At 41.6% G+C, this 72089-nt stretch overlaps 2 protein-coding genes across 3 annotated transcripts in view; one reads left to right on the top strand and one right to left on the bottom strand.

Annotated features, from left to right (window-relative positions):
* Positions 1-1230, top strand: part of LOC147622668 (uncharacterized) — a 3250-nt gene extending 2020 nt beyond the window's left edge. The window contains exons 3-5 of the mRNA XM_086821898.1: positions 275-422; positions 603-879; positions 1174-1230. Coding sequence (XP_086678024.1) covers positions 275-422; positions 603-879; positions 1174-1230 — 482 coding nt within the window. The remainder of the gene's footprint in view (positions 1-274; positions 423-602; positions 880-1173) is intronic.
* A 42188-nt stretch (positions 1231-43418) lies between these two features.
* LOC147622667 (Metal-dependent phosphohydrolase) lies at positions 43419-58554 on the bottom strand. 2 transcript variants are annotated; one of them, XM_086822239.1, is made up of 7 exons: positions 58295-58545; positions 55549-55579; positions 55443-55464; positions 55097-55194; positions 54910-55008; positions 54647-54822; positions 43419-43735 (listed from the first exon to the last, which is right to left on the bottom strand). In XM_086822239.1, exons 1-7 carry the CDS (start codon positions 58517-58519, stop codon positions 43649-43651), a joined length of 738 nt encoding a protein of 245 aa, XP_086678365.1. In that variant the 5' UTR covers positions 58520-58545; the 3' UTR covers positions 43419-43648. The 2 variants fall into 2 exon arrangements, 1 of the variants encoding a protein (XP_086678365.1); XR_015269478.1 differs by lacking the exon at positions 43419-43735 and adding an exon at positions 52267-52812 and having other exon boundaries at positions 52943-54822; positions 58295-58554.
* Positions 58555-72089: the final 13535 nt, after the last annotated feature.

Raw genomic sequence — 72089 nt, 5'->3', positions numbered from 1 at the left:
AGCTCTTCACCCTATTGTTCACCAGTGCTTTGGCGGATGTGCATTGATTACAAGGCACTGAATAAGATTACCATCAAGAACAGATTTCCTATACCTCGAATCGATGATATTTTGGATCAGTTACAGGGAGCAGCTTACTTCAGTCGCATTGATCTGAAGAGTGGATATCATCAAATTCGCATCAGGCCAGAAGATGTGCACAAGACAGCTTTCAGGACAACTTTTGGACTTTATGAGTTTTTGGTCATGCCTTTTGGTCTTACAAATGCTCCAGCGACTTTCAACAGGATGATGGATCGGATTTTTCGACCCCACCGTGCTTTTGTGGGCACCTTCTTTGATGATATGATTGTGTTTTCTCATTCAGAGAAGGAGCATCGGGAGCATTTTACCAAAGTCTTTGAGGAACTCAGAAAGCATAGGTTGGTTGTCAACGGAAAGAAGATTGAATTTTTCATGTAGGAGATTCACTCTCTTGGACGCATAGTGTCTAAGGATGGCGTCAGGATGGATCCAACAAAAATTGAAGCGATAAAGAATTGGCCGGATTTACAAACCATTCATGATGTGAGAAGTTTCTTAGGACTTTGTTCATATTACAGGAGGTTTATCCAATTCTTTGCAGAAATTGCTTCACCTTTACATCACCTGACCAAAAAGGATGTAAAATTCCGATGGACAGTAAAGGAAGTGGAAGTTTTCAATAAGCTTAAGGAAAGGCTAACCACCGGTCCAGTTTTGGTTTTACCAGATCTACATAAACCTTTTGTGGTACAAAGTGATGTATGTGGGAATAGCATTGGAGTTGTTCTTATGCAGGATGGACATGTTATTGCTTATGAGAGTAGAACTCTGTCACCAGCAGAAAGGAATTTACAAGTATATGAGAAGGAGCTTCTTGCAATTATTCATGCTCTTTCTACTTGGAAGCATTACCTTCTTGGGGCTGATTTCATTGTTCAGAGTGATCATCAGACTCTTCGATACTTCCTTACTCAAACGAAGCTCTCAGAGAAGCATATGAGATGGGCAAACTTTTTGTCCATGTTTCACTTTCAAACTGTTCATGTAGATGGCAAAAAGAATGTGGTAGCGGATGCGTTGTCTAGGAAACCACATGTGGCCACCGTCTCTATTATCTTTCATTATGAACTTGATGATATGTGAGAACAGTATGCTCATGACTCAGATTTCGAGCGGATTTTTGATCGTTTGACTGAAGGAGAGTGAGTTGATCATTATTCTCTCAAGGAAGGATTTTTGATGATGCATGACAAATTGTGTCACATCTCAGTTGAGGCAGAAGGTTTTGACCGAATACAATGCTCCACCTTATGCAGGCCATCATGGTATTGAGGCTACAGTAAAGGCTTTGGAGGCATTCTTTTATTGGCCTACTATGTGCAGGGATGCTGATGCTTTTGTTCGTGATTGTATCATTTGTCAGAAGGTAAAGTATGACCGTCAAAAGACACCTGGGTTACTTTATCCTTTGCCTATTCCAGATAGACCGTGGGAGAGTATTGCTATGGATTTTATCTTTGATCTTCCTAGGACAAAGAGTGGGAATGATGGCATCTGGACTATCGTGTATCGTTTCAGCAAGCAAGCTCATTTCATTCCAGTCAGGAAGAAGATTAATGTAGAGCAAATGGTGAGGATATTTTTGACAAATATCTTCAAGTACCATGGGATGCCCACATCTATTGTCAGTGATCGAGATCCTCGAATGACGAGTTTATTTTGGAGAGCATTGTTCGAGAACATGAAGACTTCGTTGAAGTTCTCATCGTCTTTTTACCCACAAACAGATGGGCAATCGGAAATTGCCAACTCAGTTGTATTAGATCTTCTAAAGGGTTATGTTTTGGATCATAAGGAACAGTGGGAAAAGTATCTTCCTTTGGTGGAGTTTGCTTATAACAACACCATTCACACTTCGACAGGTAAGGTACCTTTCGAGATTGTGGAAGGCGGGAAAAAAGTACCTCTGATCCTGCATACAAAAGATAAGATCTTCGAGGTTGATCGTTTTGTGGAGAATATGGATGAGGCTTACAAGAAGGTCAAGGTGGCTCTTCAAAGGACTCAAAAGAAACAGAGGAAAGCAGCAAACCTACACCGTCGATCATTGGTTTTTGATTTGGGTGATTGGGTGCTTTTGAGCTTTGAGAAGGCTAGACTCAGGAAAATGAAGGGTAAACAGAGCCTATATCGTAAACCGAGTATACAGTACTATGGGCCTTTTCAGGTGATTGAGAAGATGAGTGATGTTTCCTATCGTCTTCAGTTATCGGATCATTGGAGGATGCCATGTGAGTCTTCTTAGACCTTTCTTCAGAGGTGAGGTGCCTACAGATCAGGTTGATGAGTCGCAACTAGAGGTAGAAGAACTTGATGAGATTCTTTAACCGGAATAGATTTTGGCACATAAAGAAAGAAAAGTCAGAGGGAAGTCGATATCTGGTGAAGTTTGTGAACTATTCACCCATGGATTCGAAGTGGATGGAGGAGGGTGACTTGGCAGATTCACCGAGGATACAACTTTACCTCGAGGCTTTTGGTTTGGAGCACTACCTTAGAAAGTGCTTCAACAGGTTCAGCTGTGGATTCTGGAGTACTACCTGTTACTCAAGAGGGGGAGGTGACTCCGCTCCTTTGTCACAGAGTTCGCTTGGATGAGATCTGGAAGTCGCTTGGTGTTCTTATCGGCGCACCCGAGATACTGAACTGACATTATATCCGCCTATGGGATTTCTATGATATATGTGTACTAGTCACATGATTTTGATTCATGGATATTCAAATCTTTTGAGAGAATGGGGACGCCTATTCTAGACTTTCGTTTGATATGCATCGGTGTTTACTCATGTTCATGATGTACTGTTGATCGTGGGTCCTGTGGGATGGCCATGAGCGGAGCAGGTAAAGAATCCAGGGGGACATGACTATTCATGAGGTGGATGCTCTTGATTTATGTTATTTAGATGTTCTGTTTCAGTTGGCAGGACATAGCTTTCTCGTTGCTCGCTTAGGTTCTGTTTCAGTTAGCAGATCCTTTGAATGAACAATCGAGGATGATTGCTTTGTTTTAAGAGGGGGGGTATGTTACAGGACTGAGTATTTACCTCTTTTTCTTAAGCATTGTAATTATGCTTAGCATTCACTAATCATGTTTACCTGTAAATGCATGTGTAAGTTTGTACACGTGTGTGGATGCAGATACATGTTTGGTGTGTGTGTACATGTGTGTGCATGTTTTTGGTCTTTCTCTTACCTTGTTGCAAGAAACAGCAGTTGAGGCACCTTGTGATTCAGCCCAATCAGCAGCCGACACGTGGCACAGCTGACTTGGCACTGCCACGTGGCACAGATGACGTGGCAGCTGACACATGTGCAGGTACGGCTGGCTGCACAGGCTGGACTGCACGTGTGGTGCTGACACATGGCAGCTGGCTACCAGATAGACAAGCTGCAAGACTGCAGGTACTGCCACTGGGTGCTGACGTGGCAGGCGCTGCAGTCGTACTGCACCCAAGTGCGAGAGAGAGAGAGAGAGAGAAGCGAAGTCGTGCAGCAAACGCAAAAGCGCTAGGTAGCAAAAACGCGCAAGGAAAAAGCGTGGAAGAAAACGCCGGGCAGCCCATAAAAAAAGAAAAAAAAAAAGAGGAGAAAAGCAGTGTGGGTTTTCGAAAAACGCTAGCGCTACTTGTGTATTTTTATATTAAAAAAAAAGAGAAAGCTATTCGATAGAGTTTTCTTTTGTTGGAAAAGCCTTTGTAATAGATTTTTTTCCTAAGGGGGAAAAGCTATGAGGAGGAAAAGCATAGCTTTTTCCCCAACTTGTATAAATAGGGGGCCAAGGCTCTTGTATTGCACAACACAATTTGGGTGAAAGCTAGAAGGAGATCTCCTCTACATGGAGCAAGGGGATTTCTTCTCGGGAATTGTATAAGGGCTACACCGACCGTTTGATAAATAAATACCTACGGGGGCGCCACGCTTTGGGGCCAATTGGTCTTTTGTGTAGGAGCACTGTAGCTCCATTTATTCTTCGTCTTCTCCCAAGATTATTATTCTAGTTTGTAAAGCGATTTAAGTGTGATTAAGTGTGTTCACCGTCCGTCAAGTTTCTGAAGGCCGGTTTCACTGATTGTACCTATTGCAAGTATTGTACCTGTTGTACCTTGTACTTAGCTAATTGTACCTGCTGCTAGTAGTGTACATGTTGTACCCTATACTTGGTTGATTGTACCTACACACATGTGATGTACTTGTTGTACCTGAATTGTACCTCTTGTACCAGATTATATCTGCTGTACTAGGACTTGTACTTGCTGTACCAGGTGTCTCATGTTTCTTATTTGTGTAAACTTAAAATTTGCTAAACTAAGTTCAAAGATTTCTCTAAGTTTTGTGCAGAGTAGGAACAAAGCATGTTTATGCTAGGCATGCTCAGGAAGTTTTCATAGTGTGGTTAGTTTTTCCCTGTGTGGTAGTGCTAATCGCGCCCTCAGAACTTCTGAGAGCCAGTGAAGGTTAGACACACTAGGGAATCTGGGAGCAAAGCTTATCTGGGAGAACCTGGCAAAGTTCCTCCACGGTGGCCTGTGTTAGTACGGGCGTGCCTATTGGTGCAAGGTCCCGGGAGACCAATGAAAGGCAGGTGTGTACCCAGTGAAGGGGAGAGTGTGCCTGTGAGTTGAGACTTCTTCGACTGTCCAGACTTCATCGACAAGTACCTAATTTGTTTGAGTTGTATTCACTCCATGTGAGGAGAAATCTGGCCTATTGGCCCGTGGCACTTGTACATATAAATACTCCAAGAAATACAAATGTATTGAGGAGGGGGACGGCCCTTTCTGGCCCCAGTGCTGGTGTCAAGTGTTATTGGTCATTTTCAGTTTTAATGTTGCTAATAATGTCCATTGTTGATATTAGTTAAGTGTTCTAAAAATGTGTATTTTGTCTTCTGATTTATAGGCCTCTTGTAGGGAGCGGTTACATTGGTATCAGAGTTTGGTCATCTCTCTTTCTCAAGAGAAGACAAGGTGTTTTGAGATCGGAAGCAAGTACGGACACTTCACTCAATGGACAGCCAAGGCAATCCTTTGGAGGTGCCAGATTCTAGAGGTCAATCAAGTGCTTCATGTCATTCTGATGCATTGCTTGGTAGGCACAAAACTCTTAAGAGAAGTTATGATAGTGCATTCATGGCACAGCCATCCTGTGGAAAAGAGCTTATGCATGAGGATGAGCCCAATGCCTTGAGGGCTGAATTGGAGTACATGAAGAAGCTTTTGCAGGCAAAGGAGCAAGAGCTGAAATTTCTGCATGAAGATCCTCATGTACAAAGTGTCATTGAAGAAAAGAAAGCTGATGCTATGGTGGATACGACCTTTGAGTCCATGGCTCGTGAAGTGGGCAAGAAGCCAAGGGAGTTGGCTGAAACCGGCCTGAAGGGCAGTGAAACAAACACTCGCACATAAAACACTTCAAAGCCATTGAAGACCTAGAAAAGGAAAACAAACAGGGGGAGCTAGAGTGCTCCTGCAAATAGTACACGGATACTGATTGGCCCCAAAACACAGTGGCGCCCCTTGCGGTATTTCTTTAATTGATTTTAAGAGCTTTGATTACAATAAGGCTGGAAACTCAGCCGTCACAGTAGAACTCCTGAAGCCTGCAAAGAACCTGCATCATGGCTTCTTGTCCACTCGGCATCCACAAACAAGTCCAGCCATTGTTCACATCGAAAGACTCTCTCACATTGAGTCTGCATACAGAAGCTTTCTCCCATGATCAAGGCTGCCACAACCATCCATAGCCTCTCACACTATGAACAGCATCACACCCTGACACATCCAGTGCTTCTGCATCACAACACAGACTCCCAAACTGTCTCTCAAAAGAGAACTCGTATCACAGCACAGCATACCATACAGTCGACACACCTGTACCAACCCTCTCTACCTTCCAAGGGTACTGTCCATCTCTCTCATGGATTCCCTGTCCCCTGCCCAATCAGTAGCAAGGCTGTACCAAACATGTGTACCTTCTGCTTGCATGTGACCTATCTCCTGGACAAACCCAAAAACATGTTTCCTCGAGAAACCTACAACCTGTTTCCACATGAAACCCTTAGGCCTGTTTCCCTTTGAAACTTCCGTCCTGTTTCCATACAGAACCATTCATGGCACCATTCAACAACAGTGCCAACAACGGCATACATCTAAATTACCTGTTCCAGCCTGACTCTTGTGCAAAAGAGCATGAGTTTCAGCCCTCTGCGCCTGCAGTCCAGCCCACCTTCTGTTCTGCAACCCAACAGTCGCCAGATAGGGAGGGAGAGAGCAGTGCTGGCTGTCCCCACGTGTACGCCCCTGTTTCTCCTGCAGTCCCCTCTTTCCAAGAGAGCCTCTCATGCCCTGTTCAGTCCAGCACCTCTGTAGTGGTGCGCTTCCTACAGCTGCCTGCAGCCCATCGCTTGCTTCCATGAGAGAGAGAAAGAAGCACGAGAAACCTGCTCACCGTCCAGCACAACCTGCAGTCCAACCCGCCGGTTGTTCCCTGCAGACCTGCGCAGCTTTTCAGCAGAAAGAGGGAGAGATCCACACACCGTTCCTGCCCGACTGCCTGCTCACACAAAAGCAAAAGAAGGAAAAGAGGCGTGTAAGGGCAGTCCTGTACGCAACCAAACTCCAGAACTTCAGCGCTGGCCGCCTGTGTACCAGATGAGTTGCCCTCCTGACTGGAAAAGCACACCACCCTCAAAAGATAGGCGCCTTCCCCTTTTCTGCCCGCCAGCCCCTCTCTTTTCCAAAAAAGACACACGTGGCCCCAATAATAGCATAAGGGCCACGTTTTCTTTCATGAAGGGCATTATAATATTTTTTTAAAGGTTTTTAAAACCTTTTGAGTTAAAGTCTCTTTGCCCCCTTCACACTTGGGGTTGTCCACACATGGGTTTCCTTTTTAGCTCCAATCTGATGCCATTCACACTGTCCACCATGTCCCCGTGCACACCTGCATACTGTCCAGAGAAAAACACAGGGTCGTGACATACCCCCCTCTTGAAAAATAGCAAGCGTCCTCGATTGCACTCAATGGCACAGTAAAACAGCTTAGGAGCAAAGACTCCCCATATGGCAAAAATAATGGCCCTCCAATGCATCTGGGTGATAAAACAATCATCCTGCACAATAGGCCACACTGTCACATTACTCTTGCTTGTTCCTTCAGAACCTACAGCAAAAGTCTAAAACCAAATGGAAACACGTTAACTGTGTTAGCCAAAAACAAAATGATGCATCATTTTACATATGACACACATATGCATGATACATATATGCATTTGCAAACAATATGCTCCTCAAAATGCTCTACCTACTCTAAAGTAACAGTCTAAGGGCTGCTTGCAAGCCTTACGTCCATGGGCATCCCGTAGGACCCACGACTGAAGGTACAACATGAGCTTATGAAAGCACTCAATGCATCAAAACAATACATCCACTAAGTACTTCCCACATATGTCTCATGGCCATCCCGCAGGAGTCACACCCAGTGGTGCCTCCATGAACATAATAAAGTACTTGATGTATCATACCAATATACATGCAGCACACGACACAATCCAGAGTATTATCCAATGTATTCTCAATGGTACCAGGATCCAATGGCACCAAAATACAATAATACCACAAAAAGTGTATGCATACATGCACAAATAGAGTTCAATCCATATATGAACCAAACCAACTCTAGGACTGCTCGCAAGACTTATGCCCTCCATAGAGTTATCCATAGTTGCAGTTATAGTTCTCAAGGGGCGGCCGACTGTGAACCATACCCAACTGTACCATCTCATGTGACTAGTACACAATATCATAGAAGTCCCATAAGCAGATGTATTGCCAGCCTCAGTACCTTCGGGTGAATACAAAGATGTCACCAAGCGACTCCTAGATGACAACTGAGCCTGTCTGTAACAAGGGAGCGGAGGTGCTACCCCCCTCTTGAGCATCAGGCAATGCTCCAGACCTATGCTCTGCTGAACCTGAATGAGCCGTAACAAGAGTCGACTCCAACTCAAAGGCATCAAGATAAAGCTGCAAATCCTGAGGTGAATCTGCTAAGTCACCCTCCTCCATCCACTTTGCATCCATCAGTGAACAGCTCTTGAACTTCACAGGATAGCGACGGAAAACTTTACCCTGTACCTTTCTTTCCTTATGTGCCAGTATGTGCTCGGGAATAAGAACCTCGTCAAGTTCCTCCGCTTCCGTCTGAGCCTCATCTGATACATCCTCAGGCACCCAAAACCTGCTTGCACTCCACCCAAGTGGTAAGCACAAGTCCTCGATGAAGCATAGTAGATCACCACTGCTAAACATAGAAAGAAACTGTCTTCCGAACCCATGAAGCCTCTATGAAGATACGGCCGGTGACAAACTGTCGAATGTTTTGCACCATAACACTTCAACTGCTTCTTGTTCTCCTGGCTGACTACTTCTTGTCCTTGGTGTCTTTTCTCCTGAGCTTCATCTTCAGCTCTTGCTCTTCACCTCATATAGGCAAAGACACACAACCCTGCATTGTCTCCTGCACTTCCTTTTCACTTTCCTCATGTTGAAGCTTTTGATGTGACAACCACGGGCTCGCCTCCTTGAGAAAGTCGACGATGTCCCGGCAAACCGAACCTTGAAACCGGCCTGACGGGTGGTGAAACAAACACTCACACATAAAACACTTCAATGCCATTGAAGACCTAGAAAAGAAAAACAAACAGGGGGAGCTAGAGTGCTCCTGCAAACAGTACACGGACACCGATTGGCCCCAAAACACAGTGGCACCCCTTGCGGTATTTCTTTAATTGATTTTAAGAGCTTTGATTACAATAAGGCTGGAAACTCAGCCGTCACAGTAGAACTCCTGAAGCTTGCAAAGAACCTGCATCATGGCTTCTTGTCCACTCGGCATCCACAAACAAATCCAGCCATTGTTCACATCGAAAGACTCTCTCACATTGAATCTGCATACAGAAGCTTTCTCCCATGATCAAGGTTGCCACAACCATCCATAGCCTCTCACACTATGAACAGCATCACACCTTGACACATCCAGTGCTTCTGCATCACAACACAGACTCCCAAACTGTCTCTCAAAAGAGAACTCGTATCACAGCACAGCATACCATACAGTCGACACACCTGTACCAACCCTCTCTACCCATGGTTAGTTAGTACGAAAGGTACGATACGGTACGGTACGATAAAATACGGTACTAATTGGTACCTTAAAATTTTTTGAGGTACGGTACTATATTAGTACGTTTTTTAAAAAAAATACTTCCTAAACTTAAAAATTGTAGACAAGAAGTTACAAAATAGTAGAACCATGAACATAATGTCATCATGCCATTAGAGTACAAAATTGCTACAAAAGGATAGGCCAAAAACTCATGGCACGGGCGACCGCCAACATGCGTACATACATGATACTGCATACTACAATACATCATCGATGGGCTAGAAGGAGATAGATGCCCAATGCCTAGAGAGCTATAACATATCAAAAGTCTACATCATCACCAACATCTGCATGATCATCAACATGATCACTACTAGAGTGTCCATCAAGAGAGTTCTTTGAAGAGGACTCTTCGAAGGTGGACGAGACACTCTGGGGATCATTCTCGCTAAGTAGGTTGCCATCATCATCAAACAAGGGCTCTCTAGGCAGTGGGGTATCATCATGAGGGGGCAATGGAATATCATCATGAAGGCGGGGATTGGAGCTCGAGGATCCCCGTCTCAAATATGTGCGAAGGCCACCCTTTGCTGATACCGAAGGCGGAGGCCTATGAACTCCAACTGCTCGGCCCCGTCCATGCTGACTCCTGGTGCTGCGAGTATCTGCTGCCACAAGCTCACTATAGAGCTCCATGAAGATTGCCTCCTCCTCCTCATCAGGCAATATGATCGCTTGCCTAATATGGCAATGGCAAGTGACAAACAGCTCCCTATAGGCTGCAAAGGGCGATGAATGGCTCTCTAGAAGACTGAAATTGCTCCACGCAACAACAACAACAACAACAACAACAACAACACCACCCAAAATAAAAAAAAAATAAAAATAAAAAACGTACGGTATCGTACGAATCCGTACGGTACCGTACCGTACGGCAGGTATGTACGGTTTCAGTCGTACGACGTACGGAACTAACCCTGTCTCTACCTTCCAAGGGTACTATCCATCTCTCTCATGGATTCCCTGTCCCCTGCCCAATCAGTAGCAAGGCTGTACCAAACATGTGTCCATTCCTGTACCTTCTGCCTGCATGTGACCTATCTCCTGGACAAACCCAAAAACATGTTTCCTCGAGAAACCTACGACCTGTTTCCACATGAAACCCTTAGGCCTGTTTCCCTTTGAAACTTCCATCCTGTTTCCATACAGAACCATTCATGGCACCATTCAACAACAGTGCCAACAACGGCATACATCTAGTTACCTGTTCCCTCATGAAACATCTGGAAACATAGAGATGCCCATAACTGTAGGTCCCTCTGTTCCTTTCTAGCAGGAAGAAAACAATCTGCTCCATGAGCACGTAGCCATGCGAGCTTGCATCACTCCCATGCCAGGAAACATAACTAAATGACCTGTACTTGCAGCCAAAAACCCAAGCACATAGCTGAATTTGCTACCAAACAAAAACAGCCCATAAACAGTCCTCAAACTGATCTCAAAACAGTCCCGAGCATTGCTCATGTTCATAGCCACATGAACTGCCATGGAACAGTCCATAAACCCTTTCCAAAACAGTCCCGAACCCAAAGCAAAGAGAAGCTGAAAGTTCCATCAGTTGAACGCCATCGACATGATGTCTATGTTCATGAAAACCAGCCCCTCCTTTCTGCAAAAACACGGCGTCCTCCAAAAAGCACACACCTGGCTGCCTGTGTGTCTAGAGAAACCAGCCTGTAAATTGCAGCCTGACTCTTGTGCAAAAGAGCATGAGTTTCAGCCCTCTGCGCCTGCAGTCCAGCCCACCTTCTGTTCTGCAACCCAACAGTCGCCAGATAGGGAGGGAGAGAGCAGTGCTGGCTGTCCCCACGTGTACGGCCTGTTTCTCCTGCAGTCCCCTCTTTCCAAGAGAGCCTCTCATGCCCTGTTCAGTCCAGCACCTCTGCAGTAGTGCGCTTCTTACAGCTGCTTGCAGCCCATCGCTTGCTTCCATGAGAGAGAGAAAGAAGCATGAGAAACCTGCTCACCGTCCAGCACAACCTGCAGTCCAACCCGCCGGTTGTTCCCTGCAGACCTGCGCAGCTTTTCAGCAGAAAGAGGGAGAGATCCACACACCGTTCAGCTCCTGCCCGACTGCCTGCTCACACAAAAGCAAAAGAAGGAAAAGAGGCGTGTAAGTGCAGTCCTGTACGCAGCCAAACTCCAGAACTTCAGCGCTGGCCGCCTGTGTACCAGATGAGCTGCCCTCCTGACTGGAAAAGCACACCACCCTCAAAAGATAGGCGCCTTCCCCTTTTCTGCCCGCCAGCCCCTCTCTTTTCCAAAAAAGACACACGTGGCCCCAATAATAGCATAAGGGCCACATTTTCTTTCATGAAGGGCATTATAATATTTTTTTAAAGGTTTTTAAAACCTTTTGAGTTAAAGTCTCTTTGCCCCCTTCACACTTGGGGTTGTCCACACATGGGTTTCCTTTTTAGCTCCAATCTGATGCCATTCACACTGTCCACCATGTCCCCGTGCACACCTGCATACTGTCTAGAGAAAAACACAGGGTCGTGACATTGGCACTCTCTTATCTCATCCCCAAGAGTGATCTCAAGGAAGGAGAGGATGGAGAGCTAGTATTCAAGAATCCACCTCGTTTGAAGCAGGGAGACCCGACATCTCAACGGTTGAGGTCTTTTATACACAAGGAAGAGGTATCAGTCACTTCTCGCCATGCATCTACTCCTCATGGGACAGGAGGCAACAAGTATTTGCATGTTGGAGCTAGTGGGTGACATAATGGCCTTGTGCATGGAGAGAGTGGACGGCATGCAAGCCGAAAGACTTTGCCCATTGAGTTGTCTCGTGGTGAGACATTGCATCATTTGGGGAGGTCACATGCATCTGGGCCATTGATTCATAATGCACATGCCACCGTGCCTCTTGAAACGTTTCATCTTTGATTGTTCATGAAGCCCATGCAGAGAGGACTGCCCCGTTGGATAAGGGGAAGAGAAAAAGAGAAGAACATGTACCACATCCCAAGAAGCTCAAGGAGTTCAAGGAAGGGGACAAGTCCGTGAAATTTGATGCCTTTCATGGAGAGTATGATGCCTCTAAGGTGCTAGCTTTTGTGGCACAATTTGACATTGCTTTTAGTGATGAGGACTTCACTGAGAAGTCCAAAATTCGTCATGCAAGCATGTTCTTAAAGGGGATAGTTGCCCATTGGTGGATCACTGAAAAGACCACCAAAGATCCCATTTGCAATTGGAAAGAGTTTAAGGATAGATTTTATGTCCAATTTTTGCCTTCTAATGCGGAGCAAACTCTCACCCAAAAGTGGGATAGACTTGAGAAAAAAGATAATGAAAGTGTGCAGCAGTATGTCAATAAGTTTTGGAAAGTGTTACTTGAGGTAACTCCCTTTATGCAACTCTCTGAGGATGAAAGGAAGAGGAAGTTTCGCTCTGGATTGCAACCAACTTATCGTTCGAGCATTGAATTGCACCCGAAACACACTCTTCAACAACTCATAGCATCTGCTCTTGCTACGGAGCAATTGGTGCTCAAAATTAAGCAAGATTAGGGAGGCTCCAAGGGCAAAGAGAGGGTTGTCCCAAACCTGTAAAAAGGTGGACAGCCACCTAAAAAGAGCTTCCAGGAAGTCCAAAAGGGTGGTAAAGCTGAAAGAATCCCATCCAAAGACATTGCACCCAAGAAGAACAAGTTTGGCTTGACCCCCGAGCAAAGGGAGCAATATGCCAAAGAGGGGAAATGCTTTTCTTGGGCGTGGAGAAACCCCTTGGGTGCCCCAAATTAGCCCCCTGGACCTCAGAAGGTTGAGAGTAGGGCTGAGGGGTGACACACCTCCTAGTAATATGCAAAAGGAGGCAATGCCCCCCAAATCAGCCCATGAGCAGTAGACCGACCAGCCATACAGTGAAGGGACTGCCCTATAAAGAGGGGCTTGGTCACCTTGGTCATCATCTTATTCTTGCCTCCCTGTTCATGAGAAAAACACAGCCAGCAGAGAGCTTCGAGCAGCGCATATCGGCTTTTCTCATTTCTTAATCAGATCAAGGGTTGTTTGAAAGAAGACTCGACAAATTTGAAGTTGTACAAGTGGGAGATTGTCAGCTGAGGAGTTGTCAATCAAGGAACAGATAGATTAGAGGCTGGTCAGGCCAAGACAGATCTGAGTCAGTTTGTATCAATTACTGACAGATCTGAGTGAGTTTGAATCAATTACTGTCAGATCAGAGTCTATTTGAGTCAGATACAGTCAGACTAGGAGCTAGTCAAGACTGGTGTTCTAAATTAGTGTTGACTAAATCAAAGCTGACTGAGAAGGAAAGTGATAGAAAATAGTGCTGACTGGATCAATGCTGTCTAAACCACAGCTGACTGATGGAAGCAAAGGAACCAAGTTGACAAGATGAGAGCTGATTGAAAGTGGAGGCACTTGAATCAATTCGGACAGGATCAGTGCTGACTGAATCAGTACCATCAGAATCAGAATAGACTGAAGGAAGAAGTATCAGGAGGAAAGCTGATTGAATGCAAACTGACAGAAACGCACCTGATTGAAGAAGGAAGAGATAGGTCTAGAGCTGACTGAATCAGAACTGCTTGAAGCAACGGGCGTTAAGATCTGAAAATGTGAGAACAGGATTAGTATGAATCGCGGAAAGGATCTGAAAGGGTTTAGAAATAGTGTGAATCAGCAAGATGTTCAAATCAAGAATTGTCGGAGTCAGGAAAAGTATCTGAAGAGGTTTAGGAGCTGACTGAATTGGAAAGGTGTTAGGAGCTGTCAGGAGGTATCCACAGCTGCAGCATTTAAGCAAAGTCCACTGAGCTAAAAAGAGGCAAGCCAAGACCTTCAGTTTGTGTGTTTTTTTTGGGGGTGGTGCCTTGTATACTTGACCTCATCTTGCCTTCCTGCAATGCTAGCTAGTTGTAGCTAGTGTGGGAGTTGAAAGTATCTGAAGAGGTTTAGGAGCTGACTGAATTGGAAAGGTGTCTGAATTAGGAGCTGTCCACAGCTGCATTTAAGCAAAGTCCACTGAGCTAAAAAGAGGCAAGCCAAGACCTTCAGTTTGTGTGTTTTTTTTGGGGGTGGTGCCTTGTATACTTGACCTCATCTTGCCTTCCTGCAATGCTAGCTAGTTGTAGCTAGTGTGGGAGTTGAAAGTATCTGAAGAGGTTTAGGAGCTGACTGAATTGGAAAGGTGTCTGAATTAGGAGCTGTCAGGAGGTGTCCACGGCTGCATTTAAGCAAAGTCCACTGAGCTAAAAAGAGGCAAGCCAAGACCTTCAGTTTGTATGTTTTTTTTGGGGGTGGTGCCTTGTATACTTGACCTCATCTTGCCTTCCTGCAATGCTAGCTAGTTGTAGCTAGTGTGGGAGTTGAAAAAGCTCTTACCGCCATCTCTATGGTTGAGATTATGTGGTATTTTCCTTACGGTTATTATTTGGCAATTTCATATATAAATATTTGCGTATGTTAGCGTATTGTGTACGAGGGGAAGAATTAGTACCTCCATGTGATGTTGACGAGGTTTTAGAACTATGTGTATGGTTATGATGAAGGCATCATTATATCTATATGGTATTGTATGTGGATAATTTGGCTTGCTGGAATCTGAAAAGCTTCCAAAGCTTGTACAATTGAACTATCACAGGAAATAGGTTGAGCTTGAGAAGCCAAATGAAGCAACAAACTTGGATGAATTAGCTGCCAAAGGACTAGGAGTAAAGGGAAAGAGCCCATGCAAAAACTGTTCTTAGATGGCTGGTTGACACTTTGCATGATAGCAAACAGTCTACATTTATGCCAGGTCGTACACGTGCTGCTTCTCGCCATGCATCTTCACATTATGTGGATACAGCTCTTGTTGCCACGGCTTGTAATGAGGAACCCATTTCTCATGTTGATACATTGGAGGATGACAAATGGGTGGCAGCCATGCGTTCGGAGTTGTGGATTCCATTGACAAAAACGGTACTTGGGAGTTATGTGACTTGCTCCCAAGCAGGCGTGCTATTGGCACAAAATGGGTTTTCATGCTTAAGCTGAAGGTTCAGTTGATCGGCATAAGGCTCGCTTGGTCGCCAAAGAGTAGCCCAACATGAGGGCATTGACTATGAGGAGACCTTTGCTCCCACTTCACATATGACTACCATACGTACTGTTATTGCATTGGTTGCCCACAAACAATGGCATGTACATCAGTTGGATGTCAAAACTGCTTTTTTGAATGGCAATTTGCAGGAGGAAGTTTGTGTGTCTCAGCCTCCTGGCTTTGTTCAAAAAGGTGCAGAAAGTAAAGTATGCCGTTTACCTAAGGCACTGTATGGTCTTAAACAGGCTCCACGTGCTTGGTACCACAAAATTCATGCATACTTGACTGCCCAAGGGTTTTGAGAATAGTTCAGCTGAGAGTACACTTTATGTACGCCACATTGGGAACAATGTTCTCATCCTTATTCTTTATGTGACATTCTCGTTGGCCTTGAAGAGGGTGATATTTCAGCTTTTAAAGCTGATTTGCAGCATGCATTTGATGTCACGGACATGGGGCATTTACATTACTATTTGGGCATATAGTTCATACCTTTTGAGGGGTGTATCATGTTATCTTAGTGCAAATATGTTGAGCAGCTCCTTGAGCATTTTCACATGACAGATTGTAAACCTGTTTCTACTCCTATGGAACCAGGTCTAAAACTGTCACTTGAGCATGCTAGTGAGCCTTTTGATGTTGCCACCTATCAGCAAGCTGTGGAATGCCTTATCTATTTATGCTCTACTCGTTTGGACATATAGTATGCTGTTTCTCAATTGAGCAGATTCATGCATTGTCCGAGCACTATGCATTGGCAAGCATGTAAGCGTGTCTTTCGCTATCTTAAAGGCACTGCAAACTTTGCCTTGTTTTATGGCAGTTCTTCTACACTATGCTTGCTTGCATTTACAGATAGTGATTGGGCAGCTTGCTATGACACGTGAGTGTCAACCAGTGGTAGCTGTTTTCTTCTTGGTGACTCATGCATCTCATGGCTCAGTAAGGCACTTTTTCCCTGTGATTGGACACAAGTTTTTTCCCCGTGTGAACACACTTATGTGTGTTGGGCACTTTGCCCTAGGCTACTTTATGTACTCAGATTGTACTTTCATTTTATTATTATTGAGTACATCTTTTCCAGCACTCTAGAGCTTCACTAGTTCTTCTCTCTCTTGCACCTGTGTGTGTGTGTCCATGTGCAGGCTTCTTCCCCATACCCAACATGTTGAAGGATGTCAGCAGCAATAATAGTACTGAATATACAGTTCTTATTTCAGTCTTAGAAGAATGCAAAAGACAAGGAATTCAGAGGTTGATTGTCAAAGGAGATGCATTATTATTAGTTAAAACTTAAGTAGGTATTGGGCATTTGGTCATGTAAGTCTGACCATTTGAAACAGCTTGTCAGAAGAGTTGAAGCCTTGTTTAACTATTGGGTATATTTGGCCTAGTATGCATGTTGATGTGCATCATTGGTGTAGATCATGCCGTGCTTGTCAAGCTGCAGGGAATAGAAGACTTACCTATGGGCCGAGACAACCTATTGTTGCTATAGGACCTTTTGAAAAATGGAGCAAAGATGCTATAGGACCATTACCTAGGACCCAGAACAAGAAAGTGTATACTTTACTTGGTGTGGATTACATGACTAGCTTGGTTGAAGCTATGTCCACTACTAGGATCACATGCAAGGCTGTCCACAGGTTTATCCACACTCATATTTGCTGCAGGTTTGGTGCTCCTTTGGAAATTATATATGATAATGGTCTAGGATTTGTTGGGGAAGAGCTGGATGAGAAAAAACCTTAATATCAGACATAGGCACGTGACTCGTTATTACCCTCAGAGCCCAAAGTGTTTCATCCAAAGCTTTATCCCAATGCTTGGGATTACCCTCAACAAGCTTAGTGACAACTTTACAAACAATACCGTTGACTTTCTCTACTAGCACATTCCCTATAGGTGTACTTACAAATAGATCACAAGGTTTACTCCATTTCAATTAGTATCTGGGCAAGACACTTTACACCATGTGGAATCGGATGTATCTAGTTTGTGGTACCTCAAGAAGATTTGTGCTGTACGTGGAGAAGAGAGAGGCAAGATGCCATGAATCAAGTGGAGGCCTTGTAGCAATAGAGAAAAGAGAAATTTGATGAACAATTCTCAAGAGATAAGGGTATTAAAGAAGAGACATTGGTGCTCAGGTATAATAACAAGTTGGATAATAGACATGATGTGAAGTTTCAACAGAAGTGGGAAGGTCGATTTAGGGTTCATAGTGTGTTCCCTTCAAGTTATTATCATTCGAAGACTTTGATGGTACTTTGAACAAAAGGAAAGTCAATGGTTGGAGGCTTAAATCCTACTTCCAGAGACAGTGGCAAGTCAACTGGGATTCAAATGATTTTGAAGATCAAATTGATGTGATGCCAAATTTGTTTGTGGATGCAGATGGAGTATCACCAAATGGGGATGGTACATGAATGTACCATCATCGAGGGGGATGGCTGTCCATGATGCAGTTTTTTTGGAAACTTTTTTCTCTTTAAAGAAATGTCTAGGGACTAGCACAAACATGGTAGTCTAAATGTAGCTTTATAACTTTGTGTCGACCGGGTAAGTGAGCATAATAAGAAATCAATCCGATCGACTGGGATAAAAGGATAAATAAAAGGCCATGTGCTTACTTAAAAGGGAAGTTGTTCGTGAAGATGCACGTGGAAGATCCAGAAGAATGAAGGCGACAAAAAAAGAAAGAGAATGGGAGTCGAAGGCATCGTGTGACAGTCTCTTTTGGAAAGGAAGATAGGAAAGTGTGGCATCTGGCTTATTTGGAAGGAGGTCTTTCAATTGGGAGTGGAGGGAAGAAGGGGAGGAGAGGATACGTGCATTAGGGAGAAAAAAACACAGAAAGGAGTGAAGCCAGAGAGTAAGAGAGAGAAGCTGTAAGCTCTGTTTGTAAGACATTTAAACATGTATGCTGAATGAGTCTCTTGTTTTTTCACTGTGTCGGTTTGTTTGAGATACAGGGTCTGTGTATTCAATAGAATAAGAAGAGTTTTTTCTTTGGTAAGGTCTGTTGAATCTTGTTTTGTTTAAGTCTGCTTACTAGTTGATGAGTGTAGAGTGCCTCATGTTTATCTAACTTCTCTAAGAATCTTTTTGATGCATACTGAAGATTGCTTCTGGGTTATCAAGAATTCAGGTTTATGTTGGTCGTTGTGTTTCTGTAAGGCAGGAGTTATTGGGTCAGGATAGGCCTAGTTGTCTGTGTTTTTTTTTTTTTGGTGAGTTTTTTTTATGAGAGGTGTTAGTTGAAGGATAAGAACATAGCAATTCAATGTGAGAAGAGGGTCTAATTCTTGTAGGCACAAGTTCATCCATTAAAGAGAGCGTGGAAGACATGATTCAATCTTGATGATTTCTGCAAGCTTAGTCTGACCTAGTCCTTTGAAGTGCTAGTCACTTGCTGTTCTATACTCTCTCAAAGCTAATTGGAATCAGGAAGGTGTCAGACCTGAAGCTGATCAGATCAGAAGTTGAGACCAGAGGCTGTGCTGATTGAAACTGTTCAGATCAGAACCTTTCTGATTAGGAATTAATCAGATGCTATTGGAGATAGGCTATCTAGGTCAGCAACAGTCAGATTGGGAGCTATCTGAAGTAATATTAATCAGATCAAGGGTTGTCTGAAAGAAGACTTGACAAATTTGAAGTTGTACAAGTGGGAGATTGTGAGCTGAGAAGTTGTCAATCAAAGAGCATGGTTAAGTGGCTGTGACCAATGTTTAATGTTTAATACACATTGATGATATAACAAAGCGTGTCAAAGGCCCTAGTCCGCGGGTGTTTTGGTTTCATTGGTGTCAGAGCATAGGCTTCCTTCTCTCTCATAAGGAAGAAAAGCACACAAGAAGTGGGGACCACACTTGCCATCAATGTTTTAAGCATGGCGAGCCAATTCAGAGTTTATGTTGCAAGAGCAAGAGAATAGTTATCACCATGCAAAGGACATCTTATGGATGTGAGAAGTATCTCTTTACAAGTTAAATCCCACATGGATTCTGGAGGTATAAGGATCTCTATGTTGCTATGTTTCTTAAGGACAACACTTAGGACAAACTCGGCTAAGGAAAGCTAAGTACTTCCTGGTAAAGATTTTTTTGTTGACTGAGCTAAAAGTTTGTTGTGCCTATCATGCTTTTCAAATAAAGTTGGTGATAAGGATAGCTTTTCTATTCCAGTACAAGGAGTAGTGTGTTGTTTGGCTTGAGTTGTTTAATGGAAACATTGATAATGGTTGAAAAGCCTAGTATATATGGTTATCCTTAGAATTTTCCGGCTCTCTTTTTTGAGATGTATTGGATTTACATGACAACTCATGGATTGAGGATTTTTCTGTGGATTTCTATTGGCGGTTCGAGGTTGAAATGTCTATAAAACTATTGGTGGGTCGAAATACCTACAAACTATGTGTAATAGAATTGTTTATGGAGCACTAGGATATTTGTGCCTGTGAGAGATTCTTATCTTATGTTACATACTTGAGTCCACCTCTCCTCCAAGGTGTTTGGTCAGAGTGCAAGTGGTAGAGTGGACTTGAGCCCACCTCTCCTCCAAGGTGTGTGGTTAGAGTACCAACATGGAGTGCAAGTGATAGAGTGGACATGACACGTGGTTGGGAGGGGACTTATGTCTATGTCAAGGGTCATGTGGATTGACAACTTGTTAGTAGGGGAACTTATGTCTATGCCAAGGGTCAATAGACTAGGATCTCTATGCTGGGGACTTGATGTGTGCGCTCACATCCAGTGGATGTCCTACATCCACATGCACGGTCAATTGGTCTTCTATTTCTTGGCTTGGTGTTCGCATGTAAGCATGGAAGTGAGTGGAGAGTAGCATGCGTTTGACATGACACTAGGGATTGGGGAACGAGGGACTGCTCCTTGGAGTTGGTGGATTCAACACCGACACTTATTTGTTTGGATGTACTCTTGGAGTATGGATAGAGAGATATGATTTGGATATTTGTATTATGGATACCTATTATGTCTCACCCATTTATTTGGGACATGGATTTTTTTCCATTAGATTAGATATTTAAGACTGTTTCGTCTCGCCCACTTGATGCACCGGGTTACAACGGCGGAAGCTTTCTTGTAAATTGCAAGATAATGCAAGTATATTTTTCTAGTGTTGAAGTAGAGCTTGGAGATTCCTCTTTCTTCCTATGTGTACGCTACATGCATGCTTAGAGCTCTGGTCATAAAGTGCCTCCCCTAAAACGAGCATGAAGACAAGTGTGGGGGAGACTCCGAGTGCTTGTGCGTCCACCTTAGAGTTGATGGCCACAATTGTTCATGGCATTTTCTCTTCCACCTTAGAGCTGATGGCCAAAATTGGTCTGCCGAAATCTGCTGGGGACACGGACTTTTAGTTTGTGAGCCCTCGAGGGAAAATCCCAACAGTATTCAGGCTCTTGTGAAGGTCACTGCCGTGCCCAATTGTATTTTTTGTAAGTCGGGTCTTCTGGGGTGATGCCTTAAGGAGGTGATGAAACCGTCCCCAGCTCCAGGTATGATAAGTCAATGGAAAATGTGTTATCTATGGGCTACGTCCTGATGCCATGTAGACCTTGGTTAGAAATAGGAAAACAAAAGTAGAATTATGCCGCGGAAGGCTATTGGGGAAGATATGATCTATCTCAGAGATGAGATCGCTGCTGTGATGATAGAGTAGACCTTACTGTCTTAGAACTTGACAACTTGACCCTGTGCTGGGGGAACGCTGGGAAGAAGCTTGTGGTATATGTTGGGAAGCAAATATCACTAGGAATCCAACCTCTGTGAGGTCCGGTTCAGCGTTGGATGTAAAGCCATGGTCCATGTCTCCATTGGGAAAAGTACACAGTAGCACTGTGTAAAGGAAGGGCTCTTCACAGATTGCAAAAAGCATCAGAATCGAATCTATCTGCCGGAAGCTGTGGCCAAGAAATCAGATGTTAGTAATGCGCCCCTGCTTGTCAAATATAACGTGGCTTGCAGGCTGTCTCTAAGGTAGCTGTAGTCTGGTCTGTGTTGTGTGATCTTGGCCACAAAGGTAATACCGTCAAAGGAAGCTATTGAAGTTGAAAGGAGCTGAAGGTTGGCTGCTGAAAAAGTGCAGTCGACGATAGCTTGTGCCAGGGAAGTTAGAGCAGCAGCTGCCATAGAGTCCTTCTTAAAAGGGAAGACCCAAGGCTATCAAATGTCTGTAAAGAGTGAATCCTGGTGATAAACAAGGGGAATGAGGAAGCGGGAAGAATGCAAAAGAAGGTGGAGCACCTTGGACACTGGAAGAGGAGGCTCCTGATGTCTGAGGTGCTCACGTGCTATTCGAGCATCAGGTGACCAGCAAAGGCAGCTGGGTTTCTGGTGGGTAGCAGGCCGGAATCGGGCGAGGCGGTGGAAGGCGTGGTGCGGGCTACAGGCGGCTCCTAGCCAGGTGCAGTGGCAGTGCTTGGAGCAGCGAAGGGGATGAACTCAAGGCACAGGCAGGCCACAGGAAAGGGAAAAATGAAGGGAGGACAAGGAAAAGGGATATGTAGGGAAAAAATTAGGAGACGGGGGAAGAAAGGAGAGTAGCATGGGGGCTGGCATGATGTGGTAGCATTTCAGCTTGACACTGATTAAGTGCCAATACTTCATGACATCTACAATGTCTTAATTGTTCTGTTAGGTGTAAGTTGCTCAGTGCTAAATTTGGAACTTTGTTCACAAATACTATCTTTGTTCCGGGTCCTCTTCTTTTGATTTTGAGGAAATTTGTCTTGGTAATCTATTAGGCACGTCCTTCACTTGCCTTCTTGTAACGCAGCATGTCGAGGGATCTCACATCCTCAACAGCTGTCCCTATCTTTTCAGATGTTCTTCACTAGCCTTCTTGTAAGGCAGCGTGTTGGGGGATCTCACATCCTCAACAGCTGTCCCTATCTTTCAGAGTCAGCACCTCGCAAACCCATCTTCAACAGCTGTCCCTATCTTTCAGACTCAGCACCTTGCAAACCCATTCAGATTGGATTGAAATGGTTCTTTGTGGAGTAAGCAAAACAGTGCAACCAGGTTTGGCTTAGCTTTTTATAGAATCTTGTTAGACAGGCACAAAAATAGGTTTATATATAAAAAAAGCAGGCATTTGAAATTGTTCCACTAGTGATTTTAGGCCCCTCGTATCCTAATAGCCTTGTATATTCTTTCTTTCATTATACGCATGAGTCGTTACTGCCAAGATCCTTTGACCAATCAGAGGTGAGAATCCCTAAATCCTCATTCAGCAAAAATCGGGGGTTATTTTTTCACCAATGCATCTGATTCCTTTGCTTGTACGTTAGGGGTTGCCTAGGGTTTTTTTCGTGTGTTTTCCGTGCAGATTTTGTGATCAAAAGTAATTAAAATTGAGGTTTTTGTGGAATTTACACATCCTCTTCAAAAATATGTCGAGATCGACGATCCTAATTTTATACAAAAATCAAAATGGATGATGTTTCAGAGAGAAGTAATATGGTAGAGCACTATGTCAATAATGGCAGGGTGGTGAAGTTGTGTATTGTCCTGACTCCTTGTAGGTATCAGTACTGGTGGTATTGCCAATGCTTTTCTGATCTCATGAGAGGGTCTTGTGACTCTGTTGGGACAAAAATAGATCAGCATAATCTCTGAGGAACAATAGGGGAAACATAGGCATTGTGTGAAAGACTTGGCAGTGTGGAGCTTTTGATTTTGGAATTTGCAAACCTGCTTGAATTGATTATTAGAGGGTAGTAGAAACATCTTTCTGTTAGATAAGCTAGATTGATATGAAAGGGTGTTGGATAAGCTAGATAGGTGCCTGATGAGTAACACATTTTTTTCCCACTAAACCGAAGACAAATGGAAATTTTCGGGTAACAATGCTGGTTTTAACATGACAAGGATAATAAATTTATGGAGGCAATTTGTATGTGAGCCATTCATAGAGTTAGGAGGTCGCTTAAGTGTTCATTTTTTCTTGTTCTTTATTGTAGTTAATCTTTGAGAGATTTTGAGTCATTTGAACACATCCTAATTGAGCTGCAAAAGGTATTTTTCCTTGCAAAAAGTTATAGAGTTTGGGCTTCCCTCCGTCCACCAACCCCAATCCAATGCATGTTTGCTGTTGGGTTTGGTGGTGTCATGTGCTTCCTACTTGCAGCCGCTTTCTACATGGCAAAGTATGGCCTATTTGGGGCTGTTTTGGCAGCCCAATAAGTGCTCGGAGCTGCCCAAGACATGCACCAATAGTTGGGGCATAAGTTGGGCACAATATGAACACAAGAAATGATCTTTTGGATAACTGTTTGGGGTCATAAAAGAGCTGGCTGACATGAACGTGATGGGCATCACGACACCCTAAAAAAGGGTAGTAAAGAGTTCATTTTGGGCATCTCATATTATCAGCTGTTGCACACATACAAGGTGAATACAAGTGTCTGTTGCAGTCTTCTGCCGTTAATGCAAGCGGCATATGGAGATGCATCATAAAGCTGTGAATTAACAAGTCAACTATGCATCAATAGATAGGTATGCATAACCGAGATCGAAGTTCTTCATTGCAAATATTTTTCCTTTGCAATATACAGCAGATTAGGTCTCTCTCTCTCTCTCTCGCTCCTTGTCTTTTGTGTGTTTGCAAAATAAATTTGAATAGCATTAATCTCTTTTACTTAGTGTTAATTTATGTTTTAGTCTTTTTGCTACATTAGTCATGCGACATTAGTATCAGAGCATAGGTTCACCCTAGGTAGATTTTGTGCATGTGGTGAAGTGTTAATTTATGTTTTAGTCTTTTTGGTACATTAGTCATATGACATTGGTATCAGAGCATAGGTTCACCCTAGGTAGATTTTGGGCATGTGGTGGACTAGGGTGTGCAGGCAAAATTAGGGTTTCCTTGTTTTACATAAGGTCAACCAATGAAATAGTGTTTTCAGCCTGAGCTTCAATGTGCAAAGTCGAAAAACCAATTTAGGGTTCATGTTTTTGTGTTTTCAGCCCATTTTTGCATATAGCATAGGTTGCGTGTAGAAATCAGTAAAAGTCCTAGCCTAGGTCTAATTGAGGTAGGAAATGGCTTGTTTTGGTTACTCCCTCAACAAGATCCTCATCTTGACGGATGAGAGGCAGCTTTGTTCATACGAAAAGTGGAGAGATAGATGCCTGCTATTGGCAGAGTATGAAAGAGGTTGAAGCGAAGTACAGACAAGAAACAAGGGGTTCGAGGCTGAATGGAAGCAAGTGGAAGACGAGGTTGTGCTACGAGGTAGGCACATGGTTTGTAGTAAAAACCCTTTCGATGGCCAAATCGACGGTATCTTAACTTGCTACTAGCCTCATTAAGATGGCAATTGGGGAGAGAATTTCAAAGAAATGCTTGATTTTTTTATTTTTTATTTTTTATTTTTTTTGCAACAAACCATTTCTTAGAAAGATCTTTGTAGTAGAGCATAAGCTTGAGCACCGAAGATGATGCCAAGACTATTGTACAATGGTTTCATAAACCCACCAAGTCAAGAGAGGAGGTGCCTTTCCAATGAAAGTTAAATGTGTCATCAAGTTGGTTGAGGCAATTACTATTGTGGCACCTTTTGGGAAAATAATTTGTTGTATTTGATTAAATATATTGCGTGTGTTGGATTTCCCTCAAGGTTGCATTTAATAATGCCACTTTTAAAAAGGGTGGATAGAAATCACATGTTAGAAGTTATACACTTGAAGATCTATTTTTCCACAGAATGAGTTTTGCAAAACACAAGCACGTGTTTGAAAGGAGTGGCCCAATAGTGTACATGGCGTTTAGAATCATTCTTTACATGTAGTGGCCTCTACATACTCCATCTTGACATTACTTTAAAACTTCTCGAGCTTGTCCTTAGTATTGATAGCTTGGTGAAGAACCCCATCCATATGTTGTCAATACAACAACACACCTTGAATTAGAGTTTGACACTTGCTATCCTTCCTTGAATTAGTTGGTTGCATAGTGGCCTCTACATACTCCATCTTGACATTACTTTAAAACTTCTCGAGCTTGTCCTTAGTATTGATAGCTTGGTGAAGAACCCCATCCATATGTTGTCAATACAACAACACACCTTGAATTAGAGTTTGACACTTGCTATCCTTCCTTTGTAGGCTAGTGCATCCATGCCGCTAAAAAGCACCCCTACAATAAAAAGCATTTCGCCTAGTGTAGCATTCTCTCTTTTAAAAAAATAAAATAAACATGAAAAGAGATTCACATCTACTTTTAAGAAGATTATAAAGGTTGCTACACAATTCACCATCCACAAAAAGGTTGGTGGCTTGTTTTCAAATACATGGGTTAAAACCTTGGTCTTGAATTTCTTAACCTACTAGGTGTGAAACTCTTGTGCTAGATTGGCACTCCACTCCATTGAAAAGTTTGATAGTTTGTAGTTATTAGAGGAAAATTAGTTGGAAATGGCCTCTATTATCATGAGTTGATTTTTTCATAACAAACTTCTTCAACAGACTTAGAGTGACAGAGAATAAGTGTGCTTGAGTTTACAGGTCACCATTTGGCCAACCTTCATTAAGTTCTTATCATCTAGCAATGATTGGATCTTTCCATATCCTCTATTAATGACTTTGTTAGATTCTCTTTTATTGTAATTAATTGTTAACTCTTTTAAGCCTTTTCTTGGGTGTGTGTCTAGGAGTGCCACACTAATCTCTTCCTGGTGTCCTTAGTCTTTGGACTTTTATAAGTAATAATCACGCTTAGCACCTTTTGTGATTTAGGTAACTGCATCCATATTGACCTTCGAGCTAATTTCATCCCAGAACGAAGACATGGAACTTCCTTGCTCAAAGTAAGGCATGGTGGTCAACGAGTGTTTGCTTGTGTGGCTTAGCTCATCATGACCCGCTGTCACCAAAGAGATTGTGGGTTCAAGCTGGGTTGTGTGTGTGAGTGGTGTAGCTTCTAGCTCGGCTACATCCCTTGAAAGAGGGCTTTTGGGAGAAAAAAAGGAGTATGGTGTAAGTTGAGAAAATTGAATTAATCCAAATGAGATCCTTCATCCCTAGTTAACTAGAAATAAGTAGGTGCTTTAATCCTTGTTGCCAGAGGCTTCTCCTCTCAAAATTTCAATGAATAAAACTGATGTCTTCTAGTTGAACACTAAATGCTTTGCACTAAGACCAAAGGACATAGCAACCCATTGTACTAGTCTCATGAACCAGGCTTGTGGATGAGTGTGCTTTGCCTCATTAGGACCACAAATTTTGCAGAGGCTCTTATAACACCTAGTGATCCATCTCCACTAGGCTCAAGCTTTCAAACTTGCATTGCACTTTCGTGGAGAGACTAACCCCCCACTTGTTGACATTAAAGTCTTTATCTCATATGCAAGCTGAAAACGAAATTGAATCTAGAGCTACAACTCCAAGTCTTTATTTCTTTTTTCCAACCTGTTTGAGTTTGTGGCTTAAAGGTCTTCCAAGCTCTCCATATACTCTTATACAAGTTTAACCCCCTAGAGTGTGCTTCTAACCTAGTACATAAGGTTAAAATTGAGGAAGGTCCTTTTAAGCTTTACAATGCATCGTACTAACATTGCATCCTTTAGACCCAAGAGAAAACAAGGTTGCGTTTCTTCATCATTAAGTTTCTCTTGTTTCTTAAATCTTGAGTTCAAGTTACTTCATTCAAGCTATGTAATACAACAATGATTCACTTAAAACTCCTTGATACCATAGAGTCGCATGGTAGCACTCCATTTTATGCCACTAGGTGTGAATCCTATTGTGAAGGCTAGTTTCATTACATTATAATCCAACCTTCTCTTCCCATTTCAAGGATTTGAATTATTGCCTTACCTTTTTGTCAAGGCAAAGTCAAAAGGTTTGTACTTTCTCCAAGTCATCTACATGTCTAAAAGCCTCACAAAGTTAATTGAACATATTAAAGTCCTTAATTGTATATCCCAAACGTTAGGGTCAGATTTTCTATGGTATATGTATCCCTATAACTTGTGCCCATGGGAATGTGTTGGAGGCACATTGTAACGCCCTACAGTTGGTATTTATTGTAACATAGGAACTTGGGGTAGTGCTTTTGGCACTTTGTAAAAATTAATGGCTAGTGGGGTGGGCATTGGAACTTGTGCTTGAGACATTGATGGGTTTTTGATGTAAGAAGCATTAAGAAGCGGTCTTATGGATTTTCCCCCATATAGCAATGATTCTACCCCCTTGCTATCCTTTGCTATGTAATGGTCTTGGTAGATAATCATCTCTTAAATTTATGGATTTATTAAGAATCACATAACTTTGGGTGGAAGTTACAGTTGATCTCATAATTGGAACCCCAACAATGTTGGATTGCACTATAAGTTATGCAAACGATAGTGAATGGCATCAAGGAAATAGGTGGCAAAGGCCTCATCTTCAAAATGCTCAAATGGTATCATCTAATTTGGAAGGTTATTGCTATGGAGCGGTCAATATGGGTTTGCTTGGTTTGTGTAAGATGTATTGGTGTTGCCACCTTTTAAAACTCATCTTCCTTGATTTCAAATTAAATTCATAATGTTGTCACAAAAACTTATTGAGGAGTGAAGGGAATGGTGGATCAAAGGGATGCGCTGTTTGATTACTTGCCTTCGCTTGTCAAGTCAAAATTGTCTTGACTCATTTTGGATGTCTCTTCCTCACTGCTAAATTTTATCTTTTCAATGAGGCTATACTTACTTGGGTTGCTATTGATGAACATGAACCTAAGAAAGTTGGATATTGCAAGAAAAATGTTGTTTGATGCGTATTAGGTTTAAAATTGTTTCCATTTGTCCTTCCTAAATGCAAGTGCTCACGAATTTCATGTGATAAGAGGTAGAATGTTGGCTAAACAAGGTGTGATCAAAACTTGAATTATCCTTGATTTTATACAATTTCATAAACAAAGAGATGTAATTTTCACATGGAAAATAGAAATTTAGCACATATAATTAGTTCATGTGCAGGACTGATTGATTCTTTGTGTGGAAATACATTCTAGCCCTACATGTGGATATTATAAAACACAAGTATTGTTAACAATCAATTTTGATGCTACACATTGAAATTATGTAATTTTTTCGATGGATTTAGTGTATTTATCAATTTGATGTATGTTGCTGTATTGCATGTGGAAAGAAATGTAGCATATGAAATTTGTTAACACCTTTTTAGGGTTAAAACATTTTATGCATACATATGAACAATGTTTATGAGAGGGCAAGGTTTGCACAAGGGGCTTTTAACACAAACCTATGTAGTAAAGTTAAGTCTATCTAGCAAATTTGACACATCACATCTAATCTAATCTAGGAATCACGATTTCTTATATACATTACTCTAGCAAATTACAATATATCTATCTAGCAAATAAGTGGATCGGAATCCGGATATTAGATTATACAACTTAGCATGAACAACGTTGACGAGAGGGCAAGGGTTGAAAAAGTCTAACATAGATTATTGGAGATCGCAGAGCAGGGGCGATCAAGTTTACGGACTCACATCTACACACTTGATGAAATGTTTAAATAATCCAAAGTCACCCCAAGATGTGGAAGATAGGAAAAGGGGAAGACCACATGTAGTTCATGATGGTTGAGGCCAGGACATTGCTGCAAATGTTTCTTCATTCTCCTGTAAATGATGGTTGAAGTGAGGACATTGCTGCAAATGTTTCTTCATTCTCTTGTAAATGCGGAAATGATCTTACAACCCTTTGTTGAGCCTCAAAACTTGTCATTCACCTGAACAACCTACCTAAAAAGTTCACAAAACATCCAAACCTCTTAGAAGAAAAGAGGAAGTTGAAAGCTACTGCCAAGAACATATAGAGGGTGAGACTCCAACAATCCCTATTGTAGGAGCATGCAGTAATCCTCAAGCCAACTTCACCTTGGACAGGGGAAGATCGAGGAAGTAACTCATCGTTTTTATGCTCATGGAAGAATCTCTCCAAGAGAAGAACTTGAAACTAGGCTTAGATTTATTGGAGATGAGATTTGACAAAGTTCTACTCTCTCTCTGAAATGCATATCTAGTATACCTATGTAGTAAAGTTAAGTCTATCTAGACAATAGGTAGTATCAACCCACTTTTTTCTCATCTAATCTAGGAATCACAATTTCCTATACTCTCTAGCAAATGAGTGGATCGAAATTCGGATATTAGATTATACAATTTAGCATGAACAACATTGACGAGAGGGCAAGGGTTGAAAACGTCTACCGTAGATTAGAGAGGGGCGATCAAGTTCCTTGCCATTTTCCTTTCCTATGTACTGCACTCCCTAACTAAGTACCACCACCTGATTTGTGCAGGAAGGCTGGGTTGACTTACCATGGCCAAGGCCAAAGGAACCAGAATGTCACTGTGTTGGAGGAGCTGAAGCAATTCGTGAAAAATCTGGAGGACAACATCCGCCAGCTCTGCAAAACAGAATGATTGGGCACAAGAAAAGCATTGTTTGGGCTTTAGGTAAGCAGCCGGTGCCACAATGAACATCTGCACATATACAGTTTATATGATCGAGGGCTTAATGTACCGCAGATAAGATCTCGTTCTTACTTATAATTATGCATTTTCCTTTCAATGAGTTGGGTAGATGCCTTGCAAAAGGACCTACAAAATGCTGATTTGGAAGCGAAGAATATCCTTAACAAGGGCTTCATCCGGTCTATTTTGAATGCGAACAAGACGCAATCCAAAATATAGGCACTTCGCATTCCAAATGGACCGGATGAAGCCCTTGTTAAGGATATTCTTCACTTCCAAATCATCATTATGTAGGTCCTTTTGCAAGGCATCTGCCCAACTCATTGAAAGGAAAACGTAGAATTATACCTAAGGGGGGTGAGGAAAGGGTTAAAAAGATAGGAAAAGGGGAAGACCACATGTAGTTCATGATGGTTGAGGCCAAGACATTGCTGCAAATGTTTCTTCATTCTCCTGTAGATGAGGAAATGATCCTTCAACCCTTTAGTCAGCCTACGAAACTTGTCATTCACCTGAACAACCTACCTAAAAAGTTCACAAAACATCCAAACCCCTTAAAAGAAAAGAGGAAGTTGAAAGCTACTTGCCAAGAACATATAGAGGGTGAGACTCCTACAATCCCTATTGTAGGAGCATGCAGTAATAATCCTCATGCCAACTTCACCTTAGACAGGGGAAGACCGAGGAAGTAACTCATCGTTTTTGTGGTCATGGAAGAATCTCTCCAAGAGAAGAACTTAAAACTAGGCTTAGATTTATTGAAGATGAGATTTGACAAAGTTATACTCTCTGAAATGCATATCTAGTATACCTATGTAGTAAAGTTAAGTCTATCTAGACAATTTGCTAGGTATCAACCCACTTTTTTCTCATCTAATCTAGGAATCACAATTTCCTATACTATCTAATGAGTGGATCGAAATTAGGATATTAGATTATACAATTTAGCATGAACAACGTTGATGAGAGGGCAAGGGTTGAAAACGTCTACCATAGATTGGAGAGGGGCAATCACGTTTTTTAAGTCCTTGCCATTTTCCCTTCCTGCGTACTGCACTCCCTAATTAAGTACCACCACATGATTTGTGCAGGAAGGCTGGGTTAAGCCTTACCATGGCCAAGGCCATTGAATTGTGGGCTCAAAGGAACCAAAATGTCACTGTGTTGGAGGAGCTGAAGCAATTCGTGAAAAATCTGGAGGACAACATCCGCTAGCAGCAGCTGCTGAAAAACAGGATAATTGGGCATAGGAAAAGCACTGTTTGGGCTTTAGGTAAGCAGCCGACAATAAACATCTGCACATATACAGTTTATATGATCTAGGGCTTAATGTACTCCAGATAAGATCTCGTTCTTACTTATAATTATGCATTTTCCTTTCAATGAGTTGGGCAGATGCCTTGCAAAAGTACCTATAGAATGCTGATTTGGAAGCGAAGAATATCCTTAACAAGGGCTTCATCCGGTCTGTTTGGAATGCGAACAAGACGCAATCCAAAATATAGGCACTTCACATTCCAAACGGACCGGATGAAGCCCTTGTTAAGGATATTCTTCACTTCCAAATCAGCATTCTGTAGGTCCTTTTGTAAGGCAATCTACCCAACTCATTGAAAGGAAAACGTAGAATTATACCTAAGGGGGGTGAGGAAAGAGAAGGACAAGAAATATTATTCATTAAGCCCCCTAGAGGTGTAGATACTCATGTCCTAGGTCATTAGGTCTAGGATGGTGATAACATGCATGTACCATGTCTATCAAGTAGTAGGGGTAGAGATATCAGTGCTCTTCAAGCAAGATTGACAGGTAGAGATAGCCATAGTACATACTAGTAGGGGTAGAGATATCAGTGCTCTTCAAGCAAGATTGACATTACAATGTTATTACTATAATGTAAAGGACCTCATCGTGTGGGCAAGAGTGTCCAATAAAAAAGGCTATGGGTGTTGCACCACCAAGCCAAACCACCATTGACACCACTTCACATAGGCTATTGGCATAGACCACATGTACAATAATTTCCCCTTACGAGCATCCTTTCTAGGCCTAGCCTAAGAACCTAAAACTATTTTGTTCAGTGTAAGATATGGATTTGTGCAAATAGTCCTACTTAATGCAATTACAAGGATGCAAAGCATGAGAAGAACAGTTGCACATGTAGCGAGAGAGAGGGGTTTAGGGACTCGGGTCTTACCACACTTGATGAAATCTTGAAACAAGCTAGAGTCACCCCAAGACCCAAAGACATAGAAAATAGGAAAAGGGGAAGACCGTGTAGCTCATGATGGTTCCAGGCCATCACATTGCTGGAAATGCTTCTTCATCTCTTCAGATGAGAAAATGATTCTACAGCCCTTCGTTGAGCGTAAGAAACTTGTCATTGACCTAGACAACCTACGTGAAACTTGCTCACGAAACACCCAAACCCATTAGAAGAAAAGAGAAAGTTGAAAGCTGCTTACCAAGAACATATAGAGGGTGAGACTCAAACAATCCCTAATGTAGGAGGATTCCCTAATCATCATGCTAACTTTACCTTGCATAGGGGGGAAGACCAAGGAAGTAACTCATCGTTTTTGTGGTCATGATGGAAGAACCTCTCCAAGTGTGAGGAAAACTCAAACCAGGCTTAGATTTATTAGACATGAGCTTTGACACACCATTGTCTCCAAGGTTCTAAGTGATAATTTGAAAGTTCTGCTCTCTGAAATGCATATCTTTTTTTTTTCTTTTTTCTTTTTCCAGAAAAGATCCTTTCATTAGTTAAATAAAAACGCCCGTAGGGCTACAAAAGATCTCTCCTGCTCATAAGAGAAACAGAGCAATGAATACAACAAGGCAGCCCGGTATACAGCAAGGCAACCCGGTATATAGCAAGGCAGCCCGGTCTGAAATGCATATCTCGTATACCATTGCAGGCCTAGACAACTACATGAGTGAGGGCAGACAAGCTCCACGACACATTGTGCTCCACCTTCCTTTTTTTATCATCTAGATCCCTATTGACTCCTTACTTCAAGGAAGCCGACACTTCTAAAAGGGCTTGAAGGATTGGATGGATGGATGGTGTATGGATGCGTTAAGGCATGCATGGAAGATCAAAGACTCCTTTCAGATGAATCGGATGAAGATGATCTTGCCAAAGAAGTAGAATCTCCCTAAGGTTCCAGTCAAAAAATTGTTGGGTCACTACTTTGAAAGTGCCAATAGGAACATGATGCTCCCATTGAAATGAAGGACTCGCACATCTTGGATAGAGGTGTCACAGTCATCATTATCACAAAGCAATGCTAGGAAAAGTGGAGACAACACTAGTCTAATTGTGAAGCCCTCATGATGGAGCCACAGTAAGACCTATGGGATGTCAAGATAAAAAACTTTGGCTTAAGCTTCTGTCGATGTTTTGTGGTGTGAACTTCTTCTAGTAGCCCCAACTCTTATGACTACATCTTAGATATACCTTATATATGCAAGAAGTAAGAATGGTCCCCACGACAGGAACATAGACCACATGAATAAGGGATCAAAGTTTGAAAGTGAATCTACGAGCATGGAAGACCCATCCCATGAGTGGAAGACCGAGTCACTACTACCATAACCAAAGAAGTGAATATGTGCCTCACATGCCATAAGGCGTTGGATGAAGAATGTGAAAGCTTACAGTATGTTCCACTTCCAAAGCCTTAGGACTTTGAGAATTGGATGAATATCCTTGTAACCATGGACATTCTTCCTACAAGCACATGCTATGCCACTCTAGATTGCAAAGAGATTGCTTTATTTACATGCTAAGCATGGTAGCAATGCAATGAAAACCTAAATTAAGAGTTGCAACATGGAGATAGAGATATGATACATATCCTTATAATCATGGACATTCTTCCTACAAGCACGCATATTATGCCACTTCAGATTGAAAGAGAGATTGCTCTAATTACATGCTAAGCATGGTAGCAATGCAACACACACCCAAGTATAAAGGGAATCTTTATGATCAAGTGGTGTGATATGGGGATAGAGACATATTAGAAATGATGAAGCTTGTAGAGAGAACAAAGAACTATGATACACACATTGAAGCAATCGATTCCCATGTAGACTTCTACCACCAATGGCAAATAGAGCTCAACATTACCCACGTTCTCGTCAAGCTAGTGGCTACGAAAAGGACAGAGCCATCAATCAGCTCTACAAAGAGCGAAAAGAGAGAAAAAAGCAAGGCCTCGATAGAGGCTAAAAAAGGAATCCAAGCATATTTTGAGGATGGGGGAGGTCCCCATTTCAAATCTTAATAGGGGCCCCATAACATCGGGAGATTATGGCACCCATGCCATAATTATGTACTTGTACCGCCTCTAGTGGGAGACCAAGCTGCCTTTGGGTGGTGGTGGCACTGAAGTTGCTAGTACCAACCTACCTTGGGGTGGGCACTCAAGTTGCTACTGCGGAAGGACCTACTCAAGGAAAATAATTTTGTTTTAAACGTCAACTCCTAAAACCATTAAATTAAGCTTCAACAAAGTGAATATCTCGGTCGCAATGGAGTGGTTGCTACACTAAGCCATGGGGAATATGCACTAAGCCACAAGAATATGAAACAGATCTTGGAGCCTTGAGGGACCATGCATGGTTGGTTTGAACGGGAAACCCATAATAGGGATCGGAGTTAGGATATTAGATTATACAACTAGCATGAACAATGTTGATGAGAGGGCAAGGGTTGCACAAGGGTCTTTTAACACAAACCTATGCAGTAAAGTTAAGTCTATCTAGCAAATTAGTAGAGTTAAGTCTATCTAGAAAATTTGACACATCACATCTAATTTAATCTAGGAATCACAATTTCTTATATACATTACTCTAGCAAGTTTCTTATATACATTACTCTAGAAAATTTGACACATCACATCTAATCTAGGAATCACAATTTCTTATATACATTACTCTAGCAAATTACAATATATCTATCTAGCAAATAAGTAAGTGGATAGGAATCCGGATATTAGATTATACAACTTAGCATGAACAACGTTGATGAGAGGGCAAGGGTTGAAAAAGTCTAACATAGATTGGAGATCACAGAGCAAGGGGGCGATCAAGTTTATGGACTCACGTCTTACCACACTTGATGAAATGTTTAAACAAGCCAAAGTCACCCCAAGATGTAGAAGATAGGAAAAGGGGAAGACCACATGTAGGTCATGATGGTTGAGGGCAGGACATTGCTCTGCAAATGTTTCTTCATTCTCCTGTAAATCAGGAAATGATCCTACAACCCTTTGTTGAGCCTACGAAACTTGTCATTCACCTAAACAACCTACCTAAAAAGTTCACAAAGCATCCAAACCCCTTAGAAGAAAAGAGGAAGTTGAAAGCTACTTGCCAAGAACATATAAAGGGTGAGACTCCAACAATCCCTACTACAGGAGTATGCGGTAATCCTCGTGCCAACTTCACCTTGGGGACAGGGGAAGACCGAGGAAGTAACTCATCATTTTTGTGGTCATGGAAGAATCTCTCCAAGAGAAGAACTTGAAACCAGGCTTAGATTTATTGGAGATGAGATTTGGCAAAGTTCTACTCTTTGAAATGCATATCTAGTATACCTATGTAGTAAAGTTAAGTCTATCTAGACAAAATTTGCTAGGTATCAACCCACTTTTTTCTCATCTAATCTAGGAATCACTATTTCCTATACTATCTCTAGCAAATGAGTGGATCGAAATTTGGATATTAGATTATACAATTTAGCATAAACAACGTTGACGAGAGGGCAAGGGTTGAAAAAGTCTACCATAGATTGGAGAGGGGCGATCAAGTTCCTTGCCATTTTCCTTTCCTGTACTACACTCCCTAATTAAGTACCACCACCTGATTTGTGCAGGAAGGCTGGTATAAGCCTTACCAGTATGTCGGATGTTATGGCCTTGGAAAATGCATTGCTCGCAACCATGGCGCCAAGGCCATAGAATTGTGGACTCAAAGGAACTACGATGTCACTCTTTTGGAGGAGCTGAAGCAATTCGTGAAAAATGTGGAAGACAACATCCGCCAATTGCAAAACAGGACGATTAGGCACAACAAACAGCACTGTTTGGGCTTTAGGTAAGTAGCGGTGCCACAATGAACATTTGCACATATACATCTTATATGATCTAGGGATTGTACTGTAGATAAGATCTCGTTCTTACTTATAATTCTGCGTTTTCCTTTCAATGAGTTGGGCAGATGCCTTGCAAAAGGACCTACACAATGATGATTTGGAAGTGAAAAATATCCTTAACAAGGGCTTCATCCGGTCCGTTTTTGGAATGCGAAGTGCCTATATTTTGGATTGCTTCTTGTTCGCATTCAAAACAGACCGGATGAAGCCCTTGTTAAGGATATTCTTCGTTCCAAATCAGCATTTTGTAGGTCCTTTTGCAAGGCATCTGCCCAACTCATTGAAAGGAAAACGCATAATTATAAGTAAGAATGAGATCTTATCTGCAGCACATTAAGCCCTCGATCATATAAACTGTATATGTGTGCAGATGTTCATTGTGGCACCGGCTGCTTACCTAAAGCCCAAACAGTGCTTTTCCTACGCCCAATCGTCTTGTTTTGCAGAGCTGGCGGATGTTGTCCTCCAGATTTTTCACGAATTGCTTCAGCTCCTCCAACACAGTGACATTATGGTTCCTTTGGCCTTGGGCATGGTAAGGCTTAACCCAACCTTCCTGCACAAATCAGGTGGTGGTATACTTAGTTAGGGAGTGCAGTACACAGGAAAGGAAAATGGCAAGGAACTTGATCGCCCCTCTCTAATCTATGGTAGACTTTTTCAACCCTTGCCCTCTCGTCAATGTTGTTCATGCTAAATTGTATAATCTAATATCCGAATTTCGATCCACTCATTTGCTAGAGAGTATAGGAAATTGTGATTCCTAGAATAGATGAGAAAAAAGTGGGTTGATACCTAGCAAATTCTCTAGATAGCTTAACTTTACTACATAGGTATACTAGATATGCATTTCAAAGAGTAGAACTTTGCCAAATCTCATCTCCAATAAATCTAAGCCTGGTTTCAAGTTCTTCTCTTGGAGAGATTCTTCCATGACCACAAAAATGATGAGTTACTTCCTCGGTCTTCCCCTGTCCAAGGTGAAGTTGGCATGAGGATTACTGCATGCTCCTACAATAGGGATTGTTGGAGTCTCACCCTCTATATGTTCTTGGCAAGTAGCTTTCAACTTCCTCTTTTCTTCTAAGGGGTTTGGATGTTTTGTGAACTTTTTAGGTAGGTTGTTCAGGTGAATGACAAGTTTCGTAGGCTCAACAAAGGGTTGTAAGATCATTTCCTCATTTACAGGAGAATGAAGAAACATTTGCAGCAATGTCCTGGCCTCAACCATCATGAACTACATGTGGTCTTCCCCTTTTCCTATCTTCCACATCTTGGGGTGACTCTGGCTTATTTAAACATTTCATCAAGTGTGGTAAGATGTGAGTCCATAAACTTGATCGCCCCTGCTCTGCGATCTCCAATCTATGTTAGACTTTTTCAACCCTTTCCCTCTCGTCAACGTTGTTCATGCTAAGTTGTATAATCTAATATCTGGATTCCGATCCACTTATTTGCTAGATAGATATATTGTAATTTGCTAGAGTAATGTATATAAGAAATCATGATTCCTAGATTAGATTAGATGTGACGTGTCAAATTTGCTAGATAGACTTATCTTTACTACATAGGTTTGTGTTAAAAGCCCCTTGTGCAAACCTTGCCCTCTCATAAACATTGTTCATATGTATGCATAAAATGTTTTAACCCTAAAAAGGTGTTAACAAATTTCATATGCTGCACATCTTTCCAAATGCAATACAGCAACATACATCAAATTGATAAATACACTAAATCCATCAAAAAAATTACATAATTTCAATGTGTAGCATCAAAATTGATTGTTAACAATACTTGTGTTTTATAATATCCACATGTAGGGCTAGAATGTATTTCCACACAAAGAATCAATCAGTCCTGCACATGAACTAATTATATGTGCTAAATTTCTATTTTCCATGTGAAAATTACATCTCTTTGTTTATGAAATTGTATAAAATCAAGGATAATTCAAGTTTTGATCACACCTTGTTTAGCCAACATTCTACCTCTTATCACATGAAATTCGTGAGCACTTGCATTTAGGAAGGACAAATGGAAACAATTTTAAACCTAATACGCATCAAACAACATTTTTCTTGCAATATCCAACTTTCTTAGGTTCATGTTCATCAATAGCAACCCAAGTAAGTATAGCCTCATTGAAAAGATAAAATTTAATAGTGATGAAGAGACATCCAAAATGAGTCAAGACAATTTTGACTTGACGAGCAAAGGCAAGTAATCAAACAGCGCATCCCTTTGATCCACCATTCCCTTCACTCCTCAATAAGTTTTTGTGACAACATTATGAATTTAATTTGAAATCAAGGAAGATGAGTTTAAAAGGTGGCAACACCAATACATCTTACACAAACCAAGCAAACCCATATTGACCGCTCCATAGCAATAACCTTCCAAATTAGATGATACCACTTGAGCATTTGGAAGCTGAGGCCTTTGCCACCTATTTCCTTGATGCCATTCACTATCGTTTGCATAACTTATAGTGCAATCCAACATTGTTGGGGTTCCAATTATGAGATCAACTGCAACTCCACCCAAAGTTATGTGATTCTTAATAAATCCATAAATTTAAGAGATGATTATCTACCAAGACCATTACATAGCAAAGGATAGCAAGGGGGTAGAATCATTGCTATATGGGGGAAAATCCATAAGACCGCTTCTTAATGCTTCTTACATCAAAAACCCATCAATGTCTCAAGCACAAGTTCCAATGCCCACCCCACTAGCCATTAATTTTTACAAAGTGCCAAAAGCACTACCCCAAGTTCCTATGTTACAATAAATACCAACTGTAGGGCGTTATAATGTGCCTCCAACACATTCCCATGGGCACAAGTTATAGGGATACATATACCATAGAAAATCTGACCCTAACGTTTGGGATATACAATTAAGGACTTTAATATGTTCAATTAACTTTGTGAGGCTTTTGGACATGTAGATGACTTGGATAAAGTACAAACCTTTTGACTTTGCCTTGACAAAAAGGTAAGGCAATAATTCAAATCCTTGAAATGGGAAGAGAAGGTTGGATTATAATGTAATGAAACTAGCCTTCACAATAGGATTCACACCTAGTGGCATAAAATGGAGTGCTACCATGCGACTCTATGGTATCAAGGAGTTTTAAGTGAATCATTGTTGTATTACATAGCTTGAATGAAGTAACTTGAACTCAAGATTTAAGAAACAAGAGAAACTTAATGATGAAGAAACGCAACCTTGTTTTCTCTTGGGTCTAAAGGATGCAATGTTAGTACGATGCATTGTAAAGCTTAAAATGACCTTCCTCAATTTTAACCTTATGTACTAGGTTAGAAGCACACTCTAGGGGGTTAAACTTGTATAAGAGTATATGGAGAGCTTGGAAGACCTTTAAGCCACAAACTCAAACAGGTTGGAAAAAAGAAATAAAGACTTGGAGTTGTAGCTCTAGATTCAATTTCGTTTTCAGCTTGCATATGAGATAAAGACTTTAATGTCAACAAGTGGGGGGTTAGTCTCTCCACGAAAGTGCAATGCAAGTTTGGGGTGACTTGTAAGACTTCCAAACATGTTTTTGAAAATTATGGGTTGACATCAAAGTACACTTTGGTCTTTATAAACATTGATTGGGTTGGAGCCATGAAAAGGATTCTTAAATGGAGAACAGGACAAGAGATTGATGTCCAAACTAAAAGATCAAGTGATGCAAATAATAAAAAATGGGGACATGCTCGGCTCAAATACCTACCTAAACCATATTCAGCTTTTTTGCATGATGGTCTAATTGTTATAATTATTGCTAAATCGAGGACTTCAAATTCAAAGCCATGTTGAAAAACAAGGTTTTAATAGATTCTCTTAAACTAAAAACATTTCATCAATTAATGTTACATCATGGTCAAGAGTTGTGCTAGATACTGGACTATATAACATTTTATTTGCAAATTACAAATAAGAAAATTTTCCCTCTCTTCGAGGGGGGGGGTAGGCGGGGCAAGAAAGCTTGAGCCTAGTGGAGATGGATCACTAGGTGTTATAAGAGCCTCTGCAAAATTTGTGGTCCTAATGAGGCAAAGCACACTCATCCACAAGCCTGGTTCATGAGACTAGTACAATGGGTTGCTATGTCCTTTGGTCTTAGTGCAAAGCATTTAGTGTTCAACTAGAAGACATCAGTTTTATTCATTGAAATTTTGAGAGGAGAAGCCTCTGGCAACAAGGATTAAAGCACCTACTTATTTCTAGTTAACTAGGGATGAAGGATCTCATTTGGATTAATTCAATTTTCTCAACTTACACCATACTCCTTTTTTTCTCCCAAAAGCCCTCTTTCAAGGGATGTAGCCGAGCTAGAAGCTACACCACTCACACACACAACCCAGCTTGAACCCACAATCTCTTTGGTGAGAGCGGGTCATGATGAGCTAAGCCACACAAGCAAACACTCGTTGACCACCATGCCTTACTTTGAGCAAGGAAGTTCCATGTCTTCGTTCTGGGATGAAATTAGCTCGAAGGTCAATATGGATGCAGTTACCTAAATCACAAAAGGTGCTAAGCATGATTATTACTTATAAAAGTCCAAAGACTAAGGACACCAGGAAGAGATTAGTGTGGCACTCCTAGACACACACCCAAGAAAAGGCTTAAAAGAGTTAACAATTAATTACAATAAAAGAGAATCTAACAAAGTCATTAATAGAGGATATGGAAAGATCCAATCATTGCTAGATGATAAGAACTTAATGAAGGTTGGCCAAATGGTGACCTATAAACTCAAGCACACTTATTCTCTGTCACTCTAAGTCTGTTGAAGAAGTTTGTTATCAAAAAATCAACTCATGACAATAGAGGCCATTTCCAACTAATTTTCCTCTAATAACTACAAACTATCAAACTTTTCAATGGAGTGGAGTGCCAATCTAGCACAAGAGTTTCACACCTAGTAGGTTAAGAAATTCAAGACCAAGGTTTTAACCCATGTATTTGAAAACAAGCCACCAACCTTTTTGTGGATGGTGAATTGTGTAGCAACCTTTATAATCTTCTTAAAAGTAGATGTGAATCTCTTTTCATGTTTGTTTTATTTTTTTAAAAGAGAGAATGCTACACTAGGCGAAATGCTTTTTATTATAGGGGTGCTTTTTAGCAGCATGGACGCACTAGCCTACAAAGGAAGGATAGCAAGTGTCAAACTCTAATTCAAGGTGTGTTGTTGTATTGACAACATATGGATGGGGTTCTTCACCAAGCTATCAATACTAAGGACAAGCTCGAGAAGTTTTAAAGTAATGTCAAGATGGAGTATGTAGAGGCCACTATGCAACCAACTAATTCAAGGAAGGATAGCAAGTGTCAAACTCTAATTCAAGGTGTGTTGTTGTATTGACAACATATGGATGGGGTTCTTCACCAAGCTATCAATACTAAGGACAAGCTCGAGAAGTTTTAAAGTAATGTCAAGATGGAGTATGTAGAGGCCACTACATGTAAAGAATGATTCTAAACGCCATGTACACTATTGGGCCACTCCTTTCAAACACGTGCTTGTGTTTTGCAAAACTCATTCTGTGGAAAAATAGATCTTCAAGTGTATAACTTCTAACATGTGATTTCTATCCACCCTTTTTAAAAGTGGCATTATTAAACGCAACCTTGAGGGAAATCCAACACACGCAATATATTTAATCAAATACAACAAATTATTTTCCCAAAAGGTGCCACAATAGTAATTGCCTCAACCAACTTGATGACACATTTAACTTTCATTGGAAAGGCACCTCCTCTCTTGACTTGGTGGGTTTATGAAACCATTGTACAATAGTCTTGGCATCATCTTCAGTGCTCAAGCTTATGCTCTACTACAAAGATCTTTCTAAGAAATGGTTTGTTGCAAAAAAAATAAAAAATAAAAAATAAAAAAATCAAGCATTTCTTTGAAATTCTCTCCCCAATTGCCATCTTAATGAGGCTAGTAGCAAGTTAAGATACCGTCGATTTGGCCATCGAAAGGGTTTTTACTACAAACCATGTGCCTACCTCGTAGCACAACCTCGTCTTCCACTTGCTTCCATTCAGCCTCGAACCCCTTGTTTCTTGTCTGTACTTCGCTTCAACCTCTTTCATACTCTGCCAATAGCAGGCATCTATCTCTCCACTTTTCGTATGAACAAAGCTGCCTCTCATCCGTCAAGATGAGGATCTTGTTGAGGGAGTAACCAAAACAAGCCATTTCCTACCTCAATTAGACCTAGGCTAGGACTTTTACTGATTTCTACACGCAACCTATGCTATATGCAAAAATGGGCTGAAAACACAAAAACATGAACCCTAAATTGGTTTTTCGACTTTGCACATTGAAGCTCAGGCTGAAAACACTATTTCATTGGTTGACCTTATGTAAAACAAGGAAACCCTAATTTTGCCTGCACACCCTAGTCCACCACATGCACAAAATATACCTAGGGTGAACCTATGCTCTGATACCAATGTCATATGACTAACGTACCAAAAAGACTAAAACATAAATTAACACTTCACCACATGCACAAAATCTACCTAGGGTGAACCTATGCTCTGATACCAATGAATGTAGCAAAAAGACTAAAACATAAATTAACACTAAGTAAAAGAGATTAATGCTATTCAAACTTATTTTGCAAACAACAAAAGACAAGGAGCGAGAGAGAGAGAGAGACCTAATCTGCTGAATATTGCTAAGGAAAAATATTTGCAATGAAGAACTTCGATCTCGGTTATGCATACCTATCTATTGATGCATAGTTGACTTGTTAATTCACAGCTTTATGATGCAGCTCCATATGCTGCTTGCATTAACGGCCGAAGACTGCAACAGACACTTGTATTCACCTTGTATGTGTGCAAGGGCTGATAATATGAGATGCCCAAAATGAACTCTTTACTACCCTTTTTTAGGGTGTCGTGATAATATGAGATGCCCATCACGTTCATGTCAGCCAGCTCTTTTATGACCCCAAACAGTTATCCAAAAGATCATTTCTTGTGTTCATAGTGTGCCCAACTTATGCCCCAACTATTGGTGCATGTCTTGGGCAGCTCCGAGCACTTATTGGGCTGCCAAAACAGCCCCAAATAGGCCATACTTTGCCATGTAGAAAGCGGCTGCAAGTAGGAAGCACATGACACCACCAAACCCAACAGCAAACATGCATTGGATTGGGGTTGGTGGACGGAGGGAAGCCCAAACTCTATAACTTTTTGCAAGGAAAAATACCTTTTGCAGCTCAATTAGGATGTGTTCAAATGACTCAAAATCTCTCAAAGATTAACTACAATAAAGAACAAGAAAAAATGAACACTTAAGCGACCTCCTAACTCTATGAATGCCTCACATACAAATTGCCTCCATAAATTTATTATCCTTGTCATGTTAAAACCAGCATTGTTACCCGAAAATTTCCATTTGTCTTCGGTTTAGTGGAAAAAAAATGTGTTACTCATCAGGCATATTCGCATCCTCTATAGCACAAGCCTTAAAATGACTGAACACGGGTTGTAAGTTGGTAAGGTTATAGATAGATAATCAGAAGCAAATGCAAAAGTTAAAACAAGACAATACCACCCTTTCGTTACAGTTTCCCTTCCCATTCTCCATGAAATTCTGCAAGAAAGTCTTCCATGAATTTGTGCCTGCCCTCTGCCCGTCTTCTACCTGCCTGTCACATGGGAAGGAAGCTAAGCAAGTCATAAAAGAGAAATCACCCTATCATACCTATCTAGCTTATCCAACACCCTATCATATCAATCTAGCTTATCTAACAGAAAGATGTTTCTACTACCCTCTAATCAATTCAAGCAGGTTTGCAAATTCCAAAATCAGAAGCTCCACACTGCCAAGTCTTTCACACAATGCCTATGTTTCCCCTATTGTTCCTCAGAGATTATGCTGATCTATTTTTGTCCCAACAGAGTCACAAGACCCTCTCATGATCAGAAAAGCATTGGCAATACCACCAGTACTGATACCTACAAGGACAATACACAACTTCACCACCCTGCCATTATTGACATAGTGCTCTACCATATTACTTCTCTCTAAAACATCATCCATTTTGATTTTTGTATAAAATTAGGATCGTCGATCTCGACATATATTTTTGAAGAGGATGTTTAAATTCCACAAAAACCTCAATTTTAATTACTTTCGATCACAAAATCTGCACGAAAACACACGAAAAAAACCCTAGGCAACCCCTAACGTACAAGCAAAGGAATCAGATGCATTGGTGAAAAAATAACCACCGATTTTTGCTGAATGAGGATTTAGGGGTTCTCACCTCTGATTGGTCGAAGGATCTTGGCAGTAACGACTCATGCGTATAATGAAACAAAGAATATACAAGGCTGTTACAATACGAGGGGCCTAAAATCACTAGTGGAACAATTTCAAATGCCTGCTTTTTTTATATATAAACCTATTTTTGTGCCTGTCTAACAAGATTCTATAAAAAGCTAAGCCAAACCTGGTTGCACTGTTTTTCTTACTCCACAAAGAACCATTTCAATCCAATCTGAATGGGTTTGCAAGGTGCTGAGTCTGAAAGATAGGGACAGCTGTTGAAGATGGGTTTGCGAGGTGCTGACTCTGAAAGATAGGGACAGCTGTTGAGGATGTGAGATCCCCCAACACGCTGCCTTACAAGAAGGCTAGTGAAGAACATCTGAAAAGATAGGGACAGCTGTTGAGGATGTGAGATCCCTCGACATGCTGCGTTACAAGAAGGCAAGTGAAGGACATGCCTAATAGATTACCAAGACAAATTTCCTCAAAATCAAAAGAAGAGGACCCGGAACAAAGATAGTATTTGTGAACAAAGTTCCAAATTTAGCACTGAGCAACTTACACCTAACAGAACAATTAAGACATTGTAGATGTCATGAAGTATTGGCACTTAATCAGTGTCAAGCTGAAATGCTACCACATCATGCCAGCCCCCATGCTACTCTCCTTTCTTCCCCCGTCTCCTAATTTTTTCCCTACATATCCCATTTCCTTGTCCTCCCTTCATTTTTCCCTTTCCTGTGGCCTGCCTGTGCCTTGAGTTCATCCCCTTCGCTGCTCCAAGCACTGCCACTGCACCTGGCTAGGAGCCGCCTGTAGCCCGCACCACGCCTTCCACCGCCTCGCCCGATTCCGGCCTGCTACCCACCAGAAACCCAGCTGCCTTTGCTGGTCACCTGATGCTCGAATAGCACGTGAGCACCTCAGACATCAGGAGCCTCCTCTTCCAGTGTCCACGGTGCTCCACCTTCTTTTGCATTCTTCCCGCTTCCTCATTCCCCTTGTTTATCACCAGGATTCACTCTTTACAGGCATTTGATAGCCTTGGGTCTTCCCTTTTAAGAAGGACTCTATGGCAGCTGCTGCTCTAACTTCCCTGGCACAAGCTATCGTCGACTGCACTTTTTCAGCAGCCAACCTTCAGCTCCTTTCAACTTCAATAGCTTCCTTTGTCGGTATTACCTTTGTGGCCAAGATCACACAACACAGACCAGACTACAGCTACCTTAGAGACAGCCTGCAAGCCACATTATATTTGACAAGCAGGGATGCATTACTAACATCTGATTTCTTGGCCACAGCTTCCGGCAGATAGATTCGATTCTGATGCTTTTTGCAATCTGCTACTGTGTACTTTTCCCAATGGAGACATGGACCATGGCTTTACATCCAACGCTCAACCTCACCTCACAGAGGTTGGATTCCTAGTGATATTTGCTTCCCAACATATACCACAAGCTTCTTCCCAGTGTTGCCCCAGCACAGGGTCAAGTTGTCAAGTTCTAAGACAGGAAGGTCTCCTCTATCATCACAGCAGGGATCTCATCTCTGAGATAGATCATATCTTCCCCAATAGCCTTCCACGGCATAATTCTACTTTTGTTTTCCTTTTTCTAACCAAGGTCTACATGGCATCAGGACGTAGCCCATAGATAACACATTTTCCATTGACTTATCGTACCTGGAGCTAGGGACGGTTTCATCACCTCCTTAAGGCATCACCCCAGAAGACCCGACTTACAAAAAATACAATTGGGCACGGCAGTGACCTTCACAAGAGCCTGAATACTGTTGGGATTTTCCCTCGAGGGCTCACAAACTAAAAGTCTGTGTCCCCACCGGATTTCGGCAGACCAATTTTGGCCATCAGCTCTAAGGTGGAAGAGAAGACATCCTGGAGTCCACCAGACCCCTTTCATACTGGGAAATGTCCAAGCTAGTGACATCCTCCCCAGCTTCTTAAAAGTTGTCCACAACTTTAAGCTTGAAGCCATATCTTCAAGATATAATCATGTCCCATCAAGTGGGCGAGACGAGACAGTCTCAAAAATCTAATATAACTGAAGAATCCATGTCGCAAAGAAATGGGTGAGACTAAATAAGTCTCCATAATACCAATATCAAAATCATGTCCCAAAATAAATGGGCGAGAATTCCATGGAAGATATGCTAGACACAGGCACAAGAACCAATTGTGTCTCAATCACCAATATCAATGAGATAATCATATGCCAATGAAAACCACCAACTAGGTGCTAAGACACTTAAATAAGTGCCATGCACAAGAAACTAGTGCCTCGCACAGAAACATGTGCTATGCACACAAACTGGTGCCATTCAAGAACACAAACCATGGTGACAGAAAAGCTGGTTCTCCATAGTTCTGGCAATCCTTTCTCCCAATCCCCCAACAGTTCCCATGTTCTCCCATACAATCCCAACTCTGATCAATAAGCATGGTGTGGAAACAATGAAACACTCACTCCACAATTGCAACACGAATCCACGTGTATGGTGGAGTGTTCATTGAATTGCCCTCTCACAATCCCAACATGAATCCACATGCATGGTGAGATGAACAATGAACCTCTTGGCCTCTGTATGGGGAGATAGTGATTCTAATATGGCTTTAAAGATAAATAAATCCATGTCCCAAATAAATGGACGAGACAAATCAGTCCCATAAGTCGAGATATCATAATCCATAAACCTGAGGATGGATCCAAATCCCTAGAAAAGAAGTCTAGGAATCCATAGACCTGTATACCATAACTCTTACCACATACTCCGTGCTAACCACACACCTTGGAGTAGAGGTGGACTTTATTCATAAAAGCATCATATCCATGAGATATCCAAAGATTTTCTTCTCTATAAACTAGGACAGATTCGTCCATAGAAATTGCTTGTGAAGCCCAATATCTATATAAATCTTGTCCAAGAAAGAAATCTCCATAGATATAATCCATCCCAATAAAGGGAGCCATATACAATGTTTCCCTGAAACCATCTCAAGGCAAACAACAACACCTTTCTCCTTGCATGGCTATACAAAGGTTAGTGAACATAAAAAATACTTCATAGTAAATAGCAAAAGCACCAACTTTGCAAACTCAAAGTATACTTCGCTTTTTCTTTGCCAAGTAGGTCATGAAGCCAAAAGAAATATCTCCTCACCATATCCTTAAGATATCCCGAGAATCTCCATATAGCTTGCCTGTAAGCTTGATAATATAATCCATAATATCCTTATGGAAAGAGTGCTAACTGTGTGCACATAAAGCCAACTCCATACTTCCAAGATAAATTTTGTGAATTCATAGATCCTTAGACCAACAAGCTGTCTACTGCTCATGCTCATGCTCATGCTCATGCTCATGCTCATGCTTCATAAGCTATGAAGCGGCTGGCCATGCTTAACAGCAATGATGGTAAGTGTGGTCCCCACTTAAGATCTTTTCTCTTCCTTATTGATAGAAGAAAGCCTCCGCTTCCAAGAAAGCCTATGCTCTGATACCAATGTAACTCGCACCGGTGCCCAGGGGACTAGGGCCTTTGACACACTTGTTGATACCATCAATGCATATTAAAACATTTAAACATAAAAGCTGGAAAAAAACATCCATAAATGCTGAAAATGAAGCTTGCCCGTGTGACACCGCATAGAGGCCGGAATGGGACGACCCCCCCTTGGAGTATTTTATTACCCAAGGAGAATAATATCATGTACAAGCTTTGAGGGCCTTACTCTCCCCACGAGAGATGCCGGATTATCCATATACAAATGCCATAATAGAGCCCAACACAAGGCAACCAAGCCGGAACATAGGCTGCAGAAATGCCGAGACAACAACATAATCCATATACCTCCGTGTGGGTACTGATTATTCCCCAAAAACCACGGGTCTTCATGCAATAGAGCTGGTATAGCTTGTACAACTCTCCATTCAGCCGGTACAATAGGTACAATGGTTGGTACAGTCGGTACAATGGCTAGTACAGTCGGTACAGTGGTTGGTACAACCGGTACGATGGCTGGTACAGCAAGTACAAATGATGGTACAACATGTACAATGATTGGTACAGTAGGTAAAGTGGCTAGTACAGCAAGTACAAAAGCTGGTATAGTCGATACAATGGGTGGTACACCAAGTACAACAAGTACAAGGACTGGTACAACTAGTACAATGGCTGGTACAGCAAGAACAAAGACTGGTACAATAAGTACAATAGCTAGAAATCATAATAAATGATTAAATACCCTTGCCTTCAGTATTTCTTCGCGATGGAAGCCTCCAAAACAGTCCCCAACAGCCGGTATTCTTTATGGGCAACCTTCAAGAGAGAGAGAAAGAGAGTAGCCATCATTAGGGAAGCCTTCAACGGTGGTAGAGGCTAGTGTGCAACAAGAGAGCCTCTATTATTGAAGAGAGAGGGCTCCAATTTATAGATTTGGGCCTCCCATGAGCTAAAATGGCAAGAGAAGGCTACAATGACAAGTGGAGAGCCACACAATAGTTGAAGTGACAAGTGTGAGGCCACTTGATCCACTTTCTAACAAGTGTCAAGCCACTTGTCTCACTTTGATCCACTTTCTAACGAGTGTCAAGCCACTTGTCTCACTTTGGTCCACTTTCTTGCCACATGTCCCAATCTAAGAGATGGGTCCTTCCATAAACTTTCTCTAAAAATATCCCAACTGGTAGACATTCTATCATAGGCACTTTGCCAACTCTTGGTATCTGCTCAATTCCAGATGTAATGACGCGAACAGAATTTCCATCGGAGTCGGGCCAAAAATAGCAACTCTCCTAAATTTTAGGAGTGTGGTCCTTTGTATTCTAGGATAATCCCCCATTCCCAAAGCTTGTACTTTCCAAATATTTAGACATCCTGGAGTCCACCAGACCCCTTTCATACTGGGAAATGTCCAGCCTCGTGACATCCTCCCCAACTTCTTAAAAGTTGTCCACAACTTTAAGCTTGAAGCCATATATTCAAGATATAATCATGTCCCATCAAGTGGGCGAGACGAGAGTCTCAAAAAGCTAATATAACTGAAGAATCCATGTCCCAAAGAAATGGGTGAGACTAAATAAGTCTCCATAATACCAATATCAAAATCATGTCCCAAAATAATTAGGCGAGAATTCCATGGAAGATATGCTAGACACAAGCACAAGAACCAATTGTGTCTCAATCACCAATATCAATGAGATAATCATATGCCAATGAAAATCACCAACTAGATGCTAAGACACTTAAATAAGTACCATGCACAAGAAACTAGTGCCTCGCACAGAAACATGTGCTATGCACACAAACTAGTGCCATTCAAGAACACAAACCATGGTGACAGAAAAGCTTATTGATAGAAGAAAGCCTCCGCTTCCAAGAAAGCCTATGCTCTGATACCAATGTAACTCGCACCGGTGCCCAGGGGACTAGGGCCTTTGACACACTTGTTGATACCATCAATGCATATTAAAACATTTAAATATAAAAGCTGGAAAAAAACATCCACAAATGCTGAAAATGAAGCTTTCCCGTGTGACACCGCATAGAGGCCGGAATGGGCCGACCCCCCCCTTGGAGTATTTTATTACCCAAGGAGAATAATATCATGTACAAGCTTTGAGGGCCTTACTCTCCCCACGGGAGATGCCGGATTATCCATATACAAATGCCATAACAGAGCCCAACACGAGGCAACCAAGCCAGAACATAGGTTGTAGAAATGCCGAGCCAACAACATAAGCCATATACCTCCGTGTGGGTACTGATTCTTCCCCAAAAACCACGGGTCTTCATGCAATAGAGCTGGTACAGCTAGTACAACTCTCCATTCAGCCGGTACAGTAGGTACAATGGCTAGTACAACTGGTACAGTGGCTGGTACAACCCGTACGATGGTTGGTACAGCATGTACAGTGATTGGTACAATAGGTAAAGTGGCTAGTACAGCAAGTACAAAAATTGGTACAATCGGTACAATGGGTGGTACAGCAAGTACAACAAGTACAAGGACTGGTACAGCCAGTACAATGGCTGGTACAGTAGGGACAAAGGCTGGTACAACAAGTACAATGGCTAGAAATCATAATAAATGATTAAATACCCTTGCCTTCAGTATTTCTTCGCGATGGAAGCCTCCAAAACAGTTCCCAACAGCCGGTATTCTTCATGGGCAGCCTTCAAGAGAGAGAGAGAAAGAGAGTAGCCATCATTAGGCAAGCCTTCAACGGTGGTAGAGGCTAGTGTGCAGCAAGAGAGCCTCTATTAATGAAGAGAGAGGGCTCCAATTTATAGATTTGGACCTCCCATGAGCTAAAATGGCAAGAGAAGGCTACAATGACAAGTGGAGAGCCACACAATAGCTGAAGTGACAAGTGTGAGGCCACTTGTCTCACTTTGATCCACTTTCTAACAAGTGTTAGGCCACTTGTCTCACTTTGATTCACTTTCTAACAAGTCTCAGGCCACTTGTCTCACTTTGGTCCACTTTCTTGCCACATGTCCCAATCTAAGAGATGGGTCCTTCCATAAACTTTATCTCTAAAAATATCCCAACTGGTAGACATTCTATCATAGGCACTGTGCCAACTCTTGGTATCTGCTCAATTCCAGATGTAATGACGCGAACAGAATTTCCATCGGAGTCGGGCCAAAAATAGCAACTCTCCTAAATTTTAGAAGTGTGGTCCTTTGTATTCTAGGATAATCCTCCACTCCCAAAGCTTGTACTTTCCAAATATTTAGACATCCTGGAGTCCACCAGACCCCTTTCATACTGGGAAATGTCCATGCTGGTGACAGTAGTCATACGTGAAGTAGGAGCAAAGGTCTCCTCATAGTAGTCAATGCCCTCACGTTGGGCATACCCTTTGGCGACCAAGCGAGCCTTATGGCGATCAACCGAACCATCAAGCTTACGCTTTAGCTTGAAAACCCATTTTGTGCCAATAGCACGCTTGCCAGGAGGCAAGTCACATTACTCCCAAGTACCATTTTTGTCAATGGAGTCCAACTCCGAATGCATGGCTGCTACCCAATTATCATCCTCCAATGCATTATGCATCAGCATGAAAAATAAGTTCCTCATTACAAGTGGTGGCAACAAGAGCTGTATCCACATAATGTGAAGATGCATGGCGAGAAGCACCACGTGTACGACCTGGCATAAATGTAGACTGTTTGCTATCACGCAAAGTCTCAACCAGCCATCTAGGAACAGTTTTCACTTTCTAGTATCTACATCTTCCTCGGCCAATGCATCACCCAAGGAATCCTGATCAATTTGAGGCATTTCAAGATCAATTTGGGGCAAGTTCAGCTGCTGATTTTCAGCACGCATAGGTGGCGGTAAATGAGCTGAGACTGGCTCTACATTGTCCACATTGGAATTGAATAAAGACAACAAAGTATCAAGCACATCTTCCGGTCCAATAGATGGCTATCTGGTACATGAGACAAGTGGTTGAGATGCATATTCATCAAAGATAACATATCTTGACACAATGATTTTGCCTGTATTAGGCACATAGAGTCTGTATCCCTTACTCTCAGTGCTATAACCAATGAAAATGCATTTAATTGTCTTTGGATTAAGCTTATGTCTTCCTGCCATTCCATGCCTCATAGGCAGTCATAGATTTCAAGGCTTTAATGGGGCAACGGTCAAGCACATAATTGGCACACATAACCGCCTCAAGCCAAAACGTCCAAGAAAGCATAAGAGAAGTTGAATCATAGCATAAGAGAATGAGTACTCCTGTCATACATGTCAAGCTTATACAAGTCACTGCATAACTTCCAAGAAAGCATAAGAGAAGTTGAATCTCTGCTGTCATATACTAAGCAACAATGGTCAGAAAATTGAACCTTAAACCTAGATAATGCAAGGACTGAAACAAAAATGAGATTCTTCTTAATGGTTGGTACATATAAAGTGTCACAAAGAATAAAATTGTCCCCATTACATGTTACCTCCACATTGCCAATGCCTTTAATGGAGTAAGAGGCATCATTGGCACACATAACTATGCCATCTAGAGGTGAATCTTGCAAATTGGTAAATAGATCCCTGCAAGAAGTGATGTGCTTAGAAGCACCACTATCAAAGTACCAATCTCCAGCTAAGATAGACATTCAAGAAGCAGGCAAACTACATGTAACCACTAATGCATAGCCCTCATGAGCAAAGTTAGCCTCTTCTTTAGTGTCCCCTGTAGCAACCAAACCTTAATGCTTCTTTTTCTTTTCACTCTCAATGCACTTCGTGCATTCCTCAATGAGATGGCCAGGTTTTCTACAATAGTTGCATCTCTTCTTTTTCTTGGTTTCACCCTCTTTAGACGAGGTAGAATCTGAATGCGCATGTGGTTTGCCCTTAGACTTACCACTATATGCAGCCCCAGATTTACCGTTGTTTCGATCAAAAGCACCAAATGCCTGATCAACAAAAGCATAGCAGTCCTGTTAGTCCGAGACTGCTCTTCCTACAATAAGAGAGTCACCAACTCATCAAAGGTATACAAGTTTGGATTACCCTTCATGAGTAGACAAAGAGTAGTAGCAAAACCTTGATAGGATTCTGGCAAACCCTGAAGCACTGTAGATACAAGTAAACCATCTGGAATGACCTCATCAATGTTGATGAGCTGCTCTCGCAAATCCTTGATGCGGGTAAGGAACTTGTCCATTGAATCACCCTCATCCATATGCTCAAACTCAATCTTCTTGCAAAGATAGGCAACACGAGCCTCATTGCAAACCTGATACAAAGAAGCAAGTACATCTCATGCACCCTTGGCAGAAGTGCATGAACGAATGTGCGGTATAACCAGCCTTTTGCATGAAAGGGCAATCAAAGCATGTGCCTGAGCATCCTTGGCATCCCATCTTAGCTGTTCTAGAGTGGGTGGAAAAGGTGCAGAAGATGTAGCACCACCTGAAGATACATCATCACCTGCATCAATAGTCCTTGAAGTACTTGCTGCTCGTGCAAGGACAATAGGTCTGACATCAGCCCCTAATACATAGACCCACAAATTCTTTGCAACTCTAGTACATACATAGGATAGTTGGTGCCATCCAACTTATCATCAATGGAGAGCATACCAAACAAATCACTAGTGTTCCCTGACATGACTGTCACAAATGCATACAAACAAGTAGTGTGACTGAATCAAGGCAAAAATCTACAATCCAATGCTGAGACACCCGAAAAATTGGAGGAAATGCCCCAAATGTGTCTTTATCACCTGTTCCAATGCTGTAACACCCAAAAAATTGGGGGAAATGCCCCAATGCCAAAGAAATGTACCTATAATACCAAAAAAACCTGCAAATATCTCTAATAAACATGCAAATAGTGTTAATTTCTGCAAAATCCCCAAATTTCTAGTGCAATTACACACTAGATCTAATGAAATCAATGCCAATGTATGCCAATGTCGCAATTTCAAACTCAATGATGAAAAGCCCCAAAATTAATGCGCTCAATTTGCTAATTTTTCAGCAATTTTTGTAATATTTGACAGAAATTAGAAATAATAGCAAATATTTTTAGTGGTTACTAGTGGCACTGCTTTCGAGGAGACGACTGCAGTCGAGGTTCAACAGATTTGGAACAGGTAAGGGCGGCGCTGATCTCTGGAGCAAGTATAGGTGGCGGATTGCAAATGTTGGGCGGCAGTGCAAATCTGGTGCAGACGTTGGGTGGCAGCGTTGTTCTATAGCAAGTACAGAGCGATGAAAGGGCAGCACAGGGCGATGGCAGGGTGGCGGGCAGTCGCAGACATCACAGAGCAAGCTCAGGCAGATCAGCGCGAATCTCAATGCTGGGGGGTGCTCAACACAAACCCTAATGCACACAGCAGGCACCTAATGCATACAGCAGGTAGGGAAAACCCTAACCCTAAACTACTCTGATACCACTGTTGGGGTTGGGGCGAGCTTGCCTGTACACCACCACACACACACACACAATGAGCTTGAACAAAAACGTGGGGGAGCTTGTTGCTGGAAAAGTACTCTGATAATGAAGTACAAAAGTACAATGAGTACAAATAATAGCCTAGGGCAAAGTGCCCAACACACATAAGTGTGTTCACACGGGAAAAAACCTGTGTCCAGCCACAGGAAAAAGTGCCCGTGAGTAAGCTGTGTTCACACCCGAACTAGCTGGGAGTGGTCATGACCAACACAAAGATGACCTAAAATAAGGGTTTTTCTTTTTCGCATACCAAAATCACAAAAGTTTAAATGAGAAAGTGATGGAAACCTTTGTTTTCATGAGGTCTTTGAGCTTCAAGAGCTTTTCATAGAAATGGTTCAATGTCGTTTGCTTCCCCTCTTGCTTCATGTACTCTTCTTTTGTCATATTAATGTGAGGAGCAACATTTGGATCATAAATGATACGATTCCTGCTGCCACCAAAAGTGAAGCAGCGTGCAATTCCTGACAAAAATTCAATCTAGTCAAATTTTCAAACGAAATAATTGCCACATGAACCACATCATTTCACTGGCAACCAAATATACTTGCCAATTGCCCCAATTGCATCGAGACGATCAGCATCTTGTACTATTCCAAATTCTAAGGTATGCTGGGAATTACAAGACCCAGCGATTTCTTCCTTGAAACCTGAAGGAACACAAGATCTAATAGTAAAATGTATGCCCTTTGAAGTCTGATTTTTACAATTCTTCGTATACCGCAAGGAAAGATATACCCATATTATGTATGATGTACATAACAGATTGAATGATGGGCATCGGCACATTGCAGTGTAACAGGAATCCTTCTGCCGTCTCATGCTCCTCATTGTTTCTGGTAAAACCACATAACGTCCATCAAGCAATATTCTTGAAGAAAGAGCAGTTTTAAGACCTGAAAGTTTGTGAGTAAATGGCTCAATCGGGTTGAACCCATCTGCCAGGGCTCCAACCAAGATCTGCTTGTCTTCATTTGGCTCCTGACTACCTGGGTTTGAATTTGAGATCTAAAAGTGGTATGTTACCATACTATTCCTTAATGATGGTTTAGAATGCTGCATTAACTTGAACGGTCCTGCTCACCTGGAGACATACTTATGGTCATCTGAAAACCACAGCCATAAAACACTGATAAGTCAGTGAAGTCAATACAGATTCTAGCTAACTTCTTTAATAACAGTCCGCTTACCTATGTCATGCAGCAAAGCAGCCAGCTCCACCTGCAAAGGTATTTTATGTAAAAGTGATATAGGTGCCAGCTATTTCAATAAGCATGTCTCAGAAACCCACCCATAAGTTTTACACATTTTCTGACTGCCACTGGGTTGCCAAAGTCAAACAAAATTCTCTTTTATATGTACACAAACCGAAATATGAACCCTAGAAACTCCTCACCAAGGGGGGTGGGACTCCCTTAATTAATGTCAAACTCTTTTAATCCCTCGAGCTTAGTCTAAAAAAACTCTCTCAAATGGTTCCAAACATGTGGATCTAGTTATTTGTAGACAAATGCGCTTAACCGTACACCCTTTTTTCCCAAAAACAAGATCCTTCTGGTGGAGAAAGCAAAGAAACCATGGAAGGCCCAGATTACATCCCTCGTAAAAAGGCAGTAACTGAAAGGAAAAGGAAGAGGGGGTGGGTGGGGAGGGGGAGGGGGAGGGGGAGGGGGAGGGGGGGAAACGACAGGAAATGGTAGTGTCAAAAAATGCCACCCTCGCTGCACAGAAAAGGCCCACTTTTACAAGTGCAAAGAAAATAGCCTCTCCTGCAACACCCAGGAGCTGCGGAAAGTGTGGATGAAATTGATCAGATGGCTCGACTCGTAGCGTTGTTGTGGCTTCAATGGTCTCACCCTAGTGTGTTATCTAGATCTGCCATGCCCCAATGTGCTGCTGACCAAATCCCATTGAAAGCTAGAGGGGTTGTTCGTAGCACGGGCTAGTATGAGCCTGGTGTGCCGCCATGACAAAAATCTGCAGGTGTGATGGATGAAAAGTCAGGCTTGCCATCCTCCTCGAAAAGGATGGCTAGACCCTACCCCCAGAAGATGAAGTGGTCGTGGACGACTACGGTGATCAGACATACGATCCTGTGCCAGACCTGACCAGAGCTTATGCAGCATAGGGGAGACTAGAGAGGATGTGTTCGCAGGTTCAGTTTCAGGAACCTCGAACAAAGCTCTGGCTCTTTGACACTTTGGTCACTTCAGCCATGCTGTATGGAGTGGAGATATGGGGACCCTCAGTGGATCACCACAGCCGAGCTGGTAGCACTGATGGATGGAGATGTATGGAGAGGCCCTTGGTTTCTATGATTTCCCGGATGATTAGGGCCAAGGCCTCCGTACCACATGATATTATCCGTGCAGAGATGGCTGCCCCCCCATTGGTAGTAGAGGCACTCACAGTCTCACTCGATCAGTCTCCTTTATGCATAGCACTTGGGCTCTCCCTAGAGACAGATATGCTCGCTTAGCCCTGGAGTCTTCACGACAGTTGGCATCATAGGGAGACGAATCATGTTGGTATGCACAGATGACAGCTTGGTTCCAACTGCATGGCTTTAGTATGGACAGGCTACCTCCATTTCAGTACTCCCTGGATGCACCCTCCCTCTCTCTCACACGGGCAAAGATTACCAAACTGATCAAGCAGGACTTGACTCAGCTGGACACTAGGAGGACATGGATACAGCCGACGCACGAGCTTGGTACGAAGATGGCTTTCTATAGAGATCATCTTCTCTAGCTCACGGAGGATGGGTTTGTGATTAGACCCAGCTACATGGATACTCATCTTTCTCATGGGGTACGGTGTGCTATTGGTTAGATGCGCACATCCTCACACCAGCTAGAGATTGAGACTGGCAGATTCAGAGGAGTACCAGCTGAGGCCAGGATTTGTCAGCTGTGCCAGATGGAGCCAGAGACAGAGTTACATTACATATGTCACTGTCCAGTATATTATGAGATACGAGGCCGTTTTCACTGCCTGTTCAGAGAGGGTTTCGGACCACTTTCTAGAGTCATGAGATACCAGGATCAAAGATGCCTCGGATTATACTTGCTAGAGCTGCGTAGACATAGAGAGGGTCTCTTGAGAGAGAGGGGATCAGAGAGGGAGAGACACCTAGAGAGGCAGATTACAGACTTCTTTCGACTAGAGATTGGGCAGTCAAGCCAGCAGGCATTGCAGCTAGCCCCAGAAGTTAAACTGCATTTGAGGTAGTAAGCGGGGCTGAAGGAGCTGGGGAGGCTGTGGCAACTGTGGCAGAAGGAGCTTTGGCAACTTGTGCCGCTTGCCATTTGTGGCAATCCTTCTTACCATGCCCTATAATATGACAGAAAAAACATCTATTTTCTGACTGGTACTTCCTTTGCTCCTTTGGAGGAAGCTAACCTCCAGTAATGCCTGCTTTAGCCTTTTCATCAGGGGTTTTCTTAGGTTCTTTAGCTCCCTATTTCTGCACATTGAAATCTTTAACCATGCCTCGATCTACGAGCACCAATACCTTGACTCCATTCACCTACGATAGCATTCAATGGCTTCTAAACCCCTCGAGCACACTTTTAATCCCACCTAAGAACGTCACTAGTGTTCCAAAGAGCATGTGGAGTGTCTGTGTCTGTTTGTATGTGAAGTGCTTGTATTTGATATGTATATTCATACATGTATAGACATGCATGTTCATACACATATACCCAATGCTATATGTACTTTTAAAAACTCAATATACACATATAGATGCACATGCACATGCACATGCACATGCTCATGCTCATCCTCATCCTCGTGCACATATAAACAATGTGCACTTTTAAAAACTCAAATTCCACATATAGACATGTTCATCCTCATCCTCGTGCACATGCTCATGCTCATAGGTTTGCACGTATGTCATAAGACGGGCATAAGAGAAAAAAAAAGACTCACAATTTGGCTTCCATTGGGAGACAAGACCTCCTCGGAGGCAAGTGAGAGAGCGAGATCCCTCACTCTCAAGGCGTGGAAAGCGTCATGGGAAGAGTCCCACTGGGCCATGACCGAGTGAACAAGAACCTCGGCCTGTTGAACCACATCGCGATAGCGGACAACATCCATGGCCCTCCAGCTTATTAACCTGCGCGTATGCAGAGAGGTTACTCCATTCAAATGCATCGGGCTTTAGGCGTTTCCACACTTGCTGGACATCCGTCTTCATGCAAACGCATCGGGGGTTTCCACACTTGTTGGGACGTCCGGCCTGGGTCTCACCTCTTTAGTTGGTCTTCTTTTGCCTAGTGTTAGTTTTCTTAATCATTTTTTGTCTGCCTCCTTTTATTTGATGTTTTGCAATTACACTTTGTGATAGAGATACTAACTACATAATTGCATATAGAACCTACAATTCACACTCATGTTCCGATACACACACACACACACACACACACACACACACACACACACGTGTGTTGTGGGGTGAATGGGCCCATGCTCCGCATCAAATTTATGGACCTCTCCGAACACATCTGTAACATTTTTCAAGCCAATCATTATTAAAAGTTATATAACAATGAAATAAATGTATTGGTGATTAGTTAGGGGTTTCCCTTCATCAATTATACCATGAATGAAATCCATGAATGCCCTTCATCGATTATACCTTAAATCAAATTCATACATGCCGATGAGTCTATGTCAAGCTCCATGGCCCCAATATCGACAAAAAGGTCACTAGCGGAATCATCATAGTCCACATCACTAGCATCTTTTGGCATTTGCTTCATCATCTTAGACATGGGAACCATCTACTTAATTGGTAATTGGTGGTTTCTTATTTTTTCCTACTTCATGATCTTAGATGTGAGAAGCATCTACTTAATTGCTAATTGGTGGTATCGCATGTTCTCTTACTTCACCCTCCGCATCTTGATCTACTTCCAATAGCTCATTCATGAGCTCCTTAACCTCCTCATTTTGAGACCAAGGAGCAATTTGTATGGCATAACACCACTTGGCATCATTTACATTTGGTTTAAACACTTGGCATAACACCACTTGGCATCATTTACATCTGGTTAAAACACAACCTAGTTAGAGGAACGTGAAGAGTGTTAATTGCGTATACATATAAAGTATGTTTATTAGAACCTTCACATGGTAGCGCAAAATGTCTCTTTCATCTTGCCAAAAATCCATTATAAAAGAGATTCTCGCAAATTGGGCAATCATTATGCTTGGAAGTTGTGAGACCTACTTAATATCATGAGAGAGCCCATTACAAAAGAGAAATCTATACCTTGTTTAGAATGGAGAAGTAGGATAAAAAGCATACAACACTTGCTATATCTTGAAAAAGTCATTCATCATCCACATCAAAATTGCCTTTGTAAAAATGGAGAAGCAAGATAGAAAGCCTACAGGAGCACTCGCTATATCCTGGAAAGTCATGCATCGTCCACATCAAATTTGCCTTCATGTCCACACTACATAGTGAATGCAATCATGACACATTATGCACTTTGATGCAATGCTATAATATTTTAAGCTCATCAATTAAAGACTCCACGTACACATCCATGTTCTTCACCGAGCACAAGAAGGGTAGCACCACATAACCTTTCTTGATGGACTTCCAAGGAGGAAGATTATAGTTCATCACCACAACTGGCCATGTGCTCCATGATGTCAATCTTACGCCAACAATGGATTAAATCCATCCATCCCCAATCCAAGCCTCAACAAGTGATGTGACTCCTCTTTGAATTCGGGCCATTGTTCCTCAATATTTTTTCATGCGGGTGAATTTTTCAAGATTCTCATCATACCATCAGTGTATCGATGTTGTGCATGCCATGTGAAGATCTCAACAATGGCTTTGCATCAAACCATGTGTTGAATGCATGTAATGATGGGAAATTGCCTTAAAACATTTGCACCTTGCAAATCATTTCGATACCGAGGTGCTTCGCACTTTGGGCAATTAATGGCCTCATTGTCAAAGCCCTAAAAGAGAATACAATCATTGATATAAGCATGTATCCCTTTGTAATCCATGCCAAGTGTGGCCAAAACTCCTCTTGTGTTTTCCCTTGATTCAAGTACAATAACCATTCACAGTCCAATTGCCTCTAGCTTGGCCCCCATGACTCTTGGTTCTTAAAGGACAGAACAACACATAGTCACATGGTAGATAAACACTCAAGTATCATTATACGATTGATGCACTCTCCATTTGGCCTAGCATCAGCTTAGTCTTGGAATACCCATCCTTGGTTACCCATCCATCCACATTCATTAAAAGAGTCAACAAGCGGCTTGAGACTTATTTGAGGCAGTATTGCTGTGAGATACAGCATGCATGGGTGCATTTGGTACAAGCATTATGAAGGTGCACATAGAATACAATTGGAATTTAAAGAGAGAGGCTGTGTGTTCTTGAGGATACCTAAGACAAGATTTGGATATCTCAAGGGTTATACCAACACTAAACTTGCTACTACTATGGTCTATACAAGCCTGAGGTGTTGAGGAGCGTTGGAGAAGTGGCATATCAATTGCTACTCCATTTCACCATAAGGATGCATAATGTCTTTCATGTATCTCACTTGAAAGCATGTGTTGGGTTGGAAGTGCAAGTTTTGGATAAGATACCTCCTATGAATGAGGAAGGTATGGTTGAAAATGTTCCAGAGAAATTGTTGGGCATGAGAGAGAGGGTTATTTGCAATCGTACTTTTCAAGAGTACCTTGTCAAATAGACAGGTTTACCTCAAGATAAAGCAACTTGGCAACTCGCTTCCATGTTGGTAGGTTTTGAGAAGACCTTTTGGATGCATTCGATGGGGTTATATGAGTTGAATATAACAGTGAATATGCTTCTTGTAATTTCATGTTATTTACTGTTTATGAGACCTTGGGAATACCAATTTTGCTTGTATTTGGTATATACACTTCACGGAAGCCATGTACCATATGCTATGATTTGAGAGCATTACATGTGGATTTGAGGCGATAATGCTCAAGTATTCTCTCTTGAATTGAAATTCTATATTTGAGCCTCTTTACCCTTACACATGATTAGAGGTGAATAAAGCATGATATGGGTCCTTGATGGAGACCTCACTTATGGGATTGGATTAAGCATCCATTTTGGTTTTGAGGACAAAACCGTTTTGAGTGGGGATGGTTTGTAATGTAGTAGATTCACATGCCTTGTAAAGATGGTCAAGCCTTGTAAATAATGGGCCAAAGGGGCCATGGCCATGGCCAAATGTGAGTTCCAAGAGAATAAGTGAGTGTGAAAAGAGCCAAGTAATCACTAATTTTACTAATCACTTTCTTACTCAAGCAAGCTTTCATGGTGAGACATTTCCCCTCATAAGATGGTGCATGTGTGTACTTTCTTACAAATCCTCTTATGCGTAGAGGCCTTTGCATTGCCTCTTATGCATAGAGGCCTCTATGTCTATGCATTGCCTCTATCCATAATTTTCTCTATGCATAAGAGGCCTCTAGGTAGCTATGCATGAGGCCTCTAGGTAGCTATGCATAAGAGGCCTCTAGGTAGCTATTCATAAGAGGCTTCTAGGTAGCTATTCATAAGAGGCCTCTTATGTGTAGAGGCCTCTATGCATTTATGTATAGAAGCCTCTTATACATAGAGGCCTCTTATTCTTAGATGCATAGAGGCCTCTATGCATCTATGTATAAAAGCCTCTTATGTGTAGAGGCCTTTATGTCAATTTTTGGCATTTGCACCATGCGTAACTCTACATGTGTGCAAAGCCAACCAATAGATTTACTATTGTAACAGAGTGTACATCAATATTCTTGTAAGCTTAATCTTGTTAGCGGTCAGCAAGATGGGTATGTAGAGCATTGGTTGCACTATAGTCACCTTGTATATAAGCATACAGTAATAAAAAATATACGTTTTTAGATAGATGTATGTACATTACTAAGGGGCATAGAGTAGAGACAGATAGAGAGAGTTAGTGCCATATTAAGTAGATCTTAGAGCATAGAGTATTCTACATAGAGTAAAGCATTGGCTGCACTACAACCACCTTGTATATGAGCATGCATTAATCAAAAATATACATTGAAAACTAGTATGATTCTCAGTCTCTTCCATTCTATGTCTATAAATCTAACTTTGTTGATCATCTGGGTACATTTTATTATCCCTCTTGTTAGTGCTCAAGCACTAATATCCCCCCATGTGTTGACCTATAACCTGCTGACTGTCTTGTTGTGTTGACCCTTAACATTTTTGGTGATCTCGTTGGAGACTAGCCAACACACTGGGTGTATTTTGTTACTCGCCTAACCCCCACTTGTTAGTGTGCTCAAGCACTCTTAAGCATTAACAAACCCCCCCATGTGTTGACCATTTGGGTGCATTTTGTTACTCACATGACCCCCTCTTGTAAATGCTCATGAATTCTTAGGCATTGAGACCCCCCCATGTGCTGGCCCATAATCCATCGAGTATCTTGCTATTGTGTTGAACCCTAACACTTTTGGCAATCTTGTTGAGGAGTAGCCAACACACCGACTATCTTGGTATGTTGACCCCCAACACTTTTGGCGATCTTGTTGGGGAGTAGCCAACACATCGACTATCTTGTTGTGTTGACCCCCAACATTTTTGGCGATCTTGTGGCGAGTAGCCAACACACTCAGTCAAACGGGGAAGAAAGGCAATAAAGAGTCAGTAAAAAATACAAGGTGTTCTTAGGAGTCATCAATAGAGTCTGTGAGCTAAAGGGTAATATGGAGGATGATTAGCAGAATCAGCTCCATGTCGACAAAGTTCAAGAAGAACAACAGCAAGACGAAGCCTCCGATGTGGTGAGAAGAAGGCAGATTTCCCAAGGTTTAAGGGCAAGAAGAATGAATATCCTAATGTGCATGTCATGAATTTTGATAATGCATGGAGAGCTATGGGCATTAGATGAAACAATGCTGACAAAAAAAGGGGCTAGTTTTCCCACAACCTTTGGTGACATTCCAGCATAGTGCTACTCATAGTTTGGGAGTGATCACTTTGGAAATTGGAATGAACTAAAGACCACCTTTCTAAAAAGATTCAGAAAAGTGAAAATCACAGGTTAACTGATTGATCTAATGAGCTCCATGACACTGAAAGGCGTGGATGTTGATGCCTATGTTGTCAAGTTTAGATCTATGTGGAATAGATTAAATGCTACCAATAGACCATCACATGAGCTGATGGGAGAGAATGGTTCATAAAAGGGTTAGACAACATACAAAAATCAACAGTTGCTTTGATCAATGTGCAAAATGATGGCTTTGATGAACTTATCGATATGCAACAAAAAGAGTAGAAGAAGAAACTAGATGCAGACAATAAGAAGAAGAAGAGAAAAAATGTGATAGAGTAGTTAGATCATGAATCTCTTGAACATGACGAGTCAGAGTAGGAAGATTCTAACGAGGAGTCAAACAGAGACAAAGGTGATAGAGGAGTTAGATAGTGAATCTCATGAAGAGGATGAGTCAGAGTAAGAAGATTTGATGAGGAGTTAGACACAAAGACAAAGGGGAAGTGTAAAGAGAAGAAAGAGACAGTGCCAAATAAAAAGGCCATACTCAAGATGGAGGACCTGGTAGCCACAATGTCCAAGTTGACCTTACTCAAGACAAAGATGAAGGAGGACCTAGTAGCCACAATTTCCAAGGTAGCCTTACTCAAGAATATGGATGACCTAGTAACCATAGTGTCCAAGCTAGTCGACAGAAGCGCCAAGACCCCCAAACCCTATGATGAGTCTAAATAATAGAAGGGAGTCATCTGCTCATACTGCAGCAATGAAGGGAATTATAGGGATGAATGTAAGTTGCTGCCCACTTGTGCCATTTGTCAGACTTTTACTACAGATACAATGGAAGAAACAGGAATGTTATAAAGTAAGAATGTGTTAGCCCCACCAACCATGCCAGTAAGAGGCAAAGGCAAAGAACAAGCAAGTTAGTCTAGGTTTTGTGCTACTATTGTCATGTCATAGAAGAATCAATTACTCTTGAAACATCAGGATGATATATATAACATGACAACTGAAGGTTCAAGTGTATAGGAGCCATGTCATAGTTGTGAATGTGGTGCAAATTGAAGAGATTTAGGAAAAGAAGCCAAAGCAACATGCCCTAGCACTAGAGCCACATGGAGTAGGCCAAAAAGAGCCACCCAAAATCTAAAAAGTGTAACCGAAGAAGACAGTTAGTTGAGAGGAGCAGAAAAGAATCAAAGAGCAGGTGACCCAAATGGTGCAGGAAGCACAAGGTCACGCTAAGAAGACTCAAAGCATCCAATCCCAAATGATGACTGATCATTTTTAGGAAGTCAAACTTAAAAAGAATCGGCTATACAGAGAAGACATGGAGAAACCAAGGTAAGCCCTCAAGTCAAATGGTGGCATCGGCTAAATTGTCAGCCAGAGCTGATAGAAGAATAAGCCATCAGGGAAAGGCAGTGGGGCAGAATGTGACCATGAAGTGCTAGAATAAGCCATCAGGGAAAGGCAGTGGGGCAGAATGTGACCATGAAGTGCTAGATGAAAATGCCAAGAACGCCACCAAACCTACAAGATAAGCCCTCCACTCAAATGGACATGTCAGCTAAATTATCCACACTAGAGGGAGCTGATAGAAGAAACAACCATCATAAGAAAGGGACAAGTCAGTTAAGTAATATAACTAATGATGCAAATCATGAGGATGCCTTTCCAACTAGATGATTCGGTTGGAAGTGGTTCAGACAGGCAGGGAAAAATCCTACGACCTATGGGAACACCTAAAGAACATGAAGGTGACTGTCTTACTAGATCAATTATTATTTCTTGTACCCAAATATAGAACAAAAATTTTGAAGAAATTGTGGCTCATCAGGCACATGTTGCTGACGGTCAACAATAGTCAGCAACATCAGTTGGATGTTGCTTTTTACGGTTAACAATAGTCAAAGAGAGTCAGTGAGATAACCACTATGGAAAATGTACCTATCATGGACACCATAGTACCTAAGGTCACAGTTGTAATTAGAGAAAAGAAGGTGCCTGACATAGACACCAAAGTGCCTAAGGTCACAATTGTAGTTAGAGGAAAGAAGGTGCCTGACATAGACACCTGAGTGCCTAAAGTCACAGTTGTAATTAGAGGAAAGAAGGTATCTAATGTGATGTTGGATGGTGGATCTTAAAGAAAGTTTCCTGGTAGTTCAACAACTTAATACTAGTCCCTTGCCACATAATCCTGTATTGCCATTGAAACATTTTGTTGGATCCTTCAAGCTTACAACTCAAAGGATAAATGTAACGTATATCCTAGTTACAAAGAGACTATTGCACTAAGTGGGTGGAGGCAAAGGCTTATGAGCAATTTTTTACAAGGTTTGGATGCCCTGTAGAACTGGTGTCTGGCCAAGTAAAGGATTTCATAGCAGATGTGGTGAAGAAGTTCATAGATAACCATTTGATAATACATAAGAAGCCCACAACTTAGTATCCAAAGGCTAATGGTTAGGCTAAATCCACCAATTCAAGTTCTGAAATTTTGATTAAGATAGAGAACCAAAATAGAACTACTTAGGATTTGAAGCTGCACTTAACTTTATATGGGCATTTAGAAAAACATATAACCATAGGCCAAACTCCATTTCAACTGACTTATGGATTAGAGGGAATTGTTCCCATGGAGTTTGTAGTGTGTAGCTTGCAAGATGTTATATCAAACATCATGCTAAGCCCTAAGATTCTATGGAACACAAGCTTCAATAGCTATTGTCATCAGAAGAAGAAAGGTTTCATCAACTATTGACATTGGAAGAAGAAAGGAAGAAATCAGCATGGCTAACAGAAATAGTTTAAAGAAGAAGGAAGATTTGGGTTGACATAAACACCACCAAGTACAAAATTTTTGATGTGGTTGATGGGGTGTTATTGTTTAATTCCAAGATGGTCCTACATCTAAAAAAGTTGTGCTGAGAAACATGGGTATCCCGAACACATGCATGGCTATGGTAAGGGGGAGTTAATCCTACACTAATTATAATGTGATTAGTGCTAAGCTAAGCTAAGGTGGATGATACCTAAGTGCAATCATGATGAATAGACTAAACTAATTACGCTTTAGACTCAAGCATAATTAGGTTGCAAGATTCAGACTTGTACTCATAAAGAGGCTTGAGAGATTGCTTCACATCACTTTACTTGAAAATGACCCCTTTTATATGAGGTGGTACATGGGTTGCCTTGGGTCACTTTATGGGATAATTCTAGCCTAATCATATGGTTTTGTTGGAAGGTCATGGCCTGGCCGTCTACATACCACATGCATAGTACCAAGGATAATGACATCATACATAAATAATAGAAGACTATGGCCATTAGCATCCCTCCTCCACCAATTTTTATGGCTTGGAGTGGTGGAGATTAAGCGCGCAGTGGCATGAACACTATACTAGGATGGGTGACCTCTTGGAAGTGGCCCCCAATTGCCAACATGGTATCAGAGCTAGGGAGGGTATGTTGGGATGTTATTAGCGGAGTTGGTTAGCTTGCCTATTCCTCTCAGTAGATTTGAACGAAGGCCAAATGCGTGAATGACTAAGAAGGCTATGTCATGCTAGTATGCCCAGAGTATTCACTAGCAGATGGACATACACTGGAGTAGTTAGGTGACATCTCTATGAGAGCAGGTAGACCTCTGAGCCAAGTGTCATTAGAGCCTTTGGGTACCCTACGTCTTGGTCATCAAGAGAGGGTGTTAGAAGGTCATGACCTGGCCATCTACCTACCACATGCATAGTACCAAGGACAATGAGATCATACATAAATAATAGAAGACTAGGGCCATTATCATCCCTTCTCCACCAATTTACATAGCTTGGAAGGGATTAGAGTGGTGGAGATTAAGACAGTGGCATGAACAATGCTAGGATGGGTGACCTCTTGGGAAGTGGCCCCCGATTTCCAATAACTTCTTGCTAGGTTTGGTACATGTTTGGGCTTACTCATACTCACTCCCTACCTTTCTTTTGCTCAGTGGCACCACATTTCTCAACACCCCCCCTTGGTGCCATATTATTAAGCTAGCAAGGTGGTTGGATAAGAGGTTTACAAATATTTCACCCCCACTTAATGTAGGTGGTAGGTGGTAGGTGGATTGACATGTGGACTTGGACATGGAACATCTCCCCTCTGGATGCTTGACTAGCCACTCTCAGGTGGTTAGGAGTGTTTACATTTGCATCACTTCCCCTAGGTGCTCTCTGGCTACTCTTAGGTGTTAAAACGTGCTTATAAACACATAGCCTTGCCTACTCATTTGGTGGCTTACAACATATGGATTGATTATGTTAGGGTAATGATTGGTAGCTCGTTTGTTGCCTAGTGTTGCTACTTGCTTGAGTTCTCCTTGCTTTTTCTTGATGAATATCCCTTGTAGCGTCCTTGGCTCTCGGTGTTTTGCTTTTGGCTTTGACTCTGATTTTGACTACTTGTCCTTGCTTGTCTTCATGTCCATCTTTTAGCATTGTCTTCTTCATTTTGCCTTTGGTGTAGACTTTGTCTTTGCTACTTGATTTTGATGCTTGTTCTTGGTGCTTTTATTCTTCTTCTTTAAGTGCCATTTGTGCTTCATTGCATTTACTTTGATGTGTGGGTGCCATGCATTGGTGCTTTTATTCTTCTTCTTTAAGTGCCATTTGTGCTTCATTGCATTTACTTTGATGTGTGGGTGCCATGCATGTGGTCACCTCATGCATGTGTGCTTTTGGCATGCTTAGGAGAGTAATTGATACATCTACCAATGAATCTCTCAATATGACTTATGTGGTGCTTGATGCCATTGGGAAGGTCTTACATGAGATTTAGGCAGTGCCTAGTCCCATACAAGTGACAATGCAATGATGAATTAAAGCTTAGTGCAAAAAAACCAAACTACTGAAAAATAAGGTGCTTAATGAACTAAACAAATATGAAAAACATGCAGTGCAAGAGGTGTGAGTGATTTTGGATGGAAATGAATGTTTCCCAAGATTAATTAGTACCCCGATTAGATATTTACAAGATCAATTGTGCCCATTTTTTGCTAATCAAGTCTTAATTGTACTAATTTAGACTTAATGATAGTGACTAGTAGGCTAGAAATTTGGAGGCTTTGAAACAATAAGAGTGGAACAATAAGTAGTACTACTAAAGCCAATAAATAAATGTTAGAAAAAGCAGCAGAACAAGCCATAGGGCTACCTGTTGACAAAAAAGTAGCAGAACAAGCCATAGGGCTACCTGTTGACAAAAAAATACTACTCTTGCTCTTGTTCACATCCGACAGGGTCAAAGAAACAATGCTTGCTTTAGGTAGTCTGCAATTTTTTTATGTGAGCATATTGCTAAGCCCAATGATAAAGAGGCTCAAATTGCAACTGAAAGACAAAAAGCAGAGGTAGTTAGCATAGAGCTGCCGATGCTTAGACAGCAAGTCCAAGAGTTGGCCAAATCAAAGTTACTAGCTGAAGATGGAGCGTCAGAACTGACAATCTACAACTAAAAAGAGAAAATGATCAGCTAAGTAGGAAGCTCAAAGAAGTTTACACATAAAAATTGGAGCTCAAATTACACTATAACCAATTGCTTGAGGTTACAAAAAGTTTGATTGAGTGTATAGGAATGAATGCTGGCAAAACTAGATAAGATGTTATAAATCTCAGAGTCTGGCTGACTATTCACAACAACACGAGTAGGCTAAGGAGGAACTAGACATAGTGAAGCTTTCCACCCACAGAGGTGATGTAGTAGTGGTGGGAGGCCATGGTGTTAGAGACTATGGGAGATGTCTCGCACTAGAGTAGCTCTTAAAGGAAGCTTATGAAGTCATGGCCCTTCCACCTCCCACTTGCCAAAACCAGCCATTATTGATGCCCCAAGAAGAGCTAAAGCCTAATGAAGGAGGTGGCAACAATCAACAGTATATTAATCCCTAATAGCCTCAACACCATGTTATTGGCAACCACAGATGATGATCAGTCCCTAATAGCCTCAACACCATGTTATTGGCAACCACAGATGATGATCAGTTTGCAAGAATTTATTCTTCTCAAATGTCATCTGACAAAGATTGTGGCAAACTTTTACCTCCTATCCTTGGCTCACACATGCTTTTGTGTGTGGGGATTTCAATAACTCCCCCAAAAATGAAGACAATACTTTCCATGCATCTCATATGTTGGTGAATGAAAGACATGAATGGCAGAATTTCATCCTTTAGATGGATGCTAGTGATATGAGGTTGGTTAATATGGTACATGTACCTATATTTACTTTCAAACATAATGCTATCAAACACTATTGCATCTTGATAGATGGCACATGCTAAATTCTCAGCAATATGATGCATTCACATGCAAGCTATGGGTGGATTATGCTACTCAGCTGTCTGATCATGTACCTTTATGGATGGGCTTGTGTTTTCAAATGCATGTCCCACGAACCTCCATTGCAGCATTAACTCCTTTTGATTATTAGCATATTTCAGATAATGGTGAAGGATGCTACTGCGCCACTTTGGGGTCAATTGATATAATATTTGGTTGTAGCTTGGTATCGCTTATCGCATGCAAACTATCAAACTATGGTAGATGATACATGGGAGAACAAAGGCAAAGGGTGGATGATGCAAAACAAACAGTACAATCATTGATAGAACTTAGCCATTGTCATGCATTATTAGACATCCAATAGATGGTATTGTGTGAGGCCAAAACTTGTATTACTTTGGATGAGCAAAGGAAGATACAAAAATGGCAGGTAAGCACATGCTAAAAACAAATAATAGACAAAGGTTGCTCTTCCAAAGCCTTCTTCAAAATTCTACATACAGATAGATGAAGGCAAAAGATTGCTCGAACTAAAAAAACCAATGGTCATTGGACAAGCACAAAAGTTGAGCTAGTAGACATATGTGCAACATTTTGCTCGGATTTTTGAGCATCCTTCACAAATCACAATAGATGTTTAAAATGCAAGGCATGAATTCTTAGCATGCGTAAACCCTATAGTGAATGGGAATGCCATGTGTTTTGATGCATTGCTTAGTGAAACTGAACTGGAAGATGTATTAAAAGCTATGGGTCACTAAAAATCTCCTAGATGGGATAGCCTGACGTGGGAATTATTCCAAATATTTTGGGAGGATCTAAAGAACCCAATTCTTCCAGACATTTAGAGGATCTGAAGAACCCAATTTTGTATACGATTAAGGCTGCATGGGTGAGCGGTGAAGTGCCAGCATTATGGAAAGAAGGGTTGGTTACGTTGGCTCCTAAAAAGGAATTGTTTGAAACGCTAATGGTTCCCAATCACTCTAATTCCTGTGATATATAAGCTAGCCACCAAAATGATAGCCAACCACTTGAAAGGTGTTTTATATGATGGATTGCATCCTCAATTGGCCAATGATATCACAAGATGTTTTCCAGGCAAGTGATATGGAAAGCAATATTATATATTTGGGATTAGTGTGCCCAACTCTCTTGATTTTGATATTTTCTTTCTGTGGAGACTAGATATTGGGCTCTATGGACAATATAGAAGATGAGAAAAAATGCTATGTTTGGGCAAATGCCTTTAGAAGCATATGCTTACTTTAAGATGAATTTGCAACAATCACTCCATGACTGCTTACAGTTGGAGGACATTGCTTTTAGCTAGTTCGTGGTGTTTTTCCATTACTTCTAAAGTTCTTTAAAGATGGACTTATTTTGAGTCCATCTATATTGTACATAAGTCCTTGTTAATAGAAGTACGGTTTTCACAAAAAAAAAGTATGTGAATGCTATCATTACAAAGTAAACTGAATGACCCTCATCATAGTTGAGGTTGATCTTTATCCCACTAAAAAGGTAAACCCTTCCTTTGACAAATTTTGCACAAACACAAGTATTAGAGGATTACACACTCCGAGCGACCGAAACCGAGAGTAGGAAGCATCTCCGAATGAGTACAAAAATCTAGCAAACGAATTTGCCAATGATGATGTCAAAACATAAATTTTCCATGTTAAATACACAAAGCCAGTGGAGCTCAACTTTCTCTCCAAAAATATCATCTTTTTAGCTTCATTGTCACCCTCGACCTATGTAAGCTAGAAATATATCTCAGTCGCATGTCAAAAATGGAACACACCATCAAACAACCAAACCTATATCCAACACTACAATAGAACTCTCATTTGCCTTCATATTCCTCTTGAGTCCTCCCATAGAAGCAATTTTTCATAGCTCCATATTCATGAGTCCTCTCATTTGCCTTCATATTCCTTCTGAGTCCTCTCATAGAAGCAATTTTTCATAGCTCCATACTAGCTAGAGATTCATTGCAAAAATTAAAAATTCACTACTGTGGAACACCTCAAAACAAGGTACATTTGACCTGAATACACTCTTCACATAAGTAGTCTATGATAGTTTCAAATGACCAAATAACAGACAAACATTCCAAACCCAAAACTTACTTTTGTCCAACACCACAAAGTTGGATCAACTTTTTTAATTATGCTTTTCCACAGGGGCCCTTATGATGTCCCATCTAGTATCAAGACATATTATCAAGGCATAGTGTGAGATGTGCATCTTAACAGGGATTGGAATACTTCCACCATAGGCAGAGTAGCTTGATGCATGAAAGATTGAGTCTATGCATCTAAATTGAGCACTTGCAGGAACACA

This window comes from Cibotium barometz, chromosome 28 (assembly GCF_041138505.1).
Source record: "Cibotium barometz isolate CiBa-2024 chromosome 28, ASM4113850v1, whole genome shotgun sequence".
Taxonomy (NCBI): domain Eukaryota; kingdom Viridiplantae; phylum Streptophyta; class Polypodiopsida; order Cyatheales; family Cibotiaceae; genus Cibotium; species Cibotium barometz.
This window is presented reverse-complemented; position numbering and strand designations above follow the sequence as displayed.

Bases quoted from the DNA above. Each gene is read 5' to 3' on its own strand.
- LOC147622667 (XM_086822239.1), bottom strand. From the start codon at position 58,519: ATGCATTTGAATGGAGTAACCTCTCTGCATACGCGCAGGTTAATAAGC. The intron at 55,195-55,442 runs GTGAGCAGGACC...TGGTTTTACCAG, and splicing joins GACCATAAGTATGTCTCCAG to AAACAATGAGGAGCATGAGA. The intron at 43,736-54,646 runs GTTTCCATCACT...CCCATGTGACAG, and splicing joins AAGACCTCATGAAAACAAAG to GCAGGTAGAAGACGGGCAGA.